Genomic DNA, 72,089 nt, shown 5'->3' on the forward strand with positions numbered 1-72,089 from the left:
GACTAGAATTTAGATGCAGAAGACTTTCACTTCTCTTCACAAAGATTGAATGGTTATAGGTCTAAATATATAACTGCTATAACCTACCACCATTGTGTGTTCGCTCTTATTTCAAAACTACCCGTGAGTTCTATTGGCTGCTGTATTCAACATTCAGCAAAAAAAAGAGTTTGCATCCCTCTTGGAAAAGTCTATTGATATAAAACAATTCTAAAAAAAAGCTATGTCCAGCAAGCTATTCTAGTCTGGCCTTTCCTGCATGGGACTCCAAGAGCTAAGGAGGCCAGCAGAGCACGGGTGCTTGCATATCGTGCAAAATACAGAGGCTATGAGTTAGAATTTTATTATGCATAACCGATCACTAATTAGCTAAATATAATGCTAAAACTGGGTATAATTTAGCACCTGAAAGAGGTAGGCTAGGACATCTATATATAGGGCTATATATCATTCAAGAACAGGATTATCTATTTTGGATGCAATTTGAATGGAGTTGACGGCGAGAGAGACTGCGAAAGAGTGCTTGCGTGTGCACTGATTTAAAGCAAGGATATTTGAGTAATAGGCTTTTAAAACTGTAGCTGAAATAAAACAAATGCAAAAATAATCATCTTTACAATTTAAAAAACAAGGTGACCTCCAAAAGCCAGATGAAGATGGGTAAACTAGACACACATTCGGTCTTTATTACTGTAGCACAATAAAAAAACGTACCATGCTGAGATGATACGGTTGGTCTACAGATGGTCTACAGATTTGATTGGTCTACAGATTTAATTTGATTCAGATCTACTTATTACAACAACAGGGGGCAGGCAAGCGACAGGTCAAGGGCAGGCAGAGGTATGTAATCCTGAGCGGAGTCCGAAAGTTACAGAACGGCAGGCAGGATCAGGGTCAGGCAGAGGTCAGTAATCCAGGGCAGTGTCACACGTTACAGAATGGCAGGCAGGCTCAGGGTCAGGGCAGATAGAATGGTCAAAACCGGGAAAACTAGAAAACAGGGACTATAGAGAAAACAGGAGTACGGGAAAAGCGCTGGTAGGCTTGACGAGACAAGACGAACTGGCAACAGACAAACAGAAAACACAGGTATAAATGCAAAGGGGATAGTGAGGAAAATGCGCAACACCTGGAGGGGGGTGGAGACAAGCACAAGACAGGTGAAACAGAACAGGGTGTGACAGCATGTTGCTTTCTAGTGATCTTACTCCCCCTCCAACTGAAATGCAATAACAACAAAAACATTAATAACAATAAGCCTAGTCAGTAAGTAACTTGGCTAACTAATTAATTAAACACTCATACATCTGAACATCAGTCAAATGATACCCAACCAGCCTAATAGTCTATTTGCAATGAAATTGGGAGGGCATTTTTCTTGCCAACTTTTTTTTCAGTTGCTAATTAATCAATAAACAGGCATTGGAATTAAGTAGTTTGACAAGTGTTCAAAAACCAGTAACAAGTCTTTAATCTCTCTGGGATATGTGGGACGCTAGCGCGCCAAATTCGAATAAATTACTATAAAAATCAAACTTTCATTAATTCACACATGCAAGATAGCAAATTAAAGCTACACTTGTTGTGAATGCAGCCAACATGTCAGATTTCAAATAGGCTTTTCGGCGAAATCAAACGATGCTATTATCTTAGGATAGCACCTCCGTAAACAAAGAGAGAAAAGCATATTTCAACCCTGCAGGCGCGACACAAAATGCAGAAATACAAATATAATTCATGCCTTACCTTTGACGAGCTTCTTTTGTTGGCACTCCAATATGTCCCATAAAAATCACAAATGGTCCTTTTGTTCGATAAATTCTGCCGATATATATCCAAAATGTCAATTTATTTGGCGCGTTTGATCCAGAAAAACACCGGTTCCAACTTGCGCAACGTGACTACAAAATACCCCAAAGTTACCTGGAAACTTCGCCAAAACATTTCAAACTACTTTTGTAACACAACTTTAGGTATTTGTAAAGTAAATAATTGATAAATTGAAGACTGGATGATCTGTGTTCAATACAGGAGGAAAACAAACTGTAGCTAGCTTTCTGGTCATGCACCTCTATCTAACAATACACTACAAGTGACCCTCGTTCTGAACATTACACAAAGCAAAAACCTCAACCAATTTCTAAAGACTGTTGACATCCAGTGGAAGCGGTAGGAACTGCAAGAAGGTCCCTTAGAAATCTGGATTCCCAATGAAAACCCATTGAAAAGAGAGGGACCTCAAAAAAGACATCTGAATGTTTGTCCTCTGGGTTTCGCCTGCTAAATCAGTTATGTTATTCTCACAGACATGATTCAAACAGTTGTAGAACCTTCCGAGTGGTTTCTATCCAAATCTACTAGTAATATGCATATCTTATCTTCTGGGGATGACTAGCAGGCAGTTGAATTTGGGCATGCATTTCATCCGAACTTGAAAATACTATCACCAAGAAGTTTTAAAATATAGCTTCAAATATATATTTTGTATTTCCTAGAAACCTAGCTAACATTAGCTACACTGCAGTGATGCTAGTGGGAGTTAACTAGCTTGCTAGCTTTCCCCTAGCAGTTTCCATTTAGCTATCAAGCTAGCTAATGGCATTTATAATTAACTTCCTCAATCGGATGATTAAATAACTAGCAAATATGTTTGTTTTCCCCTCGCACCCGCTCTTGCTGCGGGTGATTCCCTGATCCACCTCTACGCAGACGACACCATTCTGTATACATCTGGCCCTTCTTTGGACACTGTGCTGACTAACCTCCAAAAGAGCTTCAATGCCATACAACACTCCTTCCGTGGCCTCCAACTGCTTAAACGTTAGTAAAACCAAATGCATGCTTTTCAACAGTTCGCTGCCCGCACCTGCCTCCCCGACTAGCATCACTACTCTGGACGGTTCTGACTTAGAATATGTGGACATCTACAAATACCTAGGTGTCTGGCTAGACTGTAAACTCTCCTTCTAGACCAACATTAAACATCGCCAATCCAAAATTAAATCTAGAATCGGCTTCCTATTTCGCAACAAAGCCTCCTTCACTCACGCCGCCAAACATACCCTTGTAAAACTGACTAGCCTACCGATCCTCGACTTCGGCGATGTGATTTCCAAAATAGCTTCCAATACTCTACTCAGAAAACTGGATGCAGTGTATCACAGTGCCATCCGTTTTGTCACCAAAGCCCCTCATACCACCCACCACTGTGACCTGTATGCTCTAGTCGGCTGGCCCTCGCTACATATTCATCGCCAGACCCACTGGCTCCAGGTCATCTATAAGTCTAATGCTAGGTAAAGCTCCGCCTTATCTCAGCTCACTGGTCACGATAACACCCATCCATAGCACGCGCTACAGCAAGTATATCTCACTAGTCATCCCCATTTGGCCACCTTCCCTTCCAGTTCTCCGCTGCCTATGACTGGAATGAATTGCAAAAATCGCTGAAGCTGGACTTATATTTCCCCCACTAACTTTAAACATCAGCTATCTGAGTAGCTAACCGATCGCTGCAGCTGTACATAGCCCATCTGTAAATAGCCCACCCAATCTACCTACCACATCTCCATATTGTTTTAATTTACTTTACTATATTTACTATTTACTCTGCTATTTTGCACACCAGTAGTTCTACCTGCACATCATCATCTGCTCATCTATCACTCCAGTGTTAATTTGCTAAACTGTAATTACTTCGCTACTATGGCCTATTTATTGCCTTACCTCCTCACGCCATTTGCACACACTGCATACATACGTATTTTTTTCTATTATGTTATTGACTGTACGCTTGTTTATTCCATGTGTAACTCTGTGTTGTTGTTTGTGTCGCACTGCTTTGCTTTATCTTGGCCAGGTCGCAGTTGTAAATGAGAACTTGTTCTCAACTAGCTTACCTGGTTGTCACAGGCCGGCTCATAGCCTGTGGCAAAAATGAGGGGACACGAACAGGTATAGGCCAATCAAAAAGGTTCTTTATTATAAACCAAACTATTAACTTTAAACAAAGAAAAAGGAATGAGGTGTGAAAATATCATAATGTAAGTGTAACGGATGTGTAACAGTATAACTTTAGACCGTCCCCTCGCCCATACCCGGGCGCGAACCAGGGACCCTCTGCGGCTTGCTCTGCAAGGGCCGCGGCTTTTTGGAGCGATGGGTAACGATGCTTCGTGGGTGACTGTTGTTGATGTGTGCAGAGGGTCCCTGGTTCGCGCCCGGGTATGGGTGAGGGGACGGTCTAAAGTTATACTGTTACATTGATGCTGTTGACCCAGATCACTGGTTGCTGCGGAAAAGGAGGAGGTCGAAAGGGGGGTGAGTGTAACGGATGTGAAACGGCTAGCTTAGTTAGCGGTGTGCGCTAAATAGTGTTTCAATCGGTGACGCCACTTGCTCTGAGACCTTGAAGTAGTGGTTCCCCTTGTGGGGCGATGGGTAACCTTTTGTGGAGCGATGGGTAACGATGCTTCGAGGGTGACTGTTGTTGATGTGTGCAGAGGGTCCCTGGTTCGCGCCCGGCTATGGGCGAGGGGACGGTCTAAAGTTCTACTGTTACATAAGGTGTATGTAAAGTGCAGGGATGCGTGAATCTGTGTGTGTGAATGACTGAGTGAAAACTATGCAAAACTACAAAGGAACAAACAAAACAGGATCATACCTGGAGGAGCAGAGAGAGAGGGAGAGAGTTTAGTCAAGCAGTTTAAATACTTTGAGCCCAGGTGACTCCAATCACTAACGACCCTCTGCCTGCAGGAGGAACCGACCCTGCACAGCAGAGGGGCCGTGACACCCCCCTCCTTAAAATGAGGGTCCCACCCTCAACCCAAATTTCGCCCCAACATATTCAAAACAATAACATTCCCCAAAAAGAAAAAAAGGATACCAGTCCCGGCTCCTAGTAGTGGCCCCATGTCCCCCAACTGACTGTCCGCCCCTCAAACTCGGCAGCCCTGGTACCTGGGCAGCAATTTAAGAGAAAAGAGGCGCAGACAGCCCATAGGGGTCAGCAGAGAGAAGATACAAACTAGGTTAACCTGTTGATCCTACTTGAGACGCAGACGTCTCAAGTAGGCACCTGGAAATGCAAATGCGCTACGCTAAATGCTAAATGTACTCGTTAAAACTCAAACGTTCATTTAAACACACATACAGGGTATTGAATTAAAGCTACACTCGTTGTGAATCTAGCCAACAAGTCAGATTTTTAAAATGCTTTTCGGCGAAAGCATGAGAAGCTATTATCTGATAGCATGCAACACCCCAAAATGCCTGAAGGCGACGTAAACAAAAGAATTAGCGTAGCCGGCGCTACACAAATAGCAGAAATAAAATATAAAACATTCATTACCTTTGACGAGATTCTTTCTTGGCACTCCTATATGCCCCATAAACATCACTATTGGGTCTTTTTTTCGATTAAATCGGTCCATATATACCCAAAATAGCCATCTATGGAAACTGTGTAATTCAGAAAAAAACATTGTTTCAAAACGCTGCGTCATTTTTTTAAATTAAAAAAGTCGACGATAAACTTTCACAAAACACTTCGAAATACTTTTGTAATCCAACTTTAGGTATTAGTAAACGTTTATAATCTATCAAAATGATCACGGGGCGATGTGTATTCAATAGCTCCACGTCTTCAAATCATGGTCGAAAATCTCTCCTCCAAAACATCCTGTCGGAGACCGTAAGAAATGGAATCTCCTTCCTTTGTTTGACCAAGAAATAACTCTCAGGAAAATGACGACAATGGCGACATCGTGTGGAATCTGTAGGAATTGCATCCTTGGCCCTATTTAATTTGGTGTCCTTTAAACAATACATGCAAGTGGCGCATGGATATTATTTTCAGCTTTCAGTGACCAGTTTTTCTTGCGCTTTTCGATGAAACACACGCTCTGTTATAGTCACAGCCGTGATTTAACCAGTTTTAGAAACTTCAGAGTGTTTTCTATCCACACATACTAATCATATGCATATACTATATTCCTGGCATGAGTAGCAGGACGCTGAAATGTTGCGCGATTTTTAACATAATGTTCGAAAAAGGAGAGGGTAGACTTAAGAATATTATTAAAGGAGCACGGGACAGAGCATCAGCAATGATATTATCCTTACCACTAATGTGTCTAATATCAAGGTTGAAGGGTTGCAAGAACAAAGCCCAACGCATCAGGCGCTGGTTGGGATTTTGCAGGGACCTCAGAAAAACAAGTGGGTTGTGGTCAGTGAACACAGTTAAAGGGGTCAAATCAGAACCAACATAGACCTCGAAGTGCTATAAAGACCAAATGAGACCTAAAGCCTCCTTTTCAATTACAGAATAGTTTTGCTGATACTTATTACATTTCCGTGAGAAGAAACTGACTGGACACTCAACATTGTTATCATTCTCCTGGAGAAGCACAACCCCAGCACCGATTTGACTGGTGTCTACCTGCAATTTGAAAGGTTTCCCAAAATGTGTTGCTACCAACACAGATGCCAAACACAAAAGAGCCTTAACTGCATCAAATGCCTCTTGACACTGGATGGACCAGATCAATTCAGCCTTGGCCTTCAACAGATTAGTCAGTGGGTAGTCAACGGTAGTACCCCGCCATTCCCAGGAAGCGCATCAGTTCTATCTTTGTGGAGGGCTGTGGGAACTGCTTCACAGCCTGGACCTTGGCTTCCGCGGGACAGACAAAACCCTAACCAACAACCTTGCCTAGGTATGTGACTGTAGCTTTGGTAAACTCACATTTTGCCAAATTAATAGTCAACCTGGCCCACATCAGTCTTTCGAACAGGGCTTGCACTCTCCAAACATGCTCCTCCCAGGAGTCTGAGTACACGACCACGTCGTCCAAATACACGGCACACCCTTCCAGACCTGAGACCACCCGATTCATTAGCCTCTGGAAGGTGGCTGGAGCATTCCGCAAGCCGAAAGGCATCACTGTATAAGAGAACAAACCAGATGGAGTTATAAAGGCAGCAATTTCACAAGCTCTTTTGGTAAGGGGTACTTGCCAATATCCCTTTAAAAGATCAAATTTGCTAACATACTTTGCTGACCCAACTTGATCAATACAGTCCTCCATCCTAGGAAGAATGTAAAGGTCTGCTTTAGTAACATTGTTAACCTTTCTATAATCAGTGCAAGGTCTGAAAGTGGAATCAGACTTTTTGACCAAAAGACAGGGTGAAGCCCAATTTGAACATGGCTCCGCAATACCATTGTCCAACATATACTGCACCTCTGTTTCCAATTGCAGTCTCTTCCCCTCAGATACACAATACAATCTCTGTTTGATAGGCTTAGCATCTCCGATGTCTATATCATGCTCAATTAAGTGGGTCTGCGATAGAGTGTCAGAAAACAAAACAGGGTAGTTTCTAATAAGAGCTACCAATTCATCACGTTTCTCAGAGTTTAAATGATCTACCAAGACCCCAAGGTTTTGCAAAGTCTGGGAGGTTTACAGCCGACCTTGTAAGACCTCATCCGAAACCCTAACTTCCTCCTCTTCTCCCCCCTCCACCAAATTAAAGCCACAAGATGCAGTGACTGGAGCAGCAGTCAACGCTAACCTCACCGCTGGAGTGCCTTCAACTTTGCTTAGATCACGGGAGTGATAACATTTTAACAGGTTCACATGGCATAATTTCGAGGACTTCCTATGACTAGGGGTTTCAATAAGATAATTCAAATCTGACACTTTACGCAACACAGTGAAAGGACCACAGTATTTTGCCTGAAAAGGTGAACTTACAAGAGGCAGAAGAGCAAGTACACGATCACCGGGACTAGACTCACGCAGCTCAGCCTGTCCGTCATATTTCAGTTTCATTTTCCGTTGAGAAAATGTTAGTTTCTTTCGCCAGTTCACCAGCCCTATACAACTTCAACCTAAAACCATTTACATAGTCAATAAGGTTCTGAGGTGATTCCTCAGGCAAACAACCATCCTGCAACACTGCAGGCCCACGCACCTTATGACCAAACACTAAGTAATTTGGGCTAAACCCTGTGCTTTCCTGCACTACTTCACGAGCAGCTAGTAACGGCCAAGTTAACCCCTCCTCCCAATCTACAGACAGTTCTGTACAGTATGCACGAAGCAAGGATTTTAAAGTTTGATGAAAATGTTCCAAAGCTCCCTGGCTCTGGGCATGGAACGCAGTAGACTTGTTGTGTTTCAATTTTAAGCTGTTTGAGAACCTGAGCAAATAAATGGGAGGTAAAGTTAGACCCCTGATCTGACTGGATGATTTTTGGAATCCCAAATGTTGAAATAAATTGAGTTAACGCTTTAACTACTGATTTTGAAGTTATGGTAGGAAAAAGCTGCCGGATATCTAGTTACTTGACACATAACAGTTAATAAGTAGCTATGACCTGACTTGGACCTTGGTAAAGGCCCAACACAATCGATAATAAGATGCTCAAAAGGTTGCCCTACGGCTGGTATTGGATACAAAATGTGCTGGCTTTACAACCTGGTTTGGCTTGCTTGTGCGCTGACACGTATCACAAGTTTTAATAATCTGAGCTGATCCCGCTTTAAACGTGGCCAGAAAAAATAACGAAGTATGCGATCATAAGTTTTACGAACAACCATATGACCTGCCACATCACCATGCGAAGTTTGCAACAATTTATTTCGCAAAGTAGTAGGTACAACTATTTGAAAGACTGGTTCTCCTAGACCCTGATCATAGCGTGGAACCCATTTCCTGACCAACAGCCCATCAAGAAGAAAATAACACTGAAAATAACACTGAGCACTATTCCTCACCACTGAACTTTATCAAACAGATCAGCCTAGGTAGTATCGGCCTTTTGCTCAGCCATCAATGAATCTCTAGAACAAGTCAACTGTTGTGTCTGGAGTTTGACTGGCAACTCAAGACTTTCTGGCTTACTCGCAATCTCCTTACGAGAGGCCGCGCGGGTAACCGCACAAGCTGGAAATACCTCAGGGGACATAGTTTTGATCCGGAGATTCCCTTGCAGGTGACACTGAAGGTTGCTTCTTACAGATGTTTAGTTTGCCCACACCTTACTACCTGCCAAGTCATTCCCCAAAATCATGTGGACTCCCTCTACTGGCAACTGGGGTCTAATCCCAACATCACCCTCTACCAGACCACATTTTAGGGTAACTTCATGTAAAGGACAAGAGAATGGAACTAAACCCATACCACATACCATTACACAACTGCCAGTATCAGACTCTTTAGAGAACGGCAAAACAGATTCCAGAATAAAAGAAGCTATAGCTCCAGTGTCTCTTAAGATCTTGATTCAAACATTTTAGTTGCCATCTACCAGGGACACTACACCATCTGAAATAAAGGAGAGGGAAGACTGAGAATCAAACTCAACGAGTGGCTGAAAAAGCGGTTGTTGTAACAGGACTTGCCATCACAGCAGGTTTAACTTGACCGGACAATCTTTCTTCCAATGTCCTTCAACTAAACAGTAGCGACAGGTATTAGCATTAACTGGTGCTTTAAGTCCTCCTGACCCAAACTTCTCCTGAGGCCTTTGGAAAGAAGCTCCAAAAAAAGGTGGCCTTTTTATGAGCGTATTGCGGATGTCACTGTTTGACTCAAAATGGCTTTTATGTGTTAACCTGTACTCATCTGCAAGGATTGCTGCATCACTTGGAGACTTAACTTTACGTTCATTCATGTATGTAGCAACCTGGTCAGACACAGAATTTTTGAACTGTTCTAACACAATCAAATTAGACAGACCCTCAAAAGTACTAACTTCAGAAGCTTTACACCAACGACTAAATGCAGAAGTCAAAACACAAACAAACTCAGAATAGGTTTGTGAATCTAACTTTTTCCTGTAATGAAAACGTTGATGATATGCCTCTGGCACAGCTCGTAGACCTTCAGAACTGCTGATTTAACTTTAGCAAAAACATTACTGTCAGCTACACTCAGTGCTGCAATAGCCTCACGTGCTTTACCTGTAAGTACACATTGCAACAACATAGTCATGTCCAAATCTGACCAAGCTCTAGCTTCCGCAATACGCTCAAATAAAGCAAAGTATGTGTCTGGATCTGACTCATGAAATTTAGGCAACAAACGAAGATTCTGTGAAACATCAAACTGTGGTAGTCCTTCTGGTCTATTAGCATTTCTCAATCGCGCTCTCTCTAACTGCATTTGCAACAGCTCCCTCTGCTGCTCAAAAGTTAATGAAGGGCTAGACTGAAAACCTGCACCCTCACTACTCGCAGACTGACCCCAAAAAACACCTATTCACATATCCGTGGTTACATACGTAACCTTCGTTAAGTTTCACTATATTGGATCACTCCAATATATTGATATACCCGTACCAGATTACTTGGTGCTAGAGGGAACTGGCCAGCCAGTGGCAAAGTGCAGGGGCCGTCAATGTGGAAGGGGGGTCCCAGCACAGTCCATGGAAGGGGAGGCGATGCCCAGGACCGCTGAACCAACCGCAGAGGAAGGGGACACATTTACCCAATAGTACCTAGCAAAGGTGCAAGAGGAAGCCCAGCTGGCGACAGCACAGATATCAGCGAGGGTACTCCTCTCAGTAGAGCCCAAGACGCAGCCACACCAGGTGTTGAATGTGCCACCACAGATCCCAGCACTGGCCTGCCAACCAGGCAGTATGCTGTCGTAATCGTTTCCACGATCCAGTGAGAGAGCCTCTGTTTGAAAGCCAAGCCCCCAGGACTCTCTCACCATAGCAGACAAAGAGCTGGTATGTTGTTCTCACTGACCGTGTCCGCTCCACATATGCAGCCAGTGCCGGAGGGAGGCCCAGACTCCCCCACCAGTGCCGGGGGGTCGTAAGCCAACAGTTCGAAAGGCGGCTTTGCCAAAACTGCCAATACCACATCCAGATCCTAGCTCGCCATAGAGCGGGATGAGACTGAGGCGGTGCGGCCTCGGATGCCACAGAGTTCCCCTGGCCTGAGACAACAGGTCCGGTCTCAGGGGAAGTTGCCAAGGTGTCCCAGACAACAGCGACAAGAGAAGGCTGAGGCAGGGTCATCTGGGCCAGTATAGGGCCACCAGAAGCAAATGGTGCTCTGCCAACCTGGTCACGTCCAGCACAACCTGGATCAGGGGAAAAGGGGGGAATTCTTAAAGCTCCAGCCCTGGCCGATCGTGAGCCAGAGCATCCAAGCCCAGAGGCCCTGGTGGCTCCAACATGGACTACCACAGTGGGCAGTGCACATTGTACAGGGAGGCAAACAGGTCCACCTGCACCCTCCCGAACTTGTCCCACAGGTGCTGCACCACCTGGGGATGTAGGCTCCAGTCCTAAGGTGGCGGGGCCTCCCTCCCTATCCACTGCCACATTCAGGATACCAGGTATGTGTGGTGCCCGTAGAGACGCTAGACGTCCCTGAGTCCCGAGAAGGATCTCCTGTGCCATAAGATGGAGGCGGTGTGACCTCATGGACTGAGGTGGACCCCTGATGGTTGATGTAAGCCACCACTGTGGTGTTGTCCGTTCTTACCAGGACATGTCTTCCCTTCAGATGTGGAAGGAAAGACTGCAGGGCCAGTGGTACAGCTCGGAGCTCTAGTGTATTGATGTGCCTGCCACTCCAAGGGGGTAGCCAACAGCCCTTGGCCAACCTGCCCTTGGTCACACCCCCCCAGCTGAACTGGGAGGCGTCTGTGCTGACCAGCTCCCGGTGGCACATCCTCAGCATCTCCACCCCACCTGAGAGAAAGGAGTGACAGCGCCACCTCAACAATGCCCTGAGGCACTGTGCGGTCACCCGCAGCTGGCGGTGACAGTGGTGCTTCAGGTGCAGCCGGTGGGAGTTGAACCACCGTTGAAGAGGCTGGAGATGGAGCAGGTCCAGGGGAATCAACAAGGAGTCCGCCGTCAGAAATCCCAACAGGCATTGGCAGGTTAGGAAAGAGTGTGTGGAGTCACCCATGGGGACTCCACACACTCTTCCCACTTTGCCCTTTGAGACCAGGAGAAGCCGCCGAGGCCAGGGAAGGGTGTGCCAGGGGTTCTGCCGGGGCCTGCCTTTCGTCTGGTGCCCTGGGTGTTGGGTCCCCCAGGCACATCACTATGGCGGTGATGGTTGACAGGTTGTCGTCCCACCGCACGCTGTTCCCCTCCCTGCTGTCGTTCCTCAGCACGAGGCGATTGGGCAGGAGAGGGACCCTACCGTCGTTCGGGTGCAGGTGGGTGACTTGGACCCGGGGCCTGAGGAGGCGGCATGAACCGTCTCAAGGTCTACAAACCTTATCTGTCTGCTCCAGAATGTCATTAACCCCTGTGCCAAAGGTCAGCCCTGGGGTGATGGGGAGAGTGGCAAATTTATTCTGGAGAGCAGCTGGCAGACAGGATTGGGCCAGCCAGAGATGGCGCCAGGAGGTAAGCACCTGCGCCATGGTCCATCCGTTGGAGCATGCTACATCCCTCTGGAGCAGGGAAAGCAGACGAGACACCTCCATTGCTTCCCGGGGGAGCTCCTCTGTGCCTCCCCGCAGCCGGGGCAACAGAGTTTGCAGGTAGGCCTGCAGCAGCAGCATGGCCACGTTGGTAAGGCGGCCAAGAGAGCAGAGGGACCCATATGTGGATTTCAAGTCCGCATCAAAGACTATGGGGGGTGTCCTGGCTTCAGTCGCGGGTGCCGCCCTATAATCTCCCAATCTGGGAGGACCATGATAGCTATCATGGTGTCCATGGTCGGGTACTCCCGGGGACCGAGTGACTCTGTGCCCGCCACATAACTCCATGGTCCAGTCTCTGCTGTGAGTCAGAAGCGCCCCCTGGCGCCCAGCTCTCCTGCAAGGCCTTGTGGAACTCAGCAGAGATGGGAACAGATGGAGAGTCATCACTGTCCACCAGATTGATGTCCAGTGCAGTGGCTACCCGAGTGAGTAGGCCACTTATAGCCTCTCGAGCCACTGGGTGCGATGAAGACCCACCACCGGCTTCTGATGGCCTGTCAGTCTGGTGGTGAACAGTGCCAGCATCGTCCCCCAGGAACAGCCTATCACTGGCCGACAGGGAACTGCTGTCGTCGCCATCGAAGCTATCAACCTCCTGACGCAGGGCATGCGCCCTCCGTTGAAGGTGGTCCAAGCGGTCCGACTCCTGCCCCCATCCAGGACTGGCAGCAGATGGCAACGCTTCCCAGGAGGGGTACTGTGCCCAGTAGAGGGACTAACAGCTCGCTGGTGCACCACTCCTCAGGGAGGGAGCTCGTCCCCAGCCTGAGCCCGAACCTGGCCGACCGACTTGAGCATGGCCTCCAATCGCGCCAGGCACAGAATTTTGAGAACACCACACATAACAGGCATCCAGCAGGGCACTCCACCGCAATCTCCACGTGGCTCAAACCCAGACAGTGCATACACGAACAAGGTATGCGGATCTCCAGGGGGGATGCCACCATCACACCTGTCACAAAGGCCATAAGCTCAGCCAAGCCAGCAAGGCCACGGAACAGGGGTCCGACACCCTGGGAGAGCTTATGTTGTGACCCGCTTGGAGGAATAGGAACCCGGTAAGGGATAAATTACCCTGTACCTCTGCAAAAACAGGGAAGACCCGTGTGGGAAAAACAGGCACACAAAAAACAGCAACCAGTAATGGATTTGATTTATGTGTTTTTTTGTGTGTTTTGTTACGCCAACTGCAATATTAGCTAGCTGGTTTAATATCCAAGCAGTAAAAACAGCACCATATGGAGTAACTCCGTTAAGGAACCTCAAAGTTAATGTCTCAACATAGTGGAAGCCCACCACAATACTCTTACATTCTGCAGAGGAAAGAACAAGAAAAAAATCTTGCATGGTAATTTGGCGCCGTGACAGTATGTTAAGCAATTCACAACACAAAAAAACAAGCCAGACGACAAGTTGTGTAAGGTAAATACAGTTTGTGGCAGCAAGAGCCACCAATATATTAAAGGATGCACAAGGAGTCGTAGTGTAACGCTAACAAAACACAAGCACGACAAACCATGGGTGGACGGTACAGATCAACCTTGCACAGGGAGTGGAGCACTCAACAGGAGGGGGTGGCCATGTGGCAGTATTCCACTGTACATTTGTTACTGCATACAGTATATTAGAAAAGCAATCTGGCTACTACCAGCAGCAATTCTGTAAAGATACATTTCAATAAAAACAAAAAGTATTCTTATTAACTGCATTCTTAGGTAGTTATTTTGAAAATTCTCATCTCAAACAGATCAATCCTCCTCATCACTGGGCCCTGCTGCTGAAGGTAACTGCAAGCATTTCGCTACACTCGCATTAACATCTGCTAACCATGTGTATGTGACAAATAACATTTGATTTGATTTTATGTGCTACTTAGTTGTAGTGTGAGGGGCTCCATAATTACATAAAGCGGAATGTGATACAATGTTGATCTTTAAATAAATATATAGATATTTTTTATATTTACTGTAAATGACAGTGGCGAATCCTCCGCCGCGGAGTGATAACAATATATTGGAGTGATCCAATATGGTGAAACATAACAATTGTTTAATTCAACAACAAAAACATTTACAAGTAGGATATGTTTACAGTGTCAGCATTGGTTATGCACGTTTGGCCCTTGCGTTCCATAACTCAGAATCAGATCTGTTTTCATAGAGCTTTTATCTTGTCATTCGAAAGAAATAGGTTTCCAAAGCCCACTGTCATATGTTAAGATTTCCACAGGCTGATTTTTCAGCACCTGAGGAAATTGGCAGAGGATGGAACCTCTTAATGCAACTGACCAATGGGTCTCAAGGGGACATGGTTCTGCCAGAGGACATTGTGCTTCCTTTGAAGGACAGGCTGATGCTGGAGAAGCTTGAAAATCAGCTTGCTGGGAATGAAATTGGTAATTGGCAAGAACATAGTATCACACTACGTACAGTTAACACCAGAGGTTTTTGGACAGCAACACTTTTTTTTATCATCGTTGGGGCTCTGTCGATGAGATTAAATAAAGTGCAGACTCTTGCGGTATTGTAAATGTTATGTAATTGGGTGCTTTTGAAGTCTGTGACTGGGAAGAGCTCCCCACTGCTTTTCTTTGGAGGGACTTTGGAGCTGTAGTTTCTGCTCTATAGACCACTAACTATGGACAATTTATTTTACAGGTGAGATTTTTGGCTGCTAAAGGTGACAAGTCTGTCAAAGACTCAGTGAGGAGGATGTTTGCCTGCCTTTTCTCCAACGACCTGTTCAGGCTTTGTAACTGGACCGGCTTGGGAAATAAGATCTCTTTCACAGCTAGCTTTAAAAAGCATTGTTCACAGTAAATTTGTATTAATCTATGAATTCACTTTCTAGTAATACAGATACAGTGCCTTGCGAAAGTATTCGGCCCCCTTGAACTTTGCAACCTTTTGCCACATTTCATGCTTCAAACATAAAGATATAAAACTGTATTTTTTTGTGAAGAATCAACAACAAGTGGGACACAATCATGAAGTTGAACGACATTTATTGGATATTTCAAACTTTTTTAACAAATCAAAAACTGAAAAATTGGGCGTGCAAAATTATTCAGCCCCCTTAAGTTAATACTTGGTAGCGCCACCTTTTGCTGCGATTACAGCTGTAAGTCGCTTGGGGTATGTCTCTATCAGTTTTGCACATCGAGAGACTGACATTTTTTCCCATTCCTCCTTGCAAAACAGCTCAAGTTCAGTGAGGTTGGATGGAGAGCATTTGTGAACAGCAGTTTTCAGTTCTTTCCACAGATTCTCGATTGGATTCAGGTCTGGACTTTGACTTGGCCATTCTAACACCTGGATATGTTTATTTTTGAAACATTCCATTGTAGATTTTGCTTTATGTTTTGGATCATTGTCTTGTTGGAAGACAAATCTCCGTCTCAGTCTCAGGTCTTTTGCAGACTCCATCAGGTTTTCTTCCAGAATGGTCCTGTATTTGGCTCCATCCATCTTCCCATCAATTTTAACCATCTTCCCTATCCCTGCTTAAGAAAAGCAGGCCCAAACCATGATGCTGCCACCACCATGTTTGACAGTGGGGATGGTGTGTTCAGCTGTGTTGCTTTTACGCCAAACATAACGTTTTGCATTGTTGCCAAAAAGTTCAATTTTGGTTTCATCTGACCAGAGCACCTTCTTCCACATGTTTGGCGTGTCTCCCAGGTGGCTTGTGGCAAACTTTAAACAACACTTTTTATGGTTATCTTTAAGAAATGGCTTTCTTCTTGCCACTCTTCCATAAAGGCCAGATTTGTGCAATATACGACTGATTGTTGTCCTATGGACAGAGTCTCCCACCTCAGCTGTAGATCTCTGCAGTTCATCCAGAGTGATCATAGGCCTCTTGGCTGCATTTCTGATCAGTCTTCTCCTTGTATGAGCTGAAAGTTTAGAGGGACGGCCAGGTCTTGGTAGATTTGCAGTGGTCTGATACTCCTTCCATTTCAATATTGTCTCTTGCACAGTGCTCCTTGGGATGTTTAAAGCTTGGGAAATATTTTTGTATCCAAATCCGGCTTTAAACTTCTTCACAACTGTATCTTGAACCTGCCTGGTGTGTTCCTTGTTCTTCATGATGCTCTCTGCGCTTTTAATGGACCTCTGAGACTATCGCAGTGCAGGTGCATTTATACGGAGACTTGATTACACACAGGTGGATTGTATTTATCATCATTAGTCATTTAGGTCAACATTGGATCATTCAGAGATCCTCACTGAACTTCTGGAGAGAGTTTGCTGCACTGAAAGTAAAGGGGCTGAATAATTTTGCACGCCCAATTTTTCAGTTTTTGATTTGTTAAAAAAGTTTGAAATATCCAATAAATGTCGTTCCACTTCATGATTGTGTCCCACTTGTTGTTGATTCTTCACAAAAAAATACAGTTTTATATCTTTATGTTTGAAGCCTGAAATGTGGCAAAAGTTCGCAAAGTTCAAGGAGGCCGAATACTTTCGCAAGGCACTGTATATTTGATAAACCTGCACACTGTTTTGAATCTGAAACATGATGTGTTTAAATAGTACCGGTACCACCTGTATATAGCCTCGTTATTGTTACTTTATTGTGTTACTTTTTATTATTTTTTACTTGGTAAATATTTTCTTAACTTTTTCTTGAACTGTACTGTTGGTTAAGGGCTTGTAAGTAAGCTTTTCACGGTAAGGTCTACTACACATGTTGCATTCGGCGCATGTGATAAATAAAGTTTGATTTGATTTAAATGAAGATAAAAATGCCGAGCTTGCTAAATGCCAATGTGAACTGGATGACATATACAACGATAAGGCACAGGGTGCCTTCATCTGTTCAAAGGCCAAATGAATTGAGAAAGGTGAAAAAAACATCTTATTTCTTTAACTTGTAGAAAAGTAGGCAGACTAGGAATAGTATTTCACCCATTTATGTAAATGACACTATATCTGATGATCTTGATGTGATTAATAAGGAAATACACTCTTTCTACAATACACTGAATCAATCTCATCTTTCGGAAGACAACTTGGATTCCTTTTTTGATTCAGTTTTAATGACTCTGTTAAGCCTATAGAAGAAAAGTTTAAGAAATTCTGATATATTAATGCCTATAGTTACATTTCCTGGACTGGATGGCGTGACTGATATTTTTGGCCTGATATTAGAGAGTTATTGCTTTTCATTCTACAAAGAGGGTATTGCTAATGCTATCGAACCTCCTTCTTTGAGACAGAGACTAATATGTCTTATGCCCAAACCAAAGGACTCTCTTTACCTGGACAATTGGAGACCAATCACATTGTTGGCAACTGACTAGAAGTTACTAGCCCATGTCTATGCCAATAGGCTGAAAAAAGGCCTTTATGATATAATCCGTGAAACTCAATTAGTATTCATAACCATATATGATTGGTATTAAATATTTTATTTACAGTGAGTTCATAGAAGATGATGGCTTTATCTTTTTTTTTACATGTTTGACACGAGAGCACAACGTTTATTTAGAACTCTCTCTACTTTTGGGTTTGGGGAGAATTTATGTAAAGTGATGAGGATGATATACACTGCTCAAAAAAATAAAGGGAACACTTAAACAACACAATGTAACTCCAAGTCAATCACACTTCTGTGAAATCAAACTGTCCACTTAGGAAGCAACACTGATTGACAATACATTTCACATGCTGTTGTGCAAATGGAATAGACAACAGGTGGAAATTATAGGCAATTAGCAAGACACCCCCAATAAAGGAGTGGTTCTGCAGGTGATAACCACAGACCACTTCTCAGTTCCTATGCTTCCTGGATGATGTTTTGGTCACTTTTAAATGCTGGCGGTGATTTCACTCTAGTGGTAGCATGAGACGGAGTCTACAACCCACACAAGTGGCTCAGGTAGTTCAGCTCAACCAGGATGGCACATCAATGTGAGCTGTGGCAAGAAGGTTTGCTGTGTCTGTCAGCGTAGTGTCCAGAGCATGGAGGCAATACCAGGAGACAGGCCAGTACATCAGGAGACGTGGAGAAGGCCGTAGGAGGGCAACAACCCAGCAGCAGTACCGCTACTTCCGCCTTTGTGCAAGGAGGAGCAGGAGGAGCACTGCCAGAGCCCTGCAAAATGACCTCGAGCAGGCCACAAATGTGCATGTGTCTGCTCAAACGGTCAGAAACAGACTCCGTGAGGGTGGTATGAGGGCCCGACGTCCACAGGTGTGCTTACAGCCCAACACCGTGCAGGACGTTTGGCATTTGCCAGAGAACACCAAGATTGGCAAATTCACCACTGGCGCCCTGTGCTCTTCACAGATGAAAGCAGGTTCACACTGAGCACATGTGACAGACGTGACAGTCTGGAGATGCCGTGGAGAACGTTCTGCTGCCTGCAACATCCTGCAGAATGACCGGTTTGGCGGTGGGTCAGTCATGGTGTGGGGTGGCATTTCTTTGGGGGGCCGCACAGCCCTCCATGTGCTCGCCATAGGTAGCCTGACTGCCATTAGGTACCGAGATGAGATCCTCAGACCCCTTGTGAGACCATATGCTGGTGCGGTTGGCCCTGGGTTCCTCCTAATGCAAGACAATGCTAGACCTCATGTGGCTGGAGTGTGTCAGCAGTTCCTGCAAGAGGAAGGCATTGATGCTATGGACTGGCCCGCCCGTTCCCCAGATCTGAATCGAATTGAGCACATCTGGGACATCATGTCTCACTCCATTCACCAACGCCACGTTGCACCACAGACTGTCCAGGAGTTGGCGGATGGTTTAGTCCAGGTCTGGGAGGAGATCCCTCAGGAGACCATCTGCCACCTCCTCAGGAGCATGCCCAGGCGTTGTAGGGAGGTCATACAGGCACGTGGAGGCCACACACACTACTGAGCCTCATTTTGACTTGTTTTAAGGACATTACATCAAAGTTGGATCAGCCTGTATAGTGGTTTTCCACTTTAATTTTGAGTGTGACTCCAAATCCAGACCTCCATGGGTTGATAAATTTGATTTCCATTGATAATTTTTGTTTGATTTTGTTGTCAGCACATTCAACTATGTAAAGAAAAAAGTATTTAATAAGAATATTTCATTCATTCAGATCTAGGATGTGTTATTTTAGTGTTCCCTTTATTTTTTTGAGCAGTGTATAATAATGATATTTGCAGTTCAATGGCTATGAGTAATGGAACATCCCCTCGTTTCTTTATTTTTTAGAGGAATTAGAAAGGGTTGTCCAATCTCCCGTGTTTTATTTATTTTAGCCACTAGCCGTATTTTTTATTTCTTAAATCTGAGAATTTAAAAGGGATCTGTATTTTTGGTAAAGATAAATATATAAATGTCAGTCAAAGTTATAAATATCAGTCCATTTGCAGATGATACTGACCTTTTCCTAACGGATAGGGTCAACATTACCTCCATATCTGCTAAAAAGAAAGTTAAATATTTTGGAATTGTTATCACTAAAACGAATTCAGATAAAGAATCTTTAAACATTGATAATAGGATTAATTCCATGAGAGTTTTGTTAAATTGGGGTCTGCAACGAGATATCTCAATTATTTCGTCCAAGACTGATGGTTTATCTAGAATAATTTACCCAAGTCAGTCCCTTTTTTCTTTCAAAAAAGTCCATTCTGTTATATTTAGATTTATTTGGAGGAATGAAACGCATTATATTCGGAAATCTCAATTAGGGAATGACTATGATCGTGAAGGTTTACAGGCGATTGATTTTGAGGCGTTAGTGGGTGTAGTGGAAATTTCCTGTATTACCAAATCATGAGAGAGCAAACCACACACAAGTCAGAGTTATCATAAAGTCCATCTTTAATTATATGAGCTCCATCACAACCCTGTGACTCTCAGATCAATTCAGTGTCTATAAATGAATTCTCTGAGAGTCCTTACAAAACAGTTCTTAGTATCATTTATAGCCAAGACACACCCATCTCAACTCACATGACGAATAACAGATCTTAGGAACATTACAAAGGAAGACTTTACTTGAGAGAGGAGTATCCCATAGCCAGACAGCGTTGGCTATAAATTATCGTTCAGCTTTGTCTAAACAATGTTCTTATCTCGCTCTTAGTACCACTCAGGACCAAAAACAAAACCTCATCCACTAGCATATATCAAATACACCCCTCCTGGACAAGATCACAGAGACACAGTGACTGGCACACAGACATTGTGGAGCCAAGAGATAATTGGTTCCCCCTCAATCATCCCTTCACATGGTTTAAAATATATGTTTACATATGAAGACAAGCTTGACCTCTCCCCTCTCTGCGGCACAAGTAACTGAACCCAGGACAGAGAAAGGATAACTGCAAATGGCCACCACTATAGTACAGCAAGATACATTCTAAATGAGAAGTAACTCACAAGCATACAATGAAAATAAAACATCTTATCTATGTTACCCAACTATTCTGATTCATCCCCAACATGGGTCATTTTAGAATTAAATGGTTGAAATGTTTGTCTAATCCTACCTCTATGTGGTATCATATCCCTAGCAGTCTGTTTAATAAACTTGGACTTGAATTCCTAATGAAATGTGATTTAATTACCTGTGAAATTGTCTAAGTTTCACCAGAAAATTGTATTTTTCTGGAAAATGATATTCAAGCATATTTTTTCCCCCCATAAAACATTGATTTGGAATAGAGTTATCAAAATTAATAAGAAATCCATTTTTTAAAGCCTTTGGTTTGACAAGGGTATTCATTTTGTATGTGATTTGTTAGACAACACTGGGGAGTCTCTGATGTTTAATGAGTTCATTGATACATTTCAGGTTTGCAAAGCAATTCCACTTCCTTTACTTTGACTTATTAAGAACCCTTTGTTATATTATGAGGGTGTTCCCACTTTTCCAAGTTGACAAATTAATGAATTGAACCTTCTGGATAATTTTTTTTTAACATTAAGTGGATACAATTGGCAGTTAAGTCATTTTAGGTGATTATAATTAAATAGATTGCTATGGAAGTGACCAACCCATGCTATGGTTGTGTATAAGATCTCAAAATTTACCAAAGTTTACCTTTGATGTTAAATGGCATTATGCTTATCCTTGTAATTCAGATCATAACTATTTTATTAACATTCTCTTGGCCAAATATTAGATTCACAAATGTAAACGGGGTGGGGAAAATTCCTTATTTTTAACTTTTCATTGAACTGTTGCCCTTTTATAAATCCCTCAAACGTGTGAAACTTAAACGCCCGGTTTATTTTAGCATTGTATTCACAGGAATGTCCCTGTCTTAAAGTGCAATTTTGCTATTGTCATGAAATAAAAATGTAAAAAATGTGCAAATCTGTTGGGAGCGTAAATGTAAAAAAAACACCATCTAGTTTGCTCAATATAAAGATTTTGTAATTATTTATACTTAAATTTAAAAACAAATAATTTTACTCAAGTAGAATCTTACTGGATGATTTTCATTGGAGTCATTTTCTGTTCTAGGCAACTTTACTTTAACCAAAGTAAAACTTACCACCGCACATTGTACACATTTATTTACATCCATTTGAGCATTTCACCTTTGCCAAGACAAGCCATCCACCTGACAGGTGTGGCATATCAATAAGCTGATTGAACAGCTTGATCATGGCACCTTGTGCTGGGGACAGTAAAAGGCCACAGATGTCAAATTGAGGGAGCCTGCATTGGCATGCTGACTGCTGGAATGTCCATCAGAGCTGTTGCCAGGTTATTTAATGTTAATTTCGCTACCATAACCCACCTGTCATTTTTACAAAGTGGCAATACATCCAATTGACCTAACCACCTCAGACCATGTGTTAACGCGCCAGCCCAGGCATGGCTCTCTAGTGGATGGACCGACACCCTCCCATGGCTGTGCCCCTTCCCAGTCATGTGATAACCATAGATTAGGGCTTAATTATTTCAATTGACATGTAACTCTGTAAAATTGTTGCATTTATGCAATTATAGTTTTCCTGCTAAATGTAGTGGTTTATAGCCTGCCTTCCGTTATAGCCTGACTTCCGTCATCATGAAGTGCTTTGAGAGACTAGTCAAGGACCATATCACCTCCACCCTACCTGACACCCTAGACCCACTCCAATTTGCTTACCGCCCAAATAGGTCCACAGACGATGCAATCTCAACCACACTGCACACCGCCCTAACCCATCTGGACAAGAGGAATACCTATGTGAGAATGCTGTTCATTGACTACAGCTCGGCATTCAACACCATAGTACCCTCCAAGCTCGTCATCAAGCTCGAGACCCTGGGTCTCGACCCCGCCCTGTGCAACTGGGTACTGGACTTCCTGATGGGCCGCCCCCAGGTGGTGAGGGTAGGCAACAACATCTCCTCCCCGCTGATCCTCAACACTGGGGCCCCACAAGGGTGCGTTCTGAGCCCTCTCCTGTACTCCCTGTTCACCCACGACTGCGTGGCCACGCACGCCTCCAACTCAATCATCAAGTTTGCGGACGACACAACAGTGGTAGGCTTGATTACCAACAACGACGAGACGGCCTACAGGGAGGAGGTGAGGGCCCTTGGAGTGTGGTGTCAGGAAAATAACCTCACACTCAACGTCAACAAAACTAAGGAGATGATTGTGGACTTCAGGAAACAGCAGAGGGAACACCCCCCTATCCACATCGATGGAACAGTGGTGGAGAGGGTAGCAAGTTTTAAGTTCCTCGGCATACACATCAGACAAACTGAATTGGTCCACTCACACAGACAGCATTGTGAAGAAGGCGCAGCAGCGCCTCTTCAACCTCAGGAGGCTGAAGAAATTTGGCTTGTCACCAAAAGCACTCACAAACTTCTACAGATGCACAATCGAGAGCATCCTGGCGGGCTGTATCACCGCCTGGTACGGCAACTGCTCCGCCCTCAACCGTAAGGCTCTCCAGAGGGTGGTGAGGTCTGCACAACGCATCACCGGGGGCAAACTACCTGCCCTCCAGGACACCTACACCACCCGATGTCACAGGAAGGCCATAAAGATCATCAAGGACATCAACCACCCGAGCCACTGCCTGTTCACCCCGCTATCATCCAGAAGGCGAGGTCAGTACAGGTGCATCAAAGCTGGGACCGAGAGACTGAAAAACAGCTTCTATCTCAAGGCCATCAGACTGTTAAACAGCCACCACTAACATTGAGTGGCTGCTGCCAACACACTGACACTGACTCAACTCCAGCCACTTTAATAATGGGAAATTATGTAAATATATCACTAGCCACTTTAAACAATGCTACCTTATATAATGTTACTTACCCTACATTATTCATCTCATATGCATACGTATATACTGTACTCTATATCATCGACTGTATCCTTATGTAATACATGTATCACTAGCCACTTTAAACTATGCCACTTTGTTTACATACTCATCTCATTTGTACATACTGTACTCGATACCATCTACTGTATCTTGCCTATGCTGCTCTGTACCATCACTCATATATCCTTATGTACATATTCTTTATCCCCTTACACTGTGTACAAGACAGTAGTTTTGGAATTGTTAGTTAGATTACTTGTTGGTTATTACTGCATTGTCGGAACTAGAAGCACAAGCATTTCGCTACACTCGCATTAACATCTGCTAACCATGTGTATGTGACAAATAAAATTTGATTTGAAACAAGCATTGTACCTTTGCCACAAGCCTAAATATTGTGAAGGGCTAGGTTAAGAAACAAGGACATATAGTGGTCGTTTGAATGGGAATCTGACATGACTCTCGAGGTCCATTTCATCCTCCTAACATTAAACTGGAGGTTGAACAAACTAATAGTCCAGACAAATTAGACAATGTAAGGTCTTAAGTCTTTTAATTTTTGCAAAACAGAAAAGACAATACAGACAGGTCTAGATTCAGGCAAAGGAATCTTGCAGTCCACTCTCCAAGCAGCGTGCAAGTTGCACATCAGAAGAACCACCCCCCCAGTGTCAGTCTAATGGAATGTTCAATTTCCCCTACATAGCTACCGGTCCAAAGTTTAAAACTCAGTGCAAAAGGGTACTTGTTTTTTTTACAGTACCCACCGTTAACTAGAACAAAATCAACGGCTTTTCTAGAATTTTAACTGAATGCTCAAGACAAGAGCAACACTGGTCCACTGGCAGCAGGAGTTAATATAATTATTTTGTTATACCATAAAAGGACACCGACCAGGTTTCTCCAGTAAAAAAAAGAAAAGGCAACTGAACAGATTGGGAAAAAAAGTGAGGCTATACAGGTGTGTAGGTTTGAGACAGCATTTAATCCACTTCCTCCATGCGTGAAGCATCCTCATCTCCCTCTAGAGGTGGGATCTCATCTGGGGCGGGTGCAGAGGTGGTTTCCTCGGGGATCACTTCGTCATCATCGATTCCTGAAAGGGGAAGAGAAATTAGACCTAGCCCCATTTCCATTATAGTCAACCATGTTACCCTTTAGAGAGCAGTTTCCTTCCCCCTAACAGTTCCAAGTGTGCATCCTTACCCAGACCCAGCTTGATCATCCTGTAGATGCGGTTGGAGTGAGTCTGGGGGTCATCCAAGCTGAAGCCCGAAGAGAGCAATGCCGTCTCGAATAATAGGATGACTAAGTCCTTCACCGCCTTGTCGTTTTTGTCCAGGTCAGCCTTCTGCCTTAGGGTCTCCACAATGGGGTGGTCTGGGTTAATCTCCAGGTGCTTCTTGGCCATCATGTAGCCCATTGTGGAGTTGTCCCTCAGGGCCTGTGCCTTCATGATGCGCTCCATGTTGGCCGTCCAGCCATACGTGCTGGTCACGATGCAGCAGGGCGACGACACCAGCCTGTTTGACACAGTCACCTGAAGGGGCAGAGAGGCGAATGTTGTCAAACTAACAGCATACAATGTGCAGGTGAGACAAGACCGTGCAGGCAAGTTGGCCCTAAATTGAATAGATCAATCAAGATCAGCTTTAAAATGGGAAGAAAATCCTAAATGAAATAGTGCAGGAAAGTTGTTAGATTTCACACAAAACACCATCCAAAATGTAATCAGAAACAGGCAAATTCTCAACTCTGGAAAAGGTTGGTGTTAATGTTAGAACGTCATAATTGCAAGCAGTCACCACTAAAAAAAACGCTGCCTCAAACTCAGTCTTCTAGTCTCTAGGTAATGGCATAACCTCCTGGGGACAAAACTACATGGACACACTGGGCACTCCCTGTCAATCCCAATGGCAAAGCCGGGATAGCGGCACAACAACCACGCGAACCTAACAGGACACTTCAATCTACATGGTCAGAGGACTCACCAGGGTCAATATTAGCTTATGATGAACTATGGCACCTGTTTGCAACCAGAAATAAAAAGTCAAATTATCAATCACCAAAATTCAGAGCACAGAAAGAGCTTAAAGGCATGGGCAATTTTCTTTTGCAGAAAGCACAGGTTGGTTCCCGTCATTTACCTTCTCTACTTTCTTGTCCAGGATCTCCTTCATGAGCTTGCAGAGGTTCTCAAACCTCGTCTTGTCCTCCTCCATCTTCTTCTTCTCCTCCTCATCCTCAGGCAGCTCCAAGCCCTCCTTGGTTACAGAGACTAGGGTTTTACCGTCAAACTCCTTCAGCTGCTGGACGCAGTATTCGTCGATGGGCTCGGTCATGTACAGGACCTCGAAGCCACGCTTGCGCACGCGTTCCACAAAGGCGGAGTTGGCAACCTGGTCCTTGCTCTCACCTTAAGAAAAATGTGATGTCAGTCAACTTCTATGTCTAAGTGATTAAAGTCAAAGACTGCTATTGGGCTTAGGGCTCAATGTTATGTTGACTGAATGTGTAACTAGACCCACCAGTTATGTAGTAGATGGATTTTTGGTTGTCCTTCATGCGGGTGAGGTACTCTGTGAGGGAGGTCAGCTCATCTCCGGACTGCGAGCTGTGGTAGCGCAGCAGCTCAGACAGCTTCTTGCGGTTTTGGGAGTCCTCGTGGATCCCCAGCTGCAGAGAAACAATTACCATTAGTATAACCTGGTAGTCAATAGGAGTTACTACACAGTAGCTAAATGTAATCATTTAGCTACTGAAGTTTAAGGTTGGGACTCTTGAAGCCAGTCTAAACATAGTCAATAGTTCTTCAAACACTAAATAGGGATAGATACTGGTTTGGAACAGCACAATAACTAGCCCCACTGGGTATGTGGAGAGCACTTATAATATTTAAGAAATTGGGCAAACTACTAGGGATTGCTCGATCAGTCGGGGAACATGTCAGCCGATATTAGCTAAAAATGCCCAGTTTAACACCAACGTGCAAAACCGATGTCAAAGCTGACGTGTATACATAACGCCACAAATTTATTTTTTAATATAGCGCTACACAGAAAAGCAGAAATACTAAGCTCACACTTCCAACTAAACAAGTTCAAGTAAAAGAGGTCATTTGAAAAAATCTTTACATTCAACTGAAAACACCAAGACAATGGAATTCATTGCTCTTCACAAGCAACCGTCCTGTTGTGGATGTTGGCTTTTGTCGATTGGTCGAGCACCTGGTACACAATTTCCCAGATGCTCTATCAGAGTTACAGTTGTCGAGACGTACATCTATGAGCGTCACGACTGACATTTGGCCTAGTGATGTCAACCCCATGAGCATGCCGAGTCTGACAGCAAAGTGGGTCGATGAGGATTTAGTACTGAGGAAGCCGTATTGCATGCTCAAGAACATGCTGGTTCTCATACCGCTGCTGCCATTTGAGAACAGGAACACGCCTATCACCAGCCGAACTACTGACTAAACAATCAAATTAACTGTCTGCAGACGTGATACCCTCTGACATGGCATTGAAACGCCTGCTCAACAAACACTGCCGACAGACCGTGGGGTTAAAATGTAGTTGAGGCTGTGAACAAGCGAGTAGGTGGCATTCTGAGCCCCTTTACTGTGTCGCCGCTAGGTACAAGGATCACTACGTTAATGCAGACAAGAAACAGGGTTTACGTGAAATGTTGCATACACTGGAAATGGACACAGTGACAGTACGCACCGAGGAAGAGGCCACAGAGCTGACATGCATAATGAAATCCTGGTCGAGAATGAAACGACTGAAGGAAACAGCACAGCAAGTGAAAGAAATATGTTTTGATTATGTTTTACTGGTAGTGGGAACATACGGCAATGCCAACAAAATAACTTGTCAGTGTGGTGTGTGTGTAACCTTTAACTAGGCAAGTCAGTTAAGAACAAATTCTTATTTACAATGAACGCCTACCCCAGCCAAACCCGGACGACGCTGGGCCAACTGTGCGTCGCCCTATGGGACTCCCAATCACGGCCAGATGTGATACAGCCTGGATTCGAACCAGGGACTGCAGTGACGCCTCTTACACTGAGATGCAGTGTCTTTGACCGCTGCGTCCGTGTGTGTTGACTATTTAACTGTACTAGAATGCTTAAAAAGGCCGCAAAAACATGTTAAGTATAGTTCTTTGGCAAGGAAAATATCAGTCAGACAAAAATGTCATATCCGTGCATCCCTACGAACTACATTGCTAGACTTTTCTACAAAAATTAAAAAGGCATCTAGGTCCATGATCCACTTTAGGTAAACCTTGGTTTAATCACGTTTATACATTGAAGATACCAGATGACAGCAAATGTGTCAGAGGACAAGTTTGATTACTAGTAGCAAAACAATCTCTGCTCAAGAAATTCTGATCCCCAAGATCCTACCCATCTCCCAAAGTTACCTTGAGGTTCTTGGAGAAGCCATCGTAGAACTTCTTGTAGTTCTCCTTGTCCTCTGCCAGCTCACCGAACAGCTCCATACACTTCTTGACGATGTTCTTGCGGATGACCTTGAGGATCTTGCTCTGTTGCAGCATCTCTCGGGAGATGTTCAGGGGGAGATCCTCAGAGTCCACCACACCACGCACAAAGTCTGCAGGGGGAGAAGGAAGACATTTATCTTCTTTAGCGATTTCCACTACAGAAATTGCTGGATATAAACACGGTTACAGAGAAGACAAGCAGCCAACCATTTCAGAGGGGCATTATCTGCGCTTGCCATTAGCCCACATGTGAAGAAACAATGCTGTATTTGTAGTCAGTGGCATTGAAATTACACAGCCAGGGGACAAAGTGGTAGCAACTTCAGACCTCCAGACTATCTGGAGACTAGGCTACTTACTCAGGTACTCCGGGATAAGCTCTTCGCAGCTGTCCATGATGAAGACCCTCCTGACATACAGCTTGATGTTATTCTTCTTCTTCTTGTTCTCAAAGAGGTCAAAGGGTGCGCGGCGGGGGATAAAGAGCAGGGCGCGGAACTCCAGCTGGCCCTCCACTGAGAAGTGCTGCAAAAGGGAAGAAGCAGGTGAGGGTTACTACACACCCATCGTATCCCGCACTTAGATACGTTTGTGCTATGTAGCCAAGTCCCACAATTTTAGGAGTCACCCAAATCCCACCCCCCCAAAAAAATTGTCACATGCACTTAACTGTTGTAGACTACCATGAAATGTTTACTTACTTCCCAACAATGGAGTTTAAAATGTAAATAGTAACAAGAGGAATACAATACACAAGAATGAAGCATTATACAGAGAGTTCGTGACCAATGTGACCAGAGGTAAGAGGTATTTGAGGTAGATATGTACATGAGGGCAGGGTGAAGTGACTAGGCATCAGGATAGTAAAATAAAACAGTAGCACCAGAAAGTGTAAAAATGTGAGTGCGTATGTAATATGTATGCATGATTGTTTGGGTCAATACGAGTGTTACGCGAGTGCGTACGTAGTGAACACGTAAATAGTACAGATCTGGAACCAAGCCACCTAGGAATACCTTCTGGGCATACCATATTGACATTGTAATTTATATACATTTTAGTGATAGTACCTTGACTGCAAGGTGGTCCTCCCAGTCATTGGTCAGGCTCTTGTAGAACTCCCCATACTCCTCCATGGTGATGTCATCAGGGTTCCTGGTCCAGATGGGCTTGGTCTTGTTCAGCTCCTCCTGGTCAATGTACTTCTCCTTTATCTTCTTAGTCTTCTTCTTGTCCTTGTCTTTGGAATCCTCCTCGTCATCCGAGCCCACATCCTCAATTTTGGGCTTGTCCTCAGCCTCCGCCTTTTCCGCCGCCTTTTCCTCCTTCTCCTCCTCAGCCTCATCATCACTGATCTCTTTTTCACGCTCCTTTTCAACCTGCAACAAAAAAAGCAATTTTGCTTATTTAAAGCCTACAATAAAAAGGGAAAACGTCCCCTTACTTTAGGGCCCTCAACCAGTCCTACATAAATGTCACTAATCACACTTTAGTTATAAATACTCCCATAATTCTATACTCACGAAAAGTGTGATGGGATATCCAATGAACTGAGAGTGCTTCTTGACCACCTCCTTGACCCTCTTCTCCTCAACATACTCAGTCTGGTCCTCCTTCATGTGCAGAATTACCTTAGTTCCACGCAACATGGGCTCCCCTGGAAATTAAGTCAACAGAAAAGTAAACACCCACCACTGCCCATTTCAGCATCACAATAGACATAGTTGAATAACATCTATTATTAGGGCTGGCACAATAACTGTATAACAGACAAGTATATATTTTTACTGGCATTTTATTTGCATCACTGTCAGATATTTTTGGGGTGGAACAAACAGCTGACTGAAGCCGGGGCGGCCGGGCATTCGTGCGGTTGAGTTTGTTTCTGCTGTAACATGGACTTCACAACATGATGAAACTTGATCCTTGCTGAAACACAAGGTGATAGAACCTCTAACCCTGGCAATTTGACACACGGGTACACTCGCAATGGCTGCCTGGTATTTAGAGGCAATAATTTCCATGGTAAATGTAGAACATTTCCTCAAATGATGTTATCTGATGGGGCTCATGCAACAATGTATTTTTGTCATGTCAGTTGAATCAAGTCACAGCACCTATAGATAGGAGAAAAGCAGGAAATGAAAGCACAAAATGTACCTATGGGTACACTCACAACGGCAGCCAGTCCACCCATATGCCATCATTGACTTGCATGGGGAAACCCATTCTATTTCTAGGGAAGCACATGCATTCTGGAGGAGAAATGTGTCAGACATGTGACCGTGGTCATTTGGCTGACCAATTAGTCAGCCAAAATTACATGACCGTCACAGCCCTACCTGTAATCCAATCGCAAAACAATGCAGAGGCAATTAGTGTTTTTCATGGTTTTGTACATTTTACAAACCCACCCGCATAGCCTTCATTGGGTAAGACACATACCACTGTCGACCTTGACTGTGAATGAGCCTCCGGCTGAAGACTCCCAGATGTACTGCTCGTCATCGTTGTGCTTGGTGATGACGGTCACTCTTTCTGCCACCAGGTAGGCGGAGTAGAATCCCACACCGAACTGCCCAATCATGGAGATGTCAGCTCCAGCCTAGCAAAGACGGAAAAAAGTGAATCACTCTCAATGTTAAACTGAATAGTATTTGAGGCATATGATTGAATATTGCTGTAATGCCATGGACATACTTGCAGGGCCTCCATGAAGGCCTTGGTGCCAGACTTGGCAATAGTTCCCAGGTTGTTGATGAGGTCAGCTTTGGTCATGCCAATTCCAGTGTCGATGAGGGTCAGGGTGCGTTCCTCCACATTGGGGATGATGTCAATCTTCAATTCCTTGCCATTGTCCAGCTTGGTGGGGTCCGTCAGACTTTCGTAGCGGATTTTGTCCAAAGCCTGAAAGATATTGAACAAAGCAGACGACAGCATCAAAGTAGCTGGAAAAGTCCAAAGGGGTATTTTATTACATACGCAACCTCCATCACACATCCCTTTCAAAGTTGTAATCATCCTTATGCACTGAAGTTTGTTTATTGTATAGATGAGCTTGCTGGATGCTAAAGTATTACAAAGTCACTGTACAGTAGTGTCAACAATTAGACTGTTTGAACAGCATGATGCATCCTTAACAACAAAATAACTCTTACATCAGAGGCATTGGAGATCAACTCCCTAAGGAAGATCTCCTTGTTGGAATAAAAGGTGTTGATGATCAGGGACATGAGCTGAGCAATCTCTGCCTGGAAGGCAAAGGTCTCAGCCTCCTCCTCTTGGCGCATTTCTTCAGGCATCTGGGAGAAAAAGCAGCAATGTTATGAAATTGCCCAAATGACCTGTATATCACAAGTACAGAATTAAATTAAGCACATGCATTCTAGTGATTGCTGTTAGCAACAAGTTGAGTGTTGTCTAAACGTAGTAGTTAATTGTCATGTCAATCTGGCCACAATGTACTATAAAATTAGGCATCAACACAAGCAATTCCATTTTGGGTACTTTGAACAAGTGTCCCACAATCAGTTGCATTTCCCCCTGATAAAGACCAACTACCGGATGTTGAGGAAGCATCCAACAACATGGCGACATCCTGGAGACAATGGACGTAGCCAGCACGTGGTTGACAAACCCGGTGAAAGGTTCTGGAAATCCATACAGAACTCTCCTCCAAATTGACTTCCAGCACGTTAACTGAATTGAAACGTTAGCGGTTTGATAACTACGTGCGATCTAAGTCCATGGAAAGGCGACGACGATTCAGCAATGCAAGACAAGCATGGGGAAGTAGCTAGTTAGCGTGTCGTGGCGCAAAGTCATGCTGCCGACGTCCAGACGGTACAATTAACTTTATTGGAGACGAAAGGGGACCAGGTCACCCATTGTAGCAAATGTAACGTAATTCGTTACCTACACTGTTGCACAATCAATTGCAAATTCATGGCAGTTCCAATGGCCACTAAAATGACACTGCATCAATTTAAGTGTCAGAAGCCATGTAAGTGTTAACGTTAGCTGCATTAGCCAACCGGACAATGAAAGCTTAGCATTATGTCGACGAAGTCGTTGACAGTTTAATAGCCAATCCAGTTAACGATACGTTATGTCATTTAAAACGTAGTAGTTAACTAATTCACATGAACCTTAATTTGCCTTAAAGTTAATTAGCCAACGTTAGATTGGCTAGTTAGCTAATACACAGCAAGGCAGAACCAGTTGTCACAGTGGATGTGGTGAATGACATTACCGAGAAAGGCTAACACTAGATCATTTAGTGTACAAATAAGGAAAATAAATAAAGCATTCTGTACTTAAATTGTAGCAGACGTTTGTAAACTAGTTAGCACGCCTGCTAGCTACCGAATCGAACATTCTCGAAGACTGAAGCTGGACAAACCAGAGATGATAGGCTAAAGTTATCCAACTAGCATGAGGTGACTTTTGAGCGCTGATTATAAAGGCGACAATATCTGAGTACGCAGACGAGCTTTAGGGTTAAGAGAGTATGTACATACCATTATTTGTTCCGTTCACGTCTCTTGAATAAAATGCTACCAATATCACCAGTCCCCTCGGATCTATGACGCAGGAAACTAGAAAGGGATTTGCTCTTATAAGACCGATATCTTTCTACCCTCTTGTGTGTTTGACTGTGCGGGGGTATCCATCCGCAGCACTTTGTAGCTGTGTTGCCGCATCAGTGGGTGCGGCATCTCCTTTTTTAATTTTTTTTAATTTCACCTTTATTTAACCAGGTAGGCAAGTTGAGAACAAGTTCTCATTTACAATTGCGACCTCCTTGACGAATCCCTTACATTCAAGTTAAAATGCATGTAAATTCTCGTCACGTTAAAAATAAATATGAATATCTTAATCGAAGTGATTGTTATTTCCCCACGTTCTATCGTGGATGATCTTCATCCATTTTCATCAGCATGCACTCAGGTAAATTATCAGAAACATCTTTGGGAAAGGCTATTGACAGTTGTTTGAACTGCCGACTTTTGATTACATTGCAGGATAGACTACAGATTTATTTAATGAAAATATTCACATTTAGTAGTGGATAGACTGCATAGAGAAGCATATGATTTAATACCGCAATGTCACATTTTGTATTAATCGGACTGTATAGTCAAATTGCCACATATTACAAAAGATATACAAAACTGGAAATTATCGTTTTAATCTCGCGGAAGAATATCAATCAACTCTAGTGGCTGTACTTCGTTTTTTCCAGCACTTTCCATGAAAAACCCGCCTAAAAACTGACGTCACGTGCTTGTCAAACGCAGCTAGTTACCACAGCCACAAAGGGTTCGTAAATGGTCTCCAATGTGTCAGAGAGCGCTCTGGGTAAATTAGTTCGTAAATTCAGAGCCTTTCGCTCTGGGAGCTTACACTGGACGCTCTGGTCAAGGAGAAGGATAGATCCGAGAGTTCTGACCTCACAACGGCAATGAAGCACTCAAGCTAACTGGCTAAAGTTGGCAAGCTTGCTAGCTACTTCCAGACACAAACGAGAGAACACCTCACTCTGACCATTTTACTCGCAAATTCAGTTATTCTGCACTCTGGCACAATCAGATGAGAGTGCTCTGAAATAGGAGTAGATAGAGTGAATTTACAAAGAAAAGTATATCATAAAATTGTATGAAAACAAAAATTAAGGTTAGGTACAGGGTTAGCATTGTGGTTAAAGCCAGACTCAGTAAATCCCAAATAGAATGTTACTTTTTTTCTGGTTTAATACATCCCTAAATGTATCTATGAAAGATTAATTTGCCATTTGGGTCACTTCAAAGTGTTTTAACAAATTATAAGTACAGCAGCTTTGTTTACAAATAGGTTGTTATCAATAAAATGTCACAATAAGGTGCAGAGCGTTGGCGTCGCCTGCTGGGTGGCAAGAAGACAGAACCCCAGCTCTGCTAAAACCATTGACAACTAGCTATATCCAAGTATTGTTTAATGTGTTTGCTATTTTTGGTGATGACAGAAGTCTGACTGACAACTTTACCAGGTTGCAGACTTGCCGACGTCAAGCTCTGATGAAGCAAGCTAAATGACATACATACATTTTTTAAATAGTACAGCGCTTTTCAAACAATCTCAAAGTGCATAAAAAGTAAAACTGCAAACAAAACATTTAAATGATGGAGATTGAAAGTCTCAGTCGGTTTGGGATTAAGTTGAGGCAGTTTGGGCTGCAAAGGCAGTGGAGGTTCAGTGGAGGGGCATCGATGGGACAGCTAAGGAGAAACAGAGTGACATTTTATTCTCCCTCTCTCTTTCTATCGCACCTGCTGTCTTGACCTCAATGCTAAACTGACATTTATTTTACACCTGAGGTGCTGACCTGTTGCACCCTCTACAACCACTGTGATTATTATTTGACCCAGCTGGTCATCTATGAACATTTGAAAAACGATCTGGCCTTAATAGCCATGTACTCTTATAAGCCAGAAGAGGATTGTCCACCCCTCAGAGCCTGGTTCCTCTCTAGGTTTCTTCCGGGGTTCCTGCCGTTCTAGGGAGTTTTTCTTAGCCACCGTGCTTCTGATGTAAAAAAAAGGGCTTTATAAATACATTTGATTGAGTCTGAAAAAAAAAACTGAGCTCTACAACAGGGCACCACATCTGCTGGTCAGTCACTCCATAGGAGCCACTTTGTTTCTGGTCCTCCATTTCCAGGAATGTAGCACTCACCTGGGTGATGTCACTTGTTGTTAATGGAGGCAATGTCTGAAACCTATCATCTTCACTCTTTTGAGTGCAGGGCTCCGGTTGCTTGTATGGGTAGTCACGCTGTGGAGCATGACCATTCTGGATTTCCTCCAGATGGTACCTAAGGGTGGTATTCTGCTGCATTGCAGAGTCCACTTGAGTGCTTAGAGTACTGTTTTTGGACACGTGAGTGTCGCACTTGCTCCTTTCGGTCTCAAACTTATCTGTCATGGTTTGCAGATAGAGGTCTTGAGTAAGGAGCGAGAGATTCAGTGATGAGATTTCTTCCGCTTGCTTAGTAATCAGGATTTCCATCTTCATCACCCGAGTTCTCTCATCATTCATTTGGTCAGCGACTTCAATGAGTTCTGCTGATTTGTCATCCAACTTAGTCATTGTGTCCATCAATTGATTGTCTTTGGTCTGCAGAATTTTGAGTAGAACCGTGTTACTCTCTGTAACATTCAACAAAACTGCCTGCATGTTATCAAATTGCGCGCTCCTATTTGTAGATAACTCAACAGATTTATCTAGTTTGGAGTGGACTACCTCGTATTTATTTTTGGCTAAATCGAGTTGTTCCTGGAGACAACAATTTTGTTGAAGAGTTTGTGCTCGTTCATCTTCATAAGAATTTGCAATTACTTTTAATTGTTCAGATTTCAAACGCAGAATGTTTTCATTTCCTGCTTTTGTCAATAGTTGCTCAGTTCTCTCCACCTGTCCCCTCATGTTAGCCATGTCTGGCACGTGCTTCAGCTGTGCACTGGTTATTGGACCGATGTCACATTTTTATGGCGATACATCCGTGCAAAAGTGGGGAGAACCGTCACAAAGCCTGTGTTTGATGGTTGATTTTGCAGAGCGTTCGCAATTTCGGCTGTTTTTTCGCTAATGGCATAATTAGGGTTGGTATCGCTGCTGAGGTCAGAGATCAATCCTTTTATGAGGTTCACTAATTAGCGGAGGAGTGGTGACCACCTCCTTTGATAGCTTGCACATTGTTAGAACATTTTAGAGGAAAAATTTCCTATTTTCTTTCAAAGTTTGGGTTTGGAATTCATCGGAAGCTGCAAAGACAAGTTTAATCTACTTATAGATGTTGACAAACCATCAGTACTGTACCAGTAATGTGGAAGTTGGACGTGAATGAATTTGCAAAAGCAAATTGAATTAATTAATCAATGCCAATGATTAATCCTACCTGGGTAGGCTATCTGGGTATTAAACTTTAATTAACCTGAGAAGTTGCTTCATCTAGGTTAATATGAGAAGTTTAAAAGTGTCTCATTTGATTGGAAGAACAGTTATGTTCAATGTATTTAATTGAATGAGACGATAAACCATACAATCTCCATTGATTGGATATCATAAATGTAAACAGTAGATCAAATGTTGGGCACATTCAACACTGTGGCACTTCCCCCTAAGGCCAAAACCACATGGGATTCCCGCTGGGCGGGGCTTCTGTCAGTACTGGATTACTGAATGGTTTTGCAAAAAACAAATTTGACTGATTTATCAATTTAATGATAAATCAGACCTGTATAGGCTATTTGGGAATTAAACTTTAATTAACCTGATAAGTTGTTTCATCTAGGTTAGTTTGGAAAAAGTTTACAATGTCTTATTTAGAAAACTCATCAATTTGGATATTATTTAAAATATCTATTTCAGAATGTAAACTGCCAGATTTACACTTATTAGTTCAATTGGATAAGACATTGATATCCGTCTGGATATCATAAGTAATGACTTGAATGTGACCTGAATAATTATTCATGAACGAATATATTGGGCACATGTCAGTGGTCAATGATTTCACGCGCTGAAATCAAACGGAACTACCAGGGGCGGGATTTCCCTTTCGCAAGGCGGAGCAATTTCAACGTAACACAAGAAAACCAACTGGGTATTTTCCCTTGTTAGCTTTAGCATGCAAGCTAAACCCTCCTTTGTGCCTGAAAATGCAGCACATAGGATTCCCTTGGCAAGGGAAAGGTTTTACTTATAACGTATTATGATCAAACCTTTTCTGCATTTTTTTGACGATGTATTAACCGGAACGCGCGGAAAACCATGAAATGCGCCTTGGTCTACTCGCGAGAGAGACAGCGATATATATCGCTGGTCAAGCTTATCTCCTGAATTTCAATCGGCTGGCCCTTTGTCCTCGCTCGAGAAATTAATAATGACCGAGCCTACCCGCGTCTGAGATTTCTATAAGTAGCTTTCTCGGCCCTCCTACAGAAATGTATTAGCTTACGTTACCCACTGACAACATCAGAGAACAACACGGAGGCGGGGAATATTCAGCGCACACACACCCAATAATACTTGTCTACCACTCCAAAAAATGTGTACAATAACTTGGTATATTATGTATCTGTTTTTCAATTTTATACTGGCTGAATCAAAATGAAAGCCTCGTTCTATTTTAGATTCCTCACAGGGGGCACCAATATGTTGTGTCTTTGGCTATGCCGGATTATGTGATATGACTTGCTATTCTATAAAATAATTTCTCCGTAATTAATATCACCTGATTGAGCTAATCATGTAAATGTAATTAACTAGAGAGTCGGGCACCACAAAATAATATTTATAGAGCTGTTATCTTCCGAATAACCTCTTAAAGACCTAGTAATATTTTACATCAATAGCAGTCAATATCAATTGTCATCTTAATTCAGTCTCATCTGAAAGTTGTAAATTATTTTATCTGCACAAACCCTGGCTAACAAGTTGAATCAGCAATACAAAATTGGGTTTAAATTTTTATTTACTAAATACCTAACTAATTACACACAATTAATCATAACTTGATTACAAATTACGTCATAAAGTAAAACGTCCCTAGCGGGCGGAACAGATATGACAGCTTGTTACACAAAGGAAAAGGGGCTGGGTTGAGTGAAAGAGCGGGAGACTGAGGAACAAAGGGAAAAAGCTGTTCTATCGTAAATACAGTACCTTGTGCATTCTAAATTACCGCCCATTTGGAAAAGGAAAATGCAACAAATATTTACTCTGAGCTGCGCTTCAGTAGGTTGGTGGCAGATGGAAGACTGTGTTGCCAAACCGAGTCCTCTGTCCTTTGAAGAATGTTTCTGGTTGTCAATTGAATACGTTGTAGTAACGTCGTTGTGTGGTAGACTGGATACTCTGTCTGTACCTTCCTAACCTGCGTTTTTTTTAAAGGTAACCTCAGTAGGGTAGAGAGAGGAAAAAGGGGGAAAGAGGTATTTATGAATGTCATAAACCTATCCCCCAGGCCAACGTCATGACACTTTCATTGGAAAAACAGCCATTTCAAAGATGGATGGATTTTCCTCAGTTTTTCACCTGCCATTTCAGTTATGTTATACTCACAGACATTATTTTAACAGTTTTAGAAACTTTAGAGTGTTTTCTATCCATTATATGCATATCTTCTGGGCTTCTGGGCTTGAGTAGCAGGCAGTTTACTTTGGGGAATGCTTTTCATCCGGGTTGAAAATAGTGCCCCCTACCCTAATGAAGTTAAATTATCATTATAAAGAGACATAACATCTTCAAAAGACACTCCACAGGCTCTTTGGCATAGGTAGAATACACAGTGTTGACCACATGTAGTGGAAAGGTTATCTTGTACTTGTTTGATGCTGTAGTCGATCTTTGATCCATTTTTGGTCAAAAACTGTTTAATAGATGTGGGGAAATGTGAAAATCCGGGGGGAAAGACGTAAGAATCAAAGAAAGTTGAGATTTTTCTTCCTCCTTCATCTTCTAATGTCACAGCTAGCCAATGTTCACCCGGCATGTGTTTAGGATGAGTATTGACAATAAACATGGCCGGTCGCTCCTTCCATTTCTCAATAGATAGTTCATCACAAGCCCATACTCCACAAAATTGTTTTCCAATCAAGCAGCTCATGAGACCATCTAGCTCTTGGGTATTCATGTCTTTGCACAACGATCCTTAATATCTGAAAAATAATCCACTAAGACTTGTCTTCGGGCATTCACTTCCAAGGTTGAATCAGAGCATGCATAAACAATAATGCTAACTGTACAAGCTAAAGGTGTACGGAAACGCATTTCCAGCCTGAGGTTACCTTGGGACACCACAGACAGATTTCCTGAGGTGTCATCATCAGGTGATAAATTGAATGCATACAATGTGTAACCCTCTGCAAAATCATTATAATTTAAAATAAATTCATAAAAAATCCTACAATGTGATTTTCTGGATTTTTTTCTCATTTTGTCTGTCATAGTTGAAGTGTACCTATGATGAAAATTACAGGCCTCTCTCATCTTTTTAAGTGGGAGAACTTGCACAATTGGTGGCTGATTAAATACCTTTTTGCCCCACTGCACGTACCAAGTCCCCCAGAATGAATTTAAAATAAAAACAAATCTTACGGCGAAGGGGAACAAACCATATAGATTTTGACTTGAAGAGTTTTCAGAAGAGACCTCGGAGGCCCAAAGTCGTTTCTATGTGCATCAGTTCTAGCGTATTAATATGTTTTACGGAAATAGGTGTCTCCATTATAACAATCCATATAGCCTACCTACAACTGGTAAGAGGTGGTCACAACTTGCACTGGTGCTAATCTCGCTCTTCTTGCTTACGTAACTCAGCCAATAACTGTAGTGCGCTCTCAACACACACATATGGGGGGTGATTCAGGACAGAATTAAGCCTTGTGAAGCTACTGATACCTCTTACCAAGTCACCTAACGTATTCCTAGCGTCATAAAATACTGCCATGAATTGACATGACGTCAAACTGCTGACACATTCACGTCATGTGACACGTACACATCATGTAGACGAAGTCTTCACATCATGTAACGTGGCATTGACAGGTCACGTGTCAGTTTGCGTGTAAGTTTATTATGAAAGATCTCACCATGAACGCATTAAAAATGTCTACATGACATCTACATCATGCTTTCACGTCGTGTTTATTTATTAATTATTTGACCTTTATTTAAGTTAAGAACAAATTCTTATTTGTAGCTAGGAACAGTGGGTTAACTGCCATAACTCAGGAGACAGATTTTTACCTTGTCAGCTCTGGGATTTGATCTTGCAAGTCCAAAGCTCTAACCACTAGGCTACCTGCCACCCTTTTTGTTAGTTTAAGTGTCTGTTAAGTTTATTATTAAAGATCTTACCATGAATAACTTAAACGTCGACATGTACATGATTTTATAAAAAAAAAAAAGATAATTGCCAGAGTAATCTAATCAATTTCATTTGTCGATTTAGCTAAAGTAGGCATATCACCTCAATACAAAAATTATTAGGCCAGTTGATTTGCAGCCAGCCACCATTATTGTGTAGATATGCCTATTTCACAAATCAATACGGACACAATGGCTTCTTTTTTGGAGGTAGCCCTACTCAGAAATAAGAGGTAGCCTAGGTCTCTAGCTGCTGTGAGAGAATTGTGAGAGAATCTCCAGGGTGGTGTCATGACCGCAGTAGTGATACACCTTAACAGTATCTACCTGGAAGCGGAGGTTACTTAACGTGACCCAATGGTTAGCCTTGAGATGTACTATTTGAAGAAACCCCTGGGTCAGTGTTGGTACTGCTGACAGCATGGCGATGCCGCCCCCACAACGAGGAAGCAAATGCAAATAGTTATCATCTGAGATTTTCATATTCACCTTAACGGATGGTGACCCCAGCTAGGAGGGAGTACGTTAAGTACGTTATACAAAAGTAGCAATAGACAAACACTAAGTCAATCAGAAATGTTTAATACAATATTATATACAATTGCATTGTTTACCTCAGTAAACGGCTGCGGCTCCCGTCCGTACAGCAGGCGATAGGGTGAGTACACTAGAGGCCTGAACGCTGTTGTTATGTGCAAAGAGAATTACCTTCAGGTTGTCCACCCACCATTCCTGGTACCCATCAAGGGACTTGCCCATGTCAATCTTGAGGGTCTGGTTGGTCCGTTCATCCAAACCTTTAGTCACCATACATCTATACATTCACATTATATATAACTCACTGTACTATCAGTGTCAATTTCTAAAAAGCTATAAATGACTGGAGGCCTTTGTGAAACAATGCTACAACCATTACATTATTAACCACTAACATGTAAGCTCACATTTACTGAAACCAACTAGCCTAGAGCTAGCTAGTGCTTGACCACGCTAAATTTGGTTAGCATCAAGCTAGGAAACTATTAAACGCTATTATTGTACAAACACTTAAACACATTTGATCATATTACCTGAACTAAACTGAGCCTTTGTTCATAGAAAATAAAACAAATAGGATTTAAAACATTGTAGAAAAAAAGTCATCCCTTCTCTTACATGCAACCTAGCCAACCTCCATTACTTACAATGGGAAAAATACCAACCAGTTTTTTACTTTGTTTAAAACGCTCTTCAGTTGCCTTCAAACATCACCAAACTCATGGACTATGTAGTTAACCATGTTGCCGCAATATTTTGAGAGTCATATTGCACTTTTGCACATTACATATCTGAATTAATAGGGGGAAATGATGAGATGGAGAAATGTTCATTTTCAGTAGTAGTCATTCTCCAAGACCTCACAATATCACTAATGTACTCCATTGATGTCACAGCTCTCCTAGTGGCAGTAATCATGTACATACATTAAATGACAGAGAAAGGAGAGAGAAAATGTGGCCAGCTGTGGAAAAAGCACGAAAAAGAAGGGAAAGCGGCTTACTTCATCGGAGGGCGTGCTTTCATCAACGGATCCGAAATCAACCTTCCTCCTTGAGAACTGTCATAGACTGTGCCTGGTGGTCAACATAGGCTACCTAGGTAGCTAGCTACCTCTGATGTGAACAAATCCCACTCCCGGCTCTAGGGTGATTTAACCTTTGTTCTAACTGCACAGGACTACTGGAGTAATGGATATTTACTATTTTATTTGTTCTCTCACTTCTGATATTTTTACCTGCAGTATAGGCAGAGAGCAAGCTCTTTGTTGTTTCTTGTTCTGGCAGTTAGCTTTGTTATGCTAAACTATTCTTACTCAATCATTTATATCTATATTGTGTGCAACTCTGGTTTCTTTACATTCTTTTTCGATTTGCGATTGTTGTTTAGCTCATAGTAATTTGTTCTATATTCCACTTTGTCGTTGTCTATAGTTTCACTCAATGCTAGGTGGTTAAGAAATAATGTAAAGTGCAAAGAATTATTTTTATTTGCCGAACAGCTTAAAACAGATTTATGTTTTTTTTTCAAGAGTCTCATTCAGTTGCTACCGACATCAACATCTGGATATCTGGGGTAATGATGTATGGCTCTATCATGGTTCTGAACGCTCTGCTGGAGTTCTCTCTAAATAATAGTTTCAATGGAAGTATTTTGCACAGTATTTTGACCCTTTGGGTCACTTTCTTTGTCTTGTTATCAACTGTAAGAACATCGTCATTATAATTACCAAAATGTATGGTTACAATTCCAAACTTGAAAATGATCAACTACTTGAATCTATAGAAAAGCCTATTCTCCATTGGCTAACCAAGTTCCCGAATGCTTTACTTATAGTTGACAGATGGCTTCTGGGACAGTCCACTTCTATGAATACAAGTTTGAGGCAGTTTATGGAAAGGTTTTCTATTATAGATATTTGGAGAGTAAAGTTTCCTAATGACAAGTCTTTCACATGGAGTAATAAGGCATGCTCCAGACAATCACACATAGATTTTTGGCTGGTGTCTAAATGTTTTGATAAACAGGGTATTTCTATTAACATACTTGCCACTCCCCTTACTGATCATAAAGCTATTTATATTGACATTAAACTTTTAATCTCTGATAATGGCATTGGCAGAGCATCCTAGTGTAAGCTTAATAGCTCTAAATTAAAACATGAGTTGGTCAAGATGGAGATAAACAATTTAATTACACACTATTGGAACAAAGCTATAAGTGACAACTCATACAGTAATAACTGAGAGCTTTTTAAATATGAGGTTGGAAAATATTTAAGAAAATATGGGAGTTTTCTTGCCAAGACAAGGAGAGCTGAAGAAGAAAGTATAATTACAAAGATCCCCTCTCTTGTTCAAAAGCCTGTTGAAAGTCTCTCAGAGGAGGACAAATCTATTCTGATGAGCTACAAAACAAGTTGGATGATATGTATAAACTGAAAGCAGAGGGAGCCTTTGTCAGATCTAGGAAGAAGTGGCTGGAGAAGGGTGAACAAAATTCATCTTATTTTTTTAGGTTATAAAAATACCACTCTCTGGGGGATGTGAAATCAATTGGGGAGGTTGAAAGGGAACAGTGTGATGACCCTATTATATTTGAAGATATAATTTATTCTATTGAACACCTTAAAAATAATAAGCCTCCTGGGACTGATGGTATATCTGCTGAGTTTTACAAAACTTTTTCTCAACAGTTTTTCTGTTGGAGGTCTTTTCTGAAAGCATTACAAATAATGCTCTCCCTCCCAGTTTGACTCAAGGGTCTGATTACATTAATCCCTAAGCCCAATGAAGACTTGCTTCTACTCAATAATTGGTGTCCAATCTGTCTGCTCAATAATGACTACAAAATATTAGCCTATATATTTGCAAAAAAGATTGAAGGCAGTATTGGACTCAATTATAGAAGAGACCCAATCTGGCTTCATGAGGAATAGACATATATCTAATAATATCTGACTGGTGTTAGACCTAATTGACTATTCTGATTTAATCTTAGAATATAGTTTTATTATCTTCTTAGACTTTTATAAAGCCTTCGATACAGTGGAACATGAGTTTCTATTCCTCTCCCTTGAGAAATTTGGTTTTGGGGAATTATTTTGTAGTACTACAACTCTTTATGTGAATGGGAACAGTTCAATTAAATTAAAGCATGGCACTTCTCCCAGATTTGATTTGAAAAGAGGAATTAGGCAAGGTTGCCCAATTTCTCCTTACCTCTTCCTGCTTGCAACCCAACTTCTTACAAGTTCTGTTAAATCCAGCAATATAAAAGGGATCTCTATTGCTGACAGAGATATTATCATAAGTCAACTTGCAGATGACACAACCCTCTTTTTGAAAGATGCTGACCAGATTGCTTGTGCAGTTGATTTGATAAAGGTATTTTCCAAAGCATCTGGTCTTTGCCTTAACCTTAATAAGTGTGGATTGTTTGCTGTTAAAGACTGTGCGATACCCTCTATATGCAATATTCCAGTCAAGGAAAAAGTAACCTACCTTGGGATTACCATATCTAAGGATCATCAGGAAAGAAGCTCATTAAATTGTATAACTACTATTGACAAAACAAAAAGAAGTTGAACCATTGAAGGATAAATCCCTCTATAACCAAAGGTTGAGTATTGCTTTTCTAAAGCTGAAGGTATCTCCAGACTTACTTATGCAGCCTAGTCCCTATATCTTGACAACAAAATAGATAAAGCAGTTGATCAGGTGCTTTTCAACTTCATCTGGAAAAATCGTACACATTATATTAGAAAATCTGTCATTATGAACTCATATGAATATGGTGGTCTCAATTTTTTAGATGTTCCTAATTTGAATAATAATTTTAAGATAAATTGAGCTAAACATTTTTTAAAGAATCCAACTTCAATTTGGAATTTCATCCCTCATTATATCTTCTCCTGTTTAGGTGGCCTCAATTTTATGTTACTTTGTAACTATAACATTGATAAGATTGCTGCAAAATGATCTGCTTTTTATAGACAAGTATTCATAGCGTGGTCGTTAATATACACTGCTCAAAGAAATAAAGGGAACACTAAAATAACACATCCTAGATCTGAATGAATGAAATATTCTTATTAAATACTTTTTTCTTTACATAGTTCAATGTGATGACAACAAAATCACACAACAATTATCAATGGTAATCAAATTTATCAACCCATGGAGGTCTGGATTTGGAGTCACACTCAAAATTAAAGTGGAAAACCACACTACAGGCTGATCCAACTTTGATGTAATGTCCTTAAAACTAGTCAAAATGAGGCTCAGTAGTGTGTGTGGCCTCCACATGCCTGTATGACCTCCCTACAATGCCTGGGCATGCTCCTGATGTGGTGGCGGATGGTTTCCTGAGGGATCTAATCCCAGACCTGGACTAAAGCATCCGCCAACTCCTGGACAGTCTGTGGTGCAATGTGGCGTTGGTGGATGGAGCGAGACATGATGTCCCAGATGTGCTCAATTGGATTCAGGTCTGGGGAACGGGTGGGCTAGTCCATAGCATCAATGCCTTCCTCTTGCAGGAACTGCTGACACCAGCCACATGAGGTCTAGCATTGTCTTGCATTAGGAGGAATCCAGGGCCAACCGCACCAGCATATGGTCTCACAAGGGGTCTAAGGATATCATCTCGGTACCCAATGGCAGTCAGGCTACCTATGGCGAGCACATGGAGGTGCGGCCCCCCAAAGAAATGCCACCCCACACCATGACTGACCCACCGCCAAACCGGTCATGCTGGAGGATGTTGCAGGCTCTGTCACGTCTGTCACATGTGCTCAGTGTGAACCTGCTTTCATCTGTGAAGAGCACAGGGCACCAGTGGCGAATTTGCCAATATTGGTGTTCTCTGGCAAATGCCAAACGTCCTGCACGGTGTTGGGCTGTAAGCCCAAATGCCAAACGCCATTGAAATGCCAAACGTCCTGCACGGTGTTGGGCTATAAGCCCAACCCCCACCTGTGGACGTCGGGCCCTCATACCACCCTCATGGAGTCTGTTTCTGACCGTTTGAGCAGACACATGCACATTTGTGGCCTGCTGGAGGTCATTTTGCAGGGCTCTGGCAGTGCTCCTCCTGCTCCTCCTTGCACAAAGGCGGAGGTAGCGGTCCTGCTGCTGGGTTGTTGCCCTCCTACGGCCTCCTCCACGTCTCCTGATGTACTGGCCTGTCTCCTGGTAGCGTCTCCATGCTCTGGACACTATGCTGACAGACACAGCAAACCTTCTTGCCACAGCTCGCATTGATGTTCCATCCTGGATGAGCTGTACTACCTGAGCCACTTGTGTGGGTTGTAGACTCCGTCTCATGCTACCACTGGAGTGAAAGCACCGCCAGCATTCAAAAGTGACCAAAACATCAGCCAGGAAGCATAGGAACTGAGAAGTGGTCTGTGGTCACCACCTGCAGAACCGCTCCTTTATTGGGGGTGTCTTGCTAATTGCCTATAATTTCCACCCGTTGTCCATTCCATTTGCACAACAGCATGTGAAATTTATTGTCAATCAGTGTTGCTTCCTAAGTGGACAGTTTGATTTCACAGAAGTGTGATTGACTTGGAGTTACATTGTGTTGTTTAAGTGTTCCCTTAATTTTTTTGAGCAGTGTATAAACATAATTTTTCCCTACATAGGCATTTCATTTGTAACAATAAGGACATTTTGTATAGAAACAAGTCTTTATTTTTTAAAGAACTGGTTCAATAATCATATCCTGCTGGTGAGTCAACTTTTTAATGCAGAAGGATTGTTACTCAATTATGAGGAATTTTTATCTCGTTACAATACACCTAGAGAGTTCTCCATAGTCTTTGATGCTATTCCATCTGGAACTCTCATGTTATTTAGAGGTGTAGCCAGACCTCACCTTCTTGACCTACCCTCGCTTAATCCAGTTGACTCTCCAATAGGGAAAATATGTTTCTCCTTGCTCCCTCAGAACAACAGATCTATGCGTGCTTTATTTCAAAGGGATATTGTATCCATTCCTTATGTCACAAGTTACTGGAATACATTGGTCACTAATATCTGTTGGAAAAAAGTTGTTTATACCACACAAATACTTGCTTGTTAACAAGGTCAATAAGGTCTCTTTCAGAATGATTCATAAGTATTACCCTGCGAATCATTACCTGAAGAAACTCAAAAAAGACATTAACATTGATTGTACTTTTTTATGTTGAGCATCCAGAAACAGTTTCACATTTATTTTGGCATTGTCTACATGTAAAACAATATAATTGTTAATATTCTTGATGACTTTTGTTTGTTATGGGAGAATGTGCTGCTTGGTTTCCTTAACTATAATAAAGATAAAGAAAAACAATTTTACCTCATAAATCTAATTGTGCTAATGGAAAAATGTCATATTCATAAATGTAAATTCACTAATAAAAAACCACTCTTCCGTGATTTCTATAAGGAATTCGAGCAGTACATTAAGACCATTCTACATTCTTCTAATAAGAAAGCTGTTAAAACAATCAACATGAGTGTTTCTTTTAAGGTCTTTGTTTAATCTGTAATTTGTTGTACCCCCTAGCATATGTTATCATTGTCTATTCATGTACTTGTTTTATGTATACAGACTTCTCTACATTGGTAATAAAATAAAAAAGTACATACATTAAAAGTAAATACCTGGGAGGCCTAGAAAATGAAATAAAACAGCAAAAATATGACCATAAATATCTGTGTGTCACATGGCATATGCTTGGGTACCACCTTAACATCTCTGATCTGCTTGCCTTAATAAATTAATGCAAGAACATTGGTAGCCAGGATTAGCTATTTGTATCTAGTCACTTAAAACCTCTCTTGGGCAGGGTTCAGTATTTTCACCTCCGGATGAAAAACGTGCCCAAATTAAACTGCCTGCTACTCAGGCCCATAAGCTAGGATATGCATATAATTAGTAGATTTGAATAGAAAACACTCTAAAGTCTCCAAAACTGTTAATATAATGTCTATGAGTGTAACAAAACTGATATGGCAGGCGAAAACCAGAGGAAAATCCAACCAGGAAGTACTATTATTTTGAAAGGCTGTTTTTCCATTGAAAGCCTATACAAGGACTTACGACACAGTTCACAGGCTCTATGGCTTCCTCTACATGTGGCCAGTCTTTAGGCATTGTTTCAGGCTTTTACTCTGAAAAATGAGTGAGATACACCACTTTCAATCAGTGGACAGTGGAAATTTCCAGACATCAGCCATGCGCCTGATTGGGAATGCACCTTTCTTGTTTCTCCTTTTCTATTGACAAAGCTTTTGTCCAGTTGAAATATTACTGATATTTATGACAAAAACAACCGGAGGATGGATGTTAAACATCGTTTGGCATGTTTCTACAAACTTTTATTGTACTTTTTAAAAACTTTTCATCTGGACTTAGTGCCCGCGCCTTGTGCATTCGGATTACTGGACAAAACACGCAAGCAAAAATGAGGTTTTTGGTCATAAAGAGGGACATTATCGAACAAAAACAAACATTTATTGTCTAACACGGAGACCTGGGAGTGCCACCAGATGAAGATCATCAAAGGTAAGTGATTAATTTAATGCTATTTCTGACTTTTGTGACACCTCTCCTTGTTTGGAAAATGGCTGTATTGGTTTCTGTGGCTAGGCGCTGACCTAACATAATCGCAAAGTGTGCTTTCGTCATAAAGGCTTTTTGAAATCTGGCACAGCGGTTGCATTGAGGAGAAGTTTATCTTTATTCATATGTTTAACACTTGTATCTTTTATCAATGTTAATGATGAGTATTTCTGTTATTTGTTGAGGTTCTCTGCACTTTCACTAGATATTTGTTTGAGACAATGCATTTCTGAACATAACACACCAATTTCAAATTAGGTTTTTGGACATAAAGATTAACTTTATCAAACAGAACACACATTTATTGTGTAACATGAAGTCCTCTGAGTGCCATCTGATGAAGATCATCAAAGATTAGTGATTAATTTAATCGCTATTTCTGACTTTTGTGAGTCCTCTCCCAGGCTGGAAAATGGCTGTATGGTTTTCTGTGACTAGGCGCTGACCTAACACAATCGTTTGGTGTGCTTTCGCTGTAAAGCCTATTTGAAATCGGACACTGTGGTTGGATTTACAAGAAGTTTATCTTTAAAATGGTGCATAATAGTTGTATGTTTGAGGAATTTTAATTATGGGATTTCTGTTATTTTGAATTTGGCGCCCTGCAATTTCACTGGCTGTTGTCGAGGTGGGACGCTAGCGTTAATCAGAAATACTATAAAACATCTCCACCTTTACCACACGTGAAAGCAGGCAAAGTAACCTATGCATGCTGAGGCATGTGTGATCACTCAACATTGACAGGACCAACAAAAAAAGACATGCTCACATGCACAACAAAAGCAAACGTGTCTGACTAGCACCGTTTCTCAAGTTATTATCTCACCAACCTTTTAAGTTTACACCATTTAATTCTGTACTCAAACTTCTGCCTGGTATTCAAAATAACACACAACTTTTAAGCTCAGACTTAAATAGCAGTGTTCAAAGAACCTCCACCAGAGGTGACTGTAGTATCCTCAAACTGACAAAAAGGAGACACCCCACACTCATTTTAGATCCCAAGGTGTCTTTATTTTCATACTGTATGCTCTCACTCTCATCACTATCTCCTTTGCCATCTTCCATTTATGGCATTTCAACATTGACACAGAGGGGCACATCACACTCATGTCTTTTCTTGGAACTCCATCCATCCACATACACACTACTGTAGCATCTTGTTTACATTTCTCACAATTTAAGCTTCCAGCTGAGACCTTGGACTGATCATGTGAGATGGGCACAGGAATATGTATGTACAGTCCTTTTCAGTGTGGAGGCAAATTAGTTGAATAGGAGAAGAGGATGTGGTTGCTTGTGAATGGAGAGCAGTGACGCTGTGCTCTGGCTCATCACTTCTTGACTAAAAGAAAGATAGATTTAGAATTTAGTTCAACATTGCCATAGTTCAACAGCTGAAAATCCCATATTAACATACAACCCAGAGATAGCAAAACATTCCGTATTCACTGAATGAAGTAGCCTACCTATCCCCATTTACAATTTCATTCATCAATTAAACAAATGATACTATAGCACATTCAATGACGTTATTGTTGTGCTTCTAGTTCCGACAGTGCTGCAATATCTAATAAGTATTCTAGCAATTCTCAACAACTACCTAATACACACAAATCTAAGTAAAGGAATTGAATAAGAATGAACAATGACCGAGCGGCATAGGCAAGATGCAATAGATGGTATAATTTTTTTCTTTTTTTTTCTTCAACAATCTACACACAATACCCCATGATGACAAAGCAAAAACAGGTTTTTAGAAATGCATGCAACTTCATTAAAATCCAAAACTGAAATATCACATTTTTACATAAGTATTCAGACCCTTTACTCAGTACTTTGCTGTAGCACCTTTGGCAGCGTTTACACCCTAGAGTCTTCTTGGGTATGACGCTACAAGTTTGGCAAACCTGTATTTTTCTCTCCAGATCCTCTCCAGCTCTTTCAGGTTGGGTGGGGAGTGTTGCTTCACAGCTATTTTCAGGTCTCTCAACAGATGTTTGATCAGGTTCAATCCGGGCTCTGGCTGGGCCACTCAAGGACATTCAAAGACTTGTCCCGAAGCCACTCCTGTGTTGTCTTGGCTGTGTGCTTAGGGTTGTTGTCCTGTTGCAAGGTGAATCTTCACCCCAGTCTGAGGTCCCGAGTGCTCTGGAGCAGGTTTTCATCAAGGATCTCTCTGTACTTTGCTCCGTTCATTATTTCCCTTGATCCTGATTAGGCTCCCTGTCCCTGCCGCTGAAAAACATCCCCACAGAATGATGCTGCCACCATCATGCTTTACCATAGGGATGATGCCATGTTTCCTACAGATGTGATGCTTGGCATTCAGGCTAAAGTAGTTCCATCTTGGTTTCATCAGACCAGAGAGTCTTGTTTCTTATGGTCTGAGAGTACTTTAGGTGCCTTTTGGCAAACTACAAGTGGACTATCATGTGCCTTTTACTGAGGGGTAGCTTCCATCTGGCCACTCCACCTGATTGGTGGAGTGCTGCAGAGATGGTTGTCCTTCTAGAAGGTTCTCCCATCTCCACAGAGGAACTCTGGAGCTCTTTTAGAGTGGCCATTGGCTCCTTGGTAACCTTCCTGACCAAGGTCCTTCTACCCAGATTGCTCAGTTTGGCCAGGCAGCCAGCTCAAGGAGGAGCCTTGGTGGTTCCAAACTTCTTCCATTAAGAAAAAAAGACGGAGGTCAAAGTGTTCTTGGGGAACCTCAATGCTGCAGAATTGTTTTGGTACCCTTCCCCAGATCTTAGTCTTGACAATCCTGTCTCTGCACTCTACGGACAAATCCTTCGACCTCATGGCATGGTATTTGCTCTGATATGCGCAGTCAACTGTGGGACCTTATGTGTAGACAGGTGTGTGCCTTTCCAAATCATGTCCAATCAATTGGATTTACCACAGCTTGACTCAATGATGTTGTAGAGACATCTGAAGGGTGATCAATGGAAACAGGATGCGCATGAGATTAATTTCGATTCGCATAGCAAGGGTCTGAATACTTATGTAAATAAGGTATTTCTGTTTTGTTATTTTAATACATTTGCTAAAAGTAAAATAAAACAGTATTTGCCTTGTAATTATGGGGTATTGTGTAAAGACTGATGAAGATAAAAAAAATTTAAATCCATTTTAGAATAAGGCTGTAACGAAACAAAATGTGGAAAAATTCAAGGGGTCTGAATACTTTCCGAATGCACTGTATGCTTCACCGAGTTGTGGCTGAACGACAACAGGGATAATATACAGTTAGCTGTGTTTTCCGTGCATCGGCAGTACAGAACAGCTACGTCTGGTAAGATGACGGGTGCGGGTGTGTGTCTATTTGTTAATAACAACTGGTGAATGATATCTCAAGGTATTGCTCACCTGAGGTAGCTTATCATGAAGTACTCTGTTGACCACACTATCTACATAGAGAGTTTTCATCTATATTTTTCGTAGCCGTCTATTTACCACCTCAAACCGACGCTGGCAGTAAGACTACACTCAACGAGCTGTATAAGGCCATAAGCAAACAAGAGAATGCACATCCAGGCCTCCCGGGTGGTGCAGTGGTTAAGGGCGCTGTACTGCAGCGCAGCTGCAGATGCCAGCTGTGCCATCAGAGACTCTGGGTTCGCTCCCAGACTCTGTCGTAACCGGCCGAGACCGGGAGGTCCGTGGGGCGACGCACAATTGGCCTAGCGTCGTCCGGGTTAGGGAGGGGTTGGCTGGTAGGGATATCCTTGTCTCATTGCGCAACAGCGACTCCTGTGGCGGGCTGGGCGCAGTGCGCGCTAACCAAGGTTGCCAGGGGCACAGTGTTTCCTCCGACACATTGGTGCGGCTGACTTCCGGGTTGGATGCGCGCTGTGTTAAGAAGCAGTGCGGCTTGGTTGGGTTGTGTATTGGAGGACGCATGACTTTCAACCTTCGTCTCTCCCGAGCCCGTACGGGAGTTGTAGCGATGAGACAAGATAGTATCTACTAAAAACAATTGGATACCACGAAATTGGTGGAGAAAACGGGGTAAAAAAAAATTTAAAGAAAAAGAAAAAAGAAAATGCACATCCAGAAGCTGCGCTCCTAGTGGCCGGGGACTTTAATGCAAGCAAACTTAAATCAGTTTTACCTCATTTCTACCACATGTGCAACCAGAGGGAAAAACACTCTACACTTTACGCCACACACAGAGATGCAAACAAGGCTCTCCCTCGCCCTCCATTTGGCAAATCTGACCATAACTCTATCCTCCTGATTCCTGCTTACAAGCAAGAACTAAAGCAGGAAGAACCAGAATTCGCTCAATACAGAAGTGGTCAGATGACTTGGATGCTACGCTACATTACTGTTTTGCTAGCACAGACTGGAATATGTTCTGGGATTCATCCAATGGCTTTGAGGAGTATACCACCTCAGTCACCGGCTTCACCCATATCCCAAACCAAATCCAAGGACTACATCCGCACCGAGCTAAAGGCTAGAGCTGACGCTTTCAAGGAGCAGGACTCTAACTTGGACGCTTCTAAGAAATCCTGCTATGCCCCCAGACGAACCATCAAACAGGCAAAGCGTCACTACAGGACTAAGATTGAATCCTACTGCACCGGTTCTGACGCTCATCGGATATGGTAGGGCTTGCAAACTATTGCAGACTACAAAGGGAAACCCAGCTGTGAGCTGCCCAGTGACGTAAGCCTACCAGACGGGCTAAATGCCTTTTTAGGCTCGCTTTAGGCAAGCATGCATGAGAGCACCAACTGTTCCAGACGACTGTGGGATGACGCTCTCCATAGCCGATGTGAGCAAGAACTTTAAACAGGTCAACATTCACAAGGCCGCGGGGCCAGATGGATTACCAGGATGTGTACTCAGAGCATGATGGCAAGTGTCTATACAACATTTTCAACCTCTCCCTGACCGATTCTGTAATACCTACACAAACGTTCAAAAGTTTGGGGTCACTTAGAAATGTTTGTTTTTTAAAGATTTTTTTTTTTTTTGTCCATTAAAAAACATACAATTGATCAGAAATGCAGTGTAGACATTGTTAATGTTGTAAATGACTATTTTGTTAGGCGTACAGAGGTCCATTATCAGCTACCATCAGTCCTGTGTTCCAATGGCACGTTGTGTTAGCTAATCCAAGTTTAGCATTTTAAAAGGCTAATTGATCATTAGAAAACCCTTTTGCAATTATGTTAGCACAGCTGAAAACTGTTGTTCTGATTAAAGAAGCAATAAAACTGGTCTTCTTTAGACTAGTTGGGTATCTGGAGCATCAGCATTTGTGGGTTTGATTACAGGCTCAAAATGGCCAGAAACAAATACCTTTCTTCTGAAACTCGTCAGTCTATTCTTGTTCTGAGAAATGAAGACTATTCCATGCGAGAAATTGCCAAGAAACTGAAGATCTGGTACAATGCTGTGTACTACTCCCTTCAAATAACAGCACAAACTGGCTCTAACCTGAATATAAAAAAGAGTGGGAGGCCCCGGTGCACAACTGAGCAAGACGACAAGTATCTAGTTTGAGAAACAGACGTCTCACAAGTGTTCAACTGGCAACTTCATTAAATAGTACCCGCAAAACACTAGTCTCAACATCAACAGTGAAGAGGCGACCCCTGTAAGGTTACTCCGGTAACCTGCCTAAATGACTACCACCCCCTAGCACTCATGACGGTAGACATGAAGTGCTTTGAAAGGCTGGTCATGGCTCACATCAACACCATCATCCCGTAAATCCTAGACCCACTCCAATTCGCATACTGCCCCAACAGATCCACAGATGACACAATATCAGTAGGACTCCACACTGCCCTTTCCCACCTGGACAAAAGGAACACCAATGTGAGAATGCTGTTCACTGACTACAGCTCAGCGTTCAATGCCATTGTGCCCACAAAGCTTGTCAGTAAGCTAAGGAACCTGGGACTAAACACCTCCCTCTGCAACTGGTGCCTGGACTTCCTGACGGGCCGGCCCCAGGTGGTAAGGGTAGGCAACAACACATCTTCCATGCTGATCCTCAACATGGGGCCCCTTCAGGGGTGCATGCTTAGTCCCCTCCTGTGCTCCCTGTTCACCCACGACTGCGTGGCTGAACACGACTCCAACACCATCATTAAGTTTGGTGAAGACAATGGTGGTAGGCCTGATCACGACAATGATAAGACAGTCTATAGGAAGGAGGTTAAAAACCTGGCAGTGTGGTGCCAGGACAACAACCTCTCCCTTAATAACATGAGTAAGACAAATAAGATGATTGTGGACTACAGGAAAAGGAGGACTGAACACGCCCCCGTTCACATCGATGGGGCTGTAGTGGAGCGGGTTGAGAGTTTCAAGTTCCTTGGTGTCTACATCACCAACAAACTATCATTGCACCTAAATCAACCATTTATCGGATCATCAAGAACTTCAAGGACAGAGGTTCAATTGTTGTGAAGAAGGATTCAGGGCACCCAAGAAAGTCCAGCAAGCGCCAGGACCGTCTCCTAAAGTTGAATCAGCTGCGGGATTGGGGCACCACCAGTACAGATCATGCTCAGGAATGGCAGCAGGCAGGTGTGAGTGCATCTGCACGTACAGTGAGGCAAAGACATTTAGCGGATGGCCTGGTGTCAAGAAGGGCAGTAAAAGAAGCCACTTCTCTCCATGAAAAACATCAGGGACAGACTGATATTCTGCAAAAGGTACAGGGATTGGACTGCTGAGGACTGGGGTAAAGTCATTTTCTCTGATGAATCCCCTTTCCAATTGTTTGGAGCATCCGGAAAAAATATTGTCTGGAGAAGACAAGGTGAGCGCTGCCATCAGTCCTGTGTCATGCCACCAGTAAAGCATCCTGAGACCATTCATGTGTGGGGTTGCTTCTCAGCCCAGGGAGTGGGCTCACTCACCATTTTGCCTAAGAACACAGCCATGAATAAAGAATGGTACCAACACATCCTCCGAGAGCAACTTCTCCCAACCATCCAGGAACAGTTTGGTGACGAACAATGCCTTTTCCAGCATGATGGAGCACCTTGCCATAAGGCAAAAGTGATAACTAAGTGGCTCGGGGAACAAAACATTGATATTTTGAGTCCATGGCCAGGAAACTCCCCAGATCTTAATCCCACTGAGAACTTGTTGTCACGACTTCTACCGAAGGTAACTCCTCTACCTGTTCGGGCGGTGCTCGCCGTTCGGCGTCGCCGGTTTACTAGCCGCCACCGATCCCTTTTTCCTTATCTGTTTGTTTTGTCTGTGATTCCTTTTCACACCTGGTTTCATTTGTGTTTAATTCTGTGTGTATAATGGTAACCTGTTGCCTGCCTTAGTTCGTGCGGGATTATACTTGTGGTTGTTGTGCTCTTTTGTATTTGATGTTTGTTGTTTTCACGGTTATGCACGTGTATTTAAAGTGTCGGAACTGTGTTTGTTCCTCCGTGCGGTTGCACGAGTTCTGAGTATCTAGAGCGTAAGTTTTGCATTTTTCGTCTGTGACATTTTTGTATTGGTGGACTACATTATTAAACACGCTTCTCAGACATCCCTGCTCTCCTGCGCCTGACTCCTACACCTCTCACCGAGACGCACGTTATCACACTTGTGGTTAATCCTCAAGAGGTAGGTGGACAAACAAAACCCCACAAATTCTGACAAACTCCTCCTGTCTCAGCCTCCAGTATTTATGCTGCAGTAGTTTATGTGTCGGGGGGCTAGGGTAAGTTTGTTATATCTGGAGTACTTCTCCTGTCCTATCCGGTGTCCTGTGTGAATTTAAGTATGCTCTCTCTAATTCTCTCTTTCTTTCTCTCTCTCTCGGAGGACCTGAGCCCTAGGACCATGCCTCAGGACTACCTGACATGATGACTCCTTGCTGTCCCCAGTCCACCTGGCCGTGCTGCTGCTCCAGTTTCAACTGTTCTGCCTGTGATTATTATTATTTTACCATGCTGGTCATTTATGAACATTTGAACATCTTGGCCATGTTCTGTTATAATCTCCACCCGGCACAGCCAGAAGAGGACTGGCCACCCCACATAGCCTGGTTCCTCTCTAGGTTTATTCCTAGATTTTGGCCTTTCTAGGGAGTTTTTTCTAGCCACCGTGCTTCTACACCTGCATTGCTTGCTGTCTGGGGTTTTAGGATGGGTTTCAGTACAGCACTTTGAGATATCAGCTGATGTACGAAGGGCTATATAAATACATTTGATTTGATTTGATTATGCAAGAATGGGCTGCCATCAGTCAGGATGTGGCCCAGAAGTTAATTGACAGCATGCCAGAGTGGATTGCAGAGGTCTTGAAAAAGAAGGGTCAACACTGCAAATATTTACTCTTTGAATCAACTTCATGTAATTGTCAATAAACGCCTTTGACACTTATGAAATGCTTGTAGTTATACTTCAGTATTCCATAGTAACATCTGACAAAAATATCTAAAGACACTGAAACAGCAAACTTTGTGGAAATTAATATTTGTGTCATTCTCAAAACTTTTGGCCACGACTGTACATAACCTGAAAGGCCGCTCAGCAAGGAAGAAGCCACTGCTCCAAAACCACCATATTTTGGAGATATGTCCTCTGGTCTGATGAAAGAAAAATATAACTGTTTGGCCATAATGACCGTCGTTATGTTTTGAGTAAAAAGGGGGAGATTTGCAAGCCGAAGAACACCATCCCAACCGTGAAGCACGGGGGTGGCAGCATCATGTTGTGGAATTGCTTTGCTGCAGGGGGGACTGGTGCACTTCACAAAATAGATGGCTTCATGAGGGAGGAAAATTATGTGGATATATTGAAGCAACATCTCAAGACATCAGTCAGGAAATTAAAGCTGGGTCACAAATGGGTCTTCCAAATGGACAATGACCCCATCATACTTCCAAAGTTGTGGCAAAATGGCTTAAGGACAACAAAGTCAAGGTATTGGAGTGGCCATCACAATGCCCTGACCTCAATCCCATAGAACATTTGTGGGCAGAACTGAAAAAGCGTTTGCGAGCAAGGAGGCCTACAAACCTGACTCAGTTACACCAGCTCTGTCAGGAGGAATGGGCCAAAATTCACCCAACTTATTGTTGGAAGCTTGTGGAAGGCTTCCCAAAACGTTTGACCTAAGATAAAGAATTTTAAGGCAATGCTACCAAATACTAATTGAGTGTATGTAAACTTCTGACCCACTGGGAAGGTGATGAAAGAAGCTGAAATAATAAATAATTCTCTCTACTATTATTCTGACATTGTCACGATCGTTTTGAGAGACGGACTAAGGCGCAGCGTGAGTATAGTTCCACATATTTTTAATCTCCGTGAAACAAACAAAACAATAAAAAAACAACGAAACGTGAAGTCATGACGTGCACACAGGCAACTAAACACAAACAATATCCCACAAAATACAGGTGGGGAAAATGCTACCTAAATATGATCCCCAATCAGAGGCAACGATAAAAGGCCATAGAAATAGACATACTAGACCACCCCCTAGTCACGCCCTGACCTACTACACCATAGAGAACAAAGGGCTCTCTATGGTCAGGGCGTGACTGTACCCCCTCTAAAGGTGCGGACTCCGGCCGCAAAACCTGAAACCAAATGGGGAGGGTAGGGGGGGGGGGGGGGTGATTAGTGTCGGTGGCGGTTCCGGTGTAGGTCGTAGCCCTCCCCGCCCAGACCCCGGATCCGGCCATTGCGCCGGGCTGAACACATTGTGCCTGGACATGGCATCGGCACAAAGGAGGGCTCCGGCCATGGAGCTGGGTTGGACGCTGTGCCTGGACTGGGCACCGGCACAGAGGAAGGCTCCTGCCCTGGCGCTGGACTAGACACAGTGCTTGGACTGGGCACCGGTGCAGAGGAAGGCTCCTGCCCTGGCGCTGGACTAGACACAGTGCTTGGACTAGGCACCGGCGCAGAGGAAGGCTCCTGCCCTGGAGCTGGATGCCGTGCTTGGACTGGGCACCGGCGCAGAGGAAGGCTCCTGCCCTGGAGCAGGACTGGACGCCGTGCCTGGACTGGCCACCGTTGCCGGAAGGTCCGGACCGTGAACCGTCCCCGGATTCTCTGGACCGTGAACCATGGCTGGAATCTTCGGACCGTGAACCGTCGCCAGAAGCTCCGGACCGTGAACCGTCACCGTGAATGCCCACTGGAGGCCTAGTGCGTGGAGCCGGTACAGGTGGCACCGGACTGGTCACACGCACTTCAGGGCGAATGCAGGGAACCGGCACATGATGTACCGGGCTAGGGAGGCGCACTGGAGATCTGATGGATGGAGCCGGCACAGGTTTCACCAGACCGCTAACCGGATTTTCTGGTTGAATGTTAAGCAGAACACACTTGCACAACAACTCTCTCAACTCTCTCCCAACTTCTCCATTGCCTCCCTGACGGTCTCTGGCTCTTCCCGCGGCTCAGCCGCCAGCTCCATGTGCCCCCCCAAAAATAATCTTGGGGTTTCTTGGGCAGTGGACTGACGACATGCTCCTCATGGCGAGTGTGAGGAACCGGCATAGGACATACCGGGCTGGGGAGGCACACTGGAGATCTGGTGCGTGGGGCCGTCACAGATGACACCAAACTGATGACCCGCTCTTCAGCGCGCCTGCGCTGCTGCCTACTCTATGCTAACCCCTCTCTTCAGTATCCTTCCTCACATTGTTCCATTGACTCCCAGGCTGGTTCTGGCACTCTTCTCGGCTCGACCGGCCACCTCTTGTGCCTCCTCCCCAAAAATATTGGGGTTGTCCTTGGGCTTTCTGTGGCCGCGAACCCTGGCGTCGTCGCTGTCCTCCATTATTACCTTCTGTCTGCCGCCAAGGAAGGGTTTGGCATCCACCCATCACTTCTTCCCATGTCCAAAACTCCTTTCCCTTTTGGGCACGCTGCTTGGTCCTGGTTTGGTGGGATATTCTGTCACGATCGTTTTGAGAGACGGACCAAGGCACAGCGTGAGTATGGTTCCACATATTTTGAATCTCTGTGAAACAAACAACACAATAAAGAAACAACGACACGTGAAGTCATGACGTGCACGCAGGCAACTAAATACAAACAATATCCTACAAAATACAGGTGGGGAAAACGCTACCTAAATATGATCCCCAATCAGAGGCAACGATAAACAGCTGCCTCTAATTGGGAACCATATTAGCTCAAACATAAAAATAGACATACTAGACCACCCCCTAGTCACGCCATGACCTTCTACACCATAGAGAACCAAGGGCTCTCTATGGTCAGGGCATGACAGACATTTCACATTCTTAAAATAAAGTGGTGATCCTAACTGACCTAAAACAGGGAATTTTTACTTGGATTAAATGTCAGGAATTGTGAAAAACTGAGTTTAAATGTATTTGTCTAAGGTGTATGTAAACTTCCGACTTCAACTGTACGTATGTGGCTGTGCTCAGTAGCCAGACTAGTGACAGGTTCACACACACAGTGAGATCAGGAAGATACTGGAGATACCAGACTGACAATCACAGGCTCATAGCAGCATTATATCCTGTGTGGGATGTATTCTAGGTCAACTCAAAAGCTTCAAAATTAGTGGTGAGTCAAAAATCTTTGAGTTGGAACTAAAAGTAAAGGAGATTCAGGGGATACCTTTTGTTGTTGTTGTTGCTTAGACTAATGCTATTCATTCCTATGCTGTCATGCATTCCTTATGCAGTAGATGCAATTACAGTCAGGACACAAGAGGGCGCTCTTACTATTGTCTTGGACAAAGGATCAAGGGACTTCTGAGCTGGCTTGATTATTTAAATAGAGTCATTTGATAAAATGTTATCCTTCTCATGTTCTTCCTTTTCCCCCTGCATTTCAGATTACAGTTCTGCTGCTCTCAGATCTACCTTCTGAGGGTAGCAACCACTGCTAGTCTAGCATATTACCAAAAATGAAGCAATGTATTAGATGTGTGCAGTGGCGATATTATCATGTAAATCTTGGTGGGGAATAAAAAAAGAAAAAAAAGAAGTGGGATGCATGCCAGCAAAGCCACTACACTACACAACACAAAACTAAACAATACATTAATTGCACTATAATGGTGACAAACGGTGCCCACAAACGGTTAGGGCCTACATAAAGCTCTCCCAACAGCAGAGTCCCAAACAGCAGATTCCCAACACCTTACCACTGCTACACCTGGCTATCAGTGGAGCCTGGTCTGGCAGAGAAACAGTTCATTCAGCCTCATTTACTGCCTTTTAAAAAACATAGCTGATATGGCTGGCTTGCTTAAACAAATGTGGTTTCTACTGATAATTGAGATGTACAAACTATGGCGTAAGAGGATAAGAGGATAAGAGGCAATCTGTAGTTTCGATTAAGACATTAATGAGCAAGCGACGATGGACGTAGTCAATGTAACTATTTGTTCAGCACTTTTGAAATGTACAGCGACAGAATTCAGAACATGGGCCATTCTTACAGTGTTCTCCCTGTACAAGTCAGAACCATAGGATAAATAATGGTGTCATATAAACAGACAATTTTTTATTTATTTTTTTATTTTACCTTTATTTAACTAGGCAAGTCAGTTAAGAACAAATTCTTATTTTCAATGACGGCCTAGGAACAGTGGGTTAACTGCCTGTTCAGGGGCAGAACGACAGATTTTGTACCTTGTCAGCTCGGGGATATGAACTTGCAACCTTTCACTAGTCCAACGCTCTAACCACTAGGCTACCCTGCCGCCCCACAATGAAAGCTCCTACAATATTCGATGATTACATTTCTCTAAAACAGGTTATAGGCTGTATGTGCACCACAAAGTTAGAACAGTAGGTGAAATTAGGAGGTGAAAATAGACCAGATTATTAGGGTGATGTCAAATAACACAATTCTATTATAGAATGTGTGTGCTGAATTTGCACGTGCAAGCCAAGCGCCACCACTATTATCAATAGCACTGTCAAAGCTGTACAAAAAAGTTGCAAACAAGCACACACCGGGCCACGAACGATGTGTTTACAATACTGTGTTGGTGAAAATAGGCCAAATTATTAGGATGGGGCACAAGGGCTACTACTAGCTTACTAAATCAAATCAACTTTTTTGGGTCACATACACATGGTTAGCAGATGTAATTGCGAGTGTCGCGAAATGCTTGTGTTTCTAGTTCCGACAGTGCAGCAATATCTAACAAGTATTATCTAACAATTCCAGAGCAATAGCTAATCGAATAAGGAATGGAATGGAATAAGAATATATAAATATATGGATGGGCATAGGCTACTGCGCAATAGATGGTATAGAATACAGTATATACAGTGCCTTGCGAAAGTATTCGGCCCCCTTGAACTTTGCGACCTTTTGCCACATTTCAGGCTTCAAACATAAAGCTATAAAACTGTATTTTTTTGTGAAGAATCAACAACAAGTGGGACACAATCATGAAGTGGAACGACATTTATTGGATATTTCAAACTTTTTTAACAAATCAAAAACTGAAAAATTGGGCGTGCAAAATTATTCAGCCCCTTTACTTTCAGTGCTGCAAACTCTCTCCAGAAGTTCAGTGAGGATCTCTGAATGATCCAATGTTGACCTAAATGACTAATGATGATAAATACAATCCACCTGTGTGTAATCAAGTCTCCGTATAAATGCACCTGCACTGTGATAGTCTCAGAGGTCCGTTAAAAGCGCAGAGAGCATCATGAAGAACAAGGAACACACCAGGCAGGTCCGAGATACTGTGGTGAAGAAGTTTAAAGGCGGATTTGGATACAAAAAGATTTCCCAAGCTTTAAACATCCCAAGGAGCACTGTGCAAGCGATAATATTGAAATGGAAGGTGTATCAGACCACTGCAAATCTACCAAGACATGGCCGTCCCTCTAAACTTTCAGCTCATACAAGGAGAAGACTGATCAGAGATGCTGCCAAGAGGCCCATGATCACTCTGGATGAACTGCAGAGATCTACAGCTGAGGTGGGAGACTCTGTCCATAGGACAACAATCGTATATTGCACAAGTCTGGCCTTTATGAAGGAGTGGCAAGAAGAAAGCCATTTCTTAAAGATACCCACAAAAAGTGTCGTTTAAAGTTTGCCACAAGCCACCTGGGAGACACACCAAACATGTGGAAGAAGGTGCTCTGGTCAGATGAAACCAAAATTAAACTTTTTGGCAACAATGCAAAACGTTATGTTTGGCGTAAAAGCAACACAGCTGAACACACCATCCCCACTGTCAAACATGGTGGTGGCAGCATCATGGTTTGGGCCTGCTTTTCTTCAGCAGGGACAGGGAAGATGGTTAAAATTGATGGGAAGATGGATGGAGCCAAATACAGGACCATTCTGGAAGAAAAACCTGATGGAGTCTGCAAAAGACCTGAGACTGAGACGGAGATTTGTTTTCCAACAAGACGATGATCCAAACCATAAAGCAAAATCTACAATGGAATGGTTCAAAAATAAACATATCCAGGTGTTAGAATGGCCAAGTCAAAGTCCAGACCTGAATCCAATCGAGAATCTGTGGAAAGAACTGAAAACTACTGTTCACAAATGCTCTCCATCCAACCTCACTGAGCTCGAGCTGTTTTGCAAGGAGGAATGGCCAAAAGAATTCAGTCTCTCGATGTGCAAAACTGATAGAGACATACCCCAAGCGACTTACAGCTGTAATCGCAGCAAAAGGTGGCGCTACAAAGTATTAACTTAAGGGGGCTGAATAATTTTGCACGCCCAATTTTTCAGTTTTTGATTTGTTAAAAAAGTTTGAAATATCCAATAAATGTCGTTCCACTTCATGATTGTGTCCCACTTGTTGTTGATTCTTCACAAAAAAATACAGTTTTATATCTTTATGTTTGAAGCCTGAAATGTGGCAAAAGGTCACAAAGTTCAAGGGGGCAGAATACTTTCGCAAGGCACTGTACATATGAGATGAGTAATGCAAGATATAAACATTATTAAAGTACACAACATACACTTAGAATTACTTTCTTATACATATCTCCATTGCATATTACATCATTTATGCAGCGGCATACAATACATTTTTGGACTCACCTCATGAAGGTGGTGCAGCAGTACTTTGTGGGTAAATTTTGTCATCAAACTTTGTCATCAAAATCTGGTATTCTCTGGATTTATGGTGGGAACTCTGGAGAAAAAAAACACGCCGCCACTCCATTGAATAACAGGCTAACGTTAGTTGTTTCTTTGCAACGCTTGCGGTTAGCCACTGATTCCTTCCAAATGACTCATTGTTGAATTTGCGATTTCCAACTTGTTGTGTAAACTTTATGTCCAATGGCCGATGAGCACCCACACGTTTCATCTATAATTTCTCTTCATTATTTCTCTTCATATGACAAGAAAAGGATTTGCCAGTAGATTGTCAACTTGATTCATGATGATGACTGCTATAGTAGCTAAGACTTTGAAAGTCAGTCCAATCAAAGATACTGTAAATATAACATGATTTGATATCCTTTTATCTGTGGCCAATGATCTTGATCCTTCTTGGAAGGGCACCTGTAATATAGCTCTATGGCAGGATCCAATGGGAAGAAACTGGTGATGACATACTGTCCGCATGAGTGACAGAACACTGAGCCAATCATGGCGCAACACTCCGTATTTTCTGCTGGCTCGCCCCACCACAGAAAGCACTGAGCTAGGCATTTTGGAGCTGCCTTACTCAAAAAAAGAGACCATGTGTGTATGCAGATGTATTAAAACTTTTTAAGGTATAGGAAAATGCAGCACGGAAAATTCAAATAAAATTATATAAAAATCAAACTTTCATTAAATCACACATGTAAGATACTAAATTAAAACTATACTCGTTGTGAATCCAGCCAACATGTCAGATTTTAAAAAGGCTTTTCGGCGAAAGCATAAGAAGCTATTATCTGATGATAGCACAACAGTAAACAAAGAGATTAGCTTATTTCAACCCTGCAGGCGCTACACAAAACGCAGAAATAAAATATCAAACATGCCTTACCTTTGACGAGCTTCTTTTGTTGGCACTCCAATACGTTCCATAAACATCACAATTGGTCCTTTTGTTCGATTAATTCCGTCCATATATATCCAAAATGTCAATTTATTTGGCGCATTTGATCCAGAAAAAAACAGCTTCCAATTTGCGCAACGTCACTACAAAATATCTCAAAGTTGCCTATAAACTTTGCCAAAACATTTCAAACTACTTTTGTAATACAACTTGAGGTCATTTTAAACGTTAATAATCGATCAAATTGAAGACGGGTCAATCTGTGTTCAATACAGGAAGACAACAAACCAACGCTACTTTTCAAGTCTTGCGCAACTCTCAACAGTGTTACCCAGTTTCTAGATGGCCGTACTTCTTCATTGCACAAAGGAATAACCTCAACCAAATTCCAAAGACTGGTGACATCCAGTGGAAGCGGTAGGAACTGAAAACAAGTGCCTAAGAAATACCGTTTCCCTGAACGGTTAGTCCTCGGGGTTTTGCCTGCTACATAAGTTCTGCTATACTCACAGACATGATTCAAACAGTTGTAGAAACTTCAGAGTGTTTTCTATCCAAATCTACTAATAATATGCATATCTTATATTCTTGGCATGAGTAGCAGGAAGTTGAAATTGGGCACGCAATTTATCCAAAAGTGAAAATGCTGCCCCCTATACCTTAAGAATTAACTGAATTATATATTTATTTTACATTGTTTGCAAACTGATATGTGACATGTATTAATACCAAAATAACATGCAAAACAGGCAAGCCCCCCCCCCCAAAAAAAAAAAAATATATATATCTATGAGAGAGATATAGATACATATACAAATATACAGTATATTTATATTATTAAAAATGTGGCTCTGCCCCACCTGCCCTGACTGACGGATCACCACTGGATGTGTGTATGTGTAAAAATAAAATGATAAAAGGGGGGTATGCTAGTATTGACATTGAAATAGAGACCTTTGGGGCTTATATTCACCTTAGACCCTTAACAGCTAAGATAAGATATGAAGACATGGGACACTTCACAGAGTTTGACCATTAAGTGATTGAACTCTTTGGGGGATTCGGTAGCCTGGAAGTGATATAGGCCTAAAATGTGAGAAGTTAAGCTCCAGAAAAAATATATGTAAACTGAAAAAGGAACCTAGTTACTTGCACATCTAAATGCATTCAACCATATCATTGGAGCAGTGGATCAGACAGGGAGAGGAACGCCCTCATGACACCCAGATCTCATGTCTGTCATTATCTGACCATGGGAATGCTTGAGTGTAAAAGGTATTACCCCTACTCTGAAATTCACCCACGTTTCCTCGAAAATGTGCACCACACAGGAGCACCACACACTCAGCATGAAACCCTGAGAAAGACGAGGGGAGAGGCATGATCTGAGGGCTGATTTTGTTTTAGTTTCGGTGAATCTACAGTGCCGTGAAAAAGTATTTGGCAAGTCCTTAGAATAGACCATAGAAATATATTAGAATGGCATGCTAATTATAGGACAGCTGAAGTTGTTCCAAAGATTTGCATGCTCCTTTGTCTACAGCGCCGTGAAAAAATATTTGCCCCCTTTCTAATTTTCACCTCTTTTGCACATTTTTGATACTGAATGTTATCAGATCTTCAAGTAAAACCTAATATTAGATAGAGGGAACCTTAGTGATCAAATATCACAACAATTACATACTTATTTCATTTATTTCATAAACAATGTTATGCAACACCCAATGCCCCTATGTGAAAAACTAATTCTCCCCTTACACTCAACTGGTTGTGCCACATTTAGCTGCAACGACTCCAACCAAACGTTTCCTGTAGTTGTTGATCAGTCTCTCAAGTTGTGGAGGAATTTTGGCCCACTCTTCCATGCATATCTGCTGTAACTCAGCAACAATTGTGGGTTTTCAAGCATTTACTGCTCATTTCAAGTCCTGCCACAACATCTCAATTGGGATTAGGTCTGTACTTTGACTAGGCCATTTCAAAAGTTCAAATATGTTGCTTCTAGCTATTTTTATGTAGAATTGATTGTGTGTTTTGGGTCATTGTCTTTCTACATGAACAATCTGTTCATTTAGGAGGTATACATTTTTCTAGGTAACAAGATTTGTAACCAAATCTTTGCTTGTTTTGAGGAATGTATTTTCTTGTCCGAACATACCTTCATTATTCTTGTTGTAGTAAGGATGGGTTCAGCTAAAACTTGCATCATACCTTTCTATTAGAAACATACACAAGATTACCAAAAGTATGTGGACACCTACTTGTTGAACATATCATTCCAAAATCATGGGCATTAATATGGAGTTGTCCCCCCCCTTCTGGGGACTCCCGAAAAGTGCAGCGGTCTAACGCACTGCATCACAGTGCTTGAGGCATCACTGCAGACCCTAGTTCGATCTCCGGGCTGTATCACAACCGGCTGTGATCAGGAGTCCCATAGGGCTGCGCACAATTGGCCCAGCGTCGTCTTGGTTAGGGTTTGGCCGGGGTAGGCCATCATTGTAAATAAGAATATGTTCTTAACTGGCTTGCCTAGCTAAATTAAGGTTAAAAAAAAAGACAGACAATTTGCTGCTATACCAGCCTCCACTCTTCTGGGAAGGTTTTTCACTGAACATTGCTGTAGTGACTTGCACTTATGTTTCCACTGACCTAATGATTTTAGCATTTAGTCCTACTCCAATTTGTAACTTTAGTCTGGATTCAGACTTCAACTATCAGTCACGAGCATTAATGATGTCGGGCACTGATGTTGGGCGATTAGGCCTGGCTCGCAGTCGGTGTTCCATTTCATCCCAAAGGTGTTCGATGGGGTTGAAGTCAGGGCTCTGTGCAGGCCAGTCAAGTTCTTCCACACCGATCTCGGCATACCATTTCTGTATGGACCTTGCTTTGTGCATGGGGGCATTGTCATTCTGAAACAGGAAAGGGCCTTCCCCAAACACAAAGTTGGAATCACAGAATCATCTAAAATGTCATTGTATGGGGTAGTGTTAAGATGTCCCTTCACTGGAGCTAAGGGGTCTACCCCAAACCATGAAAAACAGCCCCAGACCATTATTCCTCCTCCCCCAAACTTTACAGTTGGCACTACGCATTCAGGAAAGTATCGTTCGCCAGGCATCCGCCAAACCCAGATTGGTCCGTCGGACTGCCAGATGGTGAAGTGTGATTCATCACTCCAGAGAACGGATTTACACTGCTCCAGAGTCCAATGGCGGTGAGCTTTACACCACTATAGCCGACACTTGGCATTGCGCATGGTGATCTTAGGCTTCTGTGTGGCTGGTCGTCCATTGAAACCCATTTCATGATGCTCCAGACTAACAGCTCTTGTGCTGATGTTGCTACCAGACTCAGTTTGGAACTCGGTAGTGAGTGTTGCAACCGAGGACAGACGATTTTTACACACTACATGCTTCAACAGTCGGAGGTCCCGTTCTGTGAGCTTGTGTTGCCAGCCACTTTGCAGCTGAACCATTGCTTCTCCTAGACGTTTCCAATTCACAATAACAGCACTTACCGGGGCAGCTCTAGCAGGGCAGAAATTTGACGAACTGACTTGTTGGAAATGTGGCATCCTATGACACTGCCACGTTGAAAGTCACTGAGCTCTTCAGTAAGGCCATTCTACTGCCAATGTTTTGTCTATGGAGATTGCATGGATGTATGCTTGATTTTATACACCTGTCAGCAACAGGTGTGGCTGAAATGGCTGAATTCACTAATTTGAAGGGGTGTCCACATACTTTTGTATATATAGTTTATCTTATTATGTCCTCATTGTCACCCCACTCTAACTGAAACCCTGTTGTAATCAGTGTCTGAGAATAACTCATCAGACATCCACTATTATGTCAAATTACATCAGTCTAATTTACGTTATAAATATATTTATGTGGATAAGTGAAGGGTGAAGTCCCTTAGCCTCTCTGGGATCGTTCGGGACGCTAGCGTCCCACCTCGCCAACAGCCTGTGAAATTGTAGGGTGCCAAATTCAAAACAACAGAAATCTCATTATTAAAATTCCTCAACCACACAAGTATTTTACACCATTTTAAAGATACACTTCTCGTTAATCCATCCACAGTGTCTGATTTCAAAAAGGCTTTTCGGCGAAAGCAGAACATATCATTATGTTACGTCAGCAGCTAGTCACAGAAAGCATTCAGCCATTTTCCAACCAAAGAGAGGTGTCACAAAAAGCAGAAATATAGATAGAATTAATCACTAACCTTTGATGATCTTCATCAGATGACAATCCCAGGACTCAATATTACATAACACGTGTATGTTTTGTTCGATCAAGTTCATATTTATATCCATTAACCTCAGTTTACATTGGTGCCATGTTCAGAAATGCCTCCAAAACATCCGGAGAGATTGCAGAGCGCCACATCAAATAACAGAAATACTCATCATAAACTTTGATGAAAGATACATGTTTTACATAGAATTAAAGATAAACTTGTTCTTAATGCAACCGCTGTGTCAGATTTCAAAAAAGCTTTACCGCAAAAGCACAATATTCAATCATCTGAGAACAGCGTTCAGCAAATAAAAGCAAGCCATAAAACCTGCCATATTGTGGAGTCAACAAAAGTCATAAATAGCATTATAAATCTTCACTTACCTTTGCTGATCTTCGTCGGAATGCACTCCCAGGACTCCCACTTCCACAAGAAATGTTTGTTTTGTTCGATTACGTCCATATTTATGTCCAAATACCTCCGTTTTGTTCACGCGTTTAGTTCACTACTCCAAAGGCATGATGCGCGAGCGCAAAATCCAGACGAAAAGTCAAAAGAGTTCCATTACAGTTTGTAGAAACATGTCAAATGATGTTTACAATCAATAATAATATTCCAACCGGACAATAGCGTATTCATTACAGAGGAAAAAGAAGGAAGGGCGCGTCCGCGAGACCGCGCAGTCAACAACTGATTGGCCTCACCCTAGTCCACTTGTTGAAACAGCTCTTATTCGACACCCTTCCACAATAGAAGCCTCAAACAACTTTCTAAAGACTGTTGATATCTGATGGAAGCCTTGGGAAGTGCAATATGGCCCCACAGACACAGCATATTGAATAGGCAATCACTTAAATGAAACTACAAACCTCAGATTTCCCACTTCCAGGTTGGATTTGTCTCAAGTTTTCGCCTGCCATATGAGTTATGTTATACTCACAGACATCATTCAAACAGTTTTAGAAACTTCAGAGTGTTTTCTATCCAATACTACTAATAATTTGCATATTTTAGCATCTGGGACAGAGTAGCAGGTACCTTATTCATCCAAGCTACCCAATACTGCCCCCCTGTCACCAAGAAGCTTTAGACATGTTAGCCATAGCATGAGTCAGATGTGAGTCACTACCCTGTCAATTCAGGGGCATAAAGGTTGACTATGTAATACTATTCAGACAGTGGAACATAAATGGTGCCATCTGATTGACATATTAAAGTGCCCTCTTATTTTCACATTGGCTCAAGTCAGTAAGAACTGTGGGTGGGTGCTGTGTCCACAGATTAAAGTCCTAGAACAGAAAGTAGAAGGCATTATTTTAAACTAAATCAATCTGCGTGGTATTGTAACTGTGTCCACTCACACACACATGCATTCTCACAAACACACACACACACCTGACCCCTGACATACAGTATATGGAACAGTGGAGGAAGTTATACATGCTGTGTCATTGTGTGATTCTATTTTTAGACTGGAATATCAAATTGTTCCTAGAAAGGGGAACTTGCCTTGCAGTATTATTGGAAATTAGACAGGAAATTACTGTACAAAGTTAACATATGAATTGTTTTTAATTGGTCATAGCAAGGATCATGTAGCTTTGATTTAGAATTTTAGGAACCCTCATATTTAAACCCTTTTTTAGGCACTAAACTACTTCCTTAAATGTTTTTAGCTGGTACCGGGCTACCTTCAGACAAGTTTTGTGAGGCTTGTGGTCATGCTACAGAGCTACGTGTTCGTGAGAGAGTCTCGTCTTTCCATAGAGGGGTGATAATAGTTTGGGTGCTACAGACACTTTCGTGATAAGACCGATTTTCAGCATGTCTCCTGGTCTGACAAACACAGCTGTAGCTCTCCCACCTTTCACCGCAGATGCGGAAGGACGACATTGGCAGATGCAGTGGATTGAGACGCCACCCATACAAACAGATAGCTTAAATAGACTGATTTTTATGGGGATTTTAAATTATGCTAATTAGATTTCCACGGGGGCACGGACATCAACTCTAGTGCTTTTTAATAAGACTGAACAGCAAAATGAGGCAGTAACACAAAACTGACTGGAAAAACGAATGTGACTAATGTAACAATTAACGACTACTGAAACTACCAAATCAGTTGAATATAAGATGTGATCCCACAAATGACGTCCCATAAATAGATAGTTGAAGTCTGAATCCAGACGTTGGAGTAAGCCTAAATGTTAAAATCATTAGGTCAGTGGAAACATCATAAGGGCACTATCTTTGCAAACAAGTGTATGTGGTGCCTTGAGCAATGCATATGCTTGTGTAATAGTTAAGCAAGGAAGTAGCTGTTACAACTGCAAACCGATAGAGGGCAATGTAGAGAGATTAAGGCGTCTAAGGTGATAGAAATGGTGCGCATGGAAACCATAGTAAACACAGAACAAATTGGCTGAAGGAAGGATGTTACAACATTTTACTGTAGCAAATTAGCAAGGACTTTCTATATTTTTGGCAGGGGGGGTCCTTATAAAAATCTAATCAAAACTCATGATAACATTATGAAATATGACTCAAATCCCCTCCAGAAAAAGCATATTATGTCCTTAGCCTAGTTTCAGTATTGTGGCACTTTACTTGTCAGAGAGATGTTCTGTTACACAGATAAAGGAGTGTGCCTGTTGCCTGTTGTCATGACTCCTGACGGTGTGACGCACACCCTCACTTTACATCAGACAGCAGGGTGTGTGTGTACAGTGTCATCACACCCAGTATCGCCCCACAGATGTGTGAATGCTTACTGTTAGTGGTTACGGTTGCTATGTTGTTAAAATCATCTGTCCCTGTGCAAACATGAAGTTTTCAGTTGATATGTCAGGGTGCGGCTATCCCAGGTAGACAGTATAGAGTTTATAAACGCTCTCACGCAAGTTAAGGCCAGCAGAGATGTTATGCAAGGTGAGAAGTTTCCCTCTGTGGTGATATCCCCCTCACACATTCACATCCTTAGACTGGGTCAAACATCAAGCATGATGTAAATACCAAAGATGTTTGCATAACCTACAGCTTTCAATAGTGTTGTTTTAGGGAAACCCTTTTGATTTCCAAGGGAATGTCATGTAATATTACATAAGGGTAACTCCAGTAGGCTATATCCCATGAAGGAACATGCAGCAGTGTCAGACTCATTGAAGGGGTTATGTACTCCATGCCCCCTGTTTTTTTAATTCTGCAGTCAGAGAGTCCCTGTGGAATCATCTGTCTCCCAACCCTATCTGATTCACCAAAGACATGTGAATCGTGCAACTAGAGGGAATATTTTGTTTTTGTTTTCCCCACACTGGACTTGTGTTCTGTATTCCTACATGAAGGCTGCAAACATCCCTCCAACATGGTATCCCAACCTGGATAAAACCTGGCCATATGGAGAATACATTTGCATTGTATTATCTGTTTATGCTTGCAGATACGCATTTTATCCATGTATGATAGCATATGAGATCAGGTGAGGTGCAGAACTGTAATAGTACAATAATAAATAGGGTAAACTAATAATAATATTTCAC

At 42.6% G+C, this 72,089-nt stretch overlaps 1 protein-coding gene across 1 annotated transcript; it reads right to left on the minus strand.

Moving 5' to 3' along the window:
* Positions 1-24,293: 24,293 nt before the first annotated feature.
* Positions 24,294-32,836, minus strand: hsp90bb (heat shock 90kDa protein 1 beta isoform b). The gene is given in 12 exon segments (NM_001124591.1): positions 24,294-24,853; positions 24,964-25,297; positions 25,905-26,173; positions 26,286-26,433; positions 28,186-28,376; positions 28,626-28,791; positions 29,337-29,645; positions 29,790-29,923; positions 30,712-30,871; positions 30,967-31,173; positions 31,425-31,568; positions 32,787-32,836. Coding segments are annotated over 11 exon segments (2,175 nt in total). The 5' UTR covers positions 32,787-32,836; the 3' UTR covers positions 24,294-24,740.
* Positions 32,837-72,089: the final 39,253 nt, after the last annotated feature.

Source organism: Oncorhynchus mykiss, chromosome 4 (genome assembly GCF_013265735.2).
Source record: "Oncorhynchus mykiss isolate Arlee chromosome 4, USDA_OmykA_1.1, whole genome shotgun sequence".
NCBI lineage: Eukaryota > Metazoa > Chordata > Actinopteri > Salmoniformes > Salmonidae > Oncorhynchus > Oncorhynchus mykiss.